This window comes from Pteropus medius, unplaced genomic scaffold, assembly GCF_902729225.1.
Source record: "Pteropus medius unplaced genomic scaffold, Ma_sr-lr_union100, whole genome shotgun sequence".
Taxonomy (NCBI): Eukaryota; Metazoa; Chordata; class Mammalia; order Chiroptera; family Pteropodidae; genus Pteropus; species Pteropus medius.
In genome coordinates, this window is record NW_024351647.1 from 892818 (window position 1) to 953768 (window position 60951).

Here is a 60951-nt window from a genome sequence, read left to right on the forward strand (position 1 = left end):
ACCGGAATCACATTTTAACCACTGTGATTCTGCTGATTAACCCAGTATGGGAACCCTTGAAACAGTATTATCTTTCCCTCCTCACCTGGGAAAGTTACCTGTATGCTCTCTTCCTTGAAAGAAATAAAACATTTCTGGTCTAATTTGCAAGGTCATACTTTTTGGCACCAAATGAATGGCATAAAGTGTTCTGTTAAGAACACGATAATCCTCTCACGACCACTGAAAGTCTGTTGGTCAGGCACAATCAACATCACAAGAGAACAAAGAGGAGCTCCCCAAAATCTTTAGAGCTTTGCTAGGCAACCCATTCATGGACTGGGCCAGCTGCTCCCATGCTGGATTCCTGACATATAGTCCAGGAGGGGGCATGTGCACTGATTCCTTTGAAGGCCACCATGTGCTATTTCTTACCTGGGTTGAGGCCCTTGCTCTCCAAAATTGCCAAACAGTTGTCCTGAAACTTCTCCAGCAGCTCCACCTTTTGGGTCAGGTCCTTCAGCTCTCCCTGTTGGGGTGCCATGTAGACAGATCAGGCCTGTCCCACCCCTCAGGGGTGGTCTTAACCTCCCTTGCTCTTGGACAGCCATGGCACGAGCCTGGTGTCTTCACTCTCTGCTCTTGGGTACCTGGGCGTTACAAGCTTGCTCCCACCTGAGTGGCTGTCCCTCAGGATTCCACATGCAGCACCCAGTGCAGGTGATGCAGAGATCCAGTGGGTCTCTTACCTGAGTTTCAGTCAACTTCTGGTGCAACTGCTTGTTGACAGCCTCTAAGAGCTGGTTCTTATCCTTGAGCTCTTCCTCTGATTTCTGCTTACTCAGTGGTTTGTAGCTGTAATGATAATTGTACTTATATGAAGACATAGAGAGGTTAAGAGTATGGGTTACAGAGTCTCACAAACAGGGGTTCAAATCTTGGCTTCATTACATAGTAGTATATGACCTTCAGTGAGCTGCATAACCTCTCTGAGGCTGTTTCCTCATTTCTAGAGTTAGGATAATACCTACATCTCATATTATTATTGTGAAGGATAAGAGAGAATTACATGTACAATTCTGAACATAGCTATTGAAACATAAATAATAGCCATTATCATCAAGAATATTAACCTTTTTTTCAAAATCCTCAGAGTCCTTCTTGATAGTATTGTTTTCAGAACTTTTAAGACACGCCCAGATGTGGAATTAGAAAGTATTTCCACAAACTTTTCAGCTTATATTATTCAGGACTGCAAAATGTCCAAGCTAGCCTCAAAAAGAGAAAGATGAACCCTTCTCCAGGATTTTGCCTTCACCAGCACCTGCACTACCACCAGAAACATCATCTTGAAATCACTAACCGCATGCAGCCCCTCCTATCCTGAAGGTTTCACACTCCTATTGATGGGACATAGCTGGGTTTGATTTCCGGTCAGTAGCGGTCCTGGTGTGGAGCCCAAAAAGCTTCTGTCTGGCACTTAAGACTGTAGCATCACTGATCTTGCTCTGACAGTGTTTCTCAAACCTGGCCATGCCTCACCCCTGAAAATCCCATTCAGATTTCCGGGGTGGCACCCAGATTGTAACACATTAAACAAGTCCAGGAATGATTCTGATGTACTTGAGATCTACTACCCTAAAATGGTGGCCAAATTTCACTTATCCTGATGTTCACCTCTTTTTGATGTTCTTCTTGATGGCAATATCTGCAGCTTTCACCTGACTAGAGAAGCGAAAACAAAGAAATCAGGATGTTGACTTATTGTGGTGATCATTTTGCAATATATATAAATAGTGAATCATTATTATATACTCTCGAAACTATAATGCTGTATGTCAATTATATCTCAATTAAAAACGACAACAAAGGAATCAACCAGAGAATCACAGTATGTTGTTAGGTGTGTTGTGAAGAAAGCAGAACAAAGAGCCTAGTTTTTTGAGGAAAAAAACAGAGACTACATACAATGCAAAAAGCACAAGCTTAAGAAGCTCTGAAGGCCCACGAACTTTTGTTTTGGTCCAGACAATTGAAAAAGGCTTATTAATAGGGAATGAGCTCCCCTCCTGACCACTTTGACAACCTGCTCAAAATAGCGTGGCTATCTCACGTCATCCTCACTTATGTGGGGACTGAGCACTGGGTGGAGGGACACATACACACACTGGACCGGACTGTGCTCAGACCAGCAACATAAGCTAACAACTAGCCCCGACTCACCATGACACCCAATTAGGGCTGGTGTTTGATCACAGTAATGCTATTTGTATACTCAGAGCAAGTGGTAAGTAAAGAAAGAATACTTCTTATCATAATCCTTGCTGTGCCGCTTCAGAGCTAATCAATCTACAGGGTCCTGACAAACTTGTCAGCAATGCTGCACTTCTCTGGGTCACTGACTACAGACAGGCCAATTGTTCAGGTGTCTTGTGCTCTCAAAAACTATTTTCTCATTCTTGGTACTGAGCAATTTCTAGCAAGATGTTCTAACTGGATACCAATGATCTGACTCACCCCTTGTCTCGTCTTGATTTGACGATTTTTGTAACATCATTCTCTGAACTTCCTGAATGAAGAAGTCTGGAAACATCGACTTCTTTGGACTTAACAGGTAATAGGCTCTTAGAAGTGGCTCGAGCTTGTGTGTCTGCAAAGGAAAACAGGACAGTGAAACCTCAAGCATTGTGACCCAACAGCTGTAACTCTATAACTAACAGGACTCCATTCTAAGCTATTAGAAACCTGTATTTCATTCTGACCAATCTCGATTTGTGTATATTAATTCAGAAGACTTCTACGCTAATTGGGGAGAGATACCAAAATTCCTTAAATGCGACAGTGCAGTGTTTAAAAGTAGCTGAAAGCTTGATGACACATCAAACTGAATGACCAGAGGTATAAATGTGAAAGTGGAGGTTGATATAAGCAGTGGGGCAGTCAGCTGAATCCTTCATCAAACACCAGTGGAATCGAACAACCTCGTTAAGCTCCTAAGCACTCTGCACGCTCTCCGAAGGCTACTCTCAAGCTCCTTTGAGTTTCTCTTTTAACTACTGCTTAGTTGTACCAGACTGTCTCCCTAACTACTCTAAAATGTCTCTGTATCCCCAGTGCTTAAGAGAGTATCTAACATACCAATAGAGGTTCAATACCTGCTTGTTGAATAAATGGGACATTTCACAGTTTCATGGGTTGTTTCACAGACCATCACAAACTACCTCTCGTCTTCTTTACCACTTCTATGCTGATTGCCTTTACCATCAAGCCTTTTAATTTGTTTATCCATCATTATGTTTAGAGGTTCTCTATTTGGCCTTCTGTTCTCATCTTCTTGCTAGGCTATTGCCAGACAACCAGAGAAATGGCCCTGCCATGACACTCTTCTTCCCCAGAGGAGATTATTCTCTCCCTAGCTCTTATGCTGCCCTCTACCACACACTGACATTGTACCATTAATATTCCATACCAAATTCAAGTAGTAACTTGTTCTGGAGTTAAGCACACACCTGCCTCCCCACCCACCCATGCACACGCTTTTCTAGTTTACACGAACTTTCACTTTGTTGACTATAAAATGGCACCTTCAAGCTTAACCTAAATAAAGACCCAAAACAATGAAATCAAGTTGAAGAAATGAGGTACAAAGCACCGCATCACAGGGATTAGAAAATTTTGTATTTGTATTTGACAAAGATTTTATTTTGATTACTCTAATTGCACAACAGTTTAGAATAAATACAATTTCTCAGGCTGACAAATTATTTCATTTATAGGTATACTCACTGGGCACTTACACCTATTTTCCATACTCTTACCCACAAAGCAAATATTAAAAGGGTTCTTTTTGAGGTTTCTGTCTGAAGTAAAAGTAACTCTGGGAGAATGTATCTACCTTCTCCTCTCTCAAGTATTTGTAAGTTATTCATAAAACCAAATCTTTCTTATGTAAAAAGGTATTACTAGTAAATTGATCAAAATTAAAATTCTTCATTGTTTTCTAACTTTGGATTTTTTTTACATGTGTATCTGTTACCTATAAAAAACTAAAACTTGGAGTAACATCAGCATCATGGCAGAGTAAGAAGGCTTCTTTGTTTCTTACCTTAAATTTACAAGTTGGACAACTATAACTCAACATACAAACACACCTGAAAGATCCACGCATTGGGGCATCTGAAAGTGGGCATAATGGAACGAGTAGGGGAGGCAGAATGGGGGGAAGGATTGTGTCGGCAGCCACTGTCCAGTGCTCACCATGGCTCCAGTGAGTGTGGTAGCAGTGGGGAAGTTAGGTTGCAGTGTTCACTACGGCCTGTAGTGTAAGAGGGGCAGAAGCAGTGTTTCTCTGGGGAAAGGCATCTCCCTTTCCCCCTCCCCATTGTAGTAGACCCAGATAGAGGTGGCTGGGAAGCCTTAAACAGTACAGCAGTGACACAGGGAGCCATGAAATCACTTGTCTCCCTTGCCCCACCCATCCCGACAGAACCAGGTAGAGGCAATGTAGTAGATACCTCCAAAAACACAGCAGGGCCAGTGAACACTAGTAAGAAGAAAGCTGTGCTGGGAATTTGCAAAACCAGTTTTCTACCACCTGTCGCATTCCCCCCACCACAGTGGTGATATCCCATAACTGAGGCCTCCTGGTCACAGAAGGGACACCCACCATCCCAGTGGGTATGTAGCATTTTCCTTAACTGCAGCGACACTGCTCCTCCACCATGATCCAAGAGGTGCAAATAGTGCAGGTAAGAGAAAAAAAATTACCCTATAACACCATCAAAAGAAAGTACCCTACCTATCAACCTGCTGAATTATTGAGAGCAAAATAGTATCTAAACAAGAAAAGAGTTCACTACCTCAAATGTACAGACGAAACAATTCATCAAATACTATAAATAACCAAGGTAACATGAGAGCACAGAAAGAAAATGTTAACGTCTCTAGAAACCAAAGTCAAAGTCATGGAAGACTGTGACTTAAATGACAGAGAATTTAAGATTGCAGTTATGAAGAAGTTCAACAAAATACAAGAGAACTCAGAAAGGCAATTCAATGAGTTCCAGTGAATAAGCAATGAATAAAAGGAATAACTTACCAAAGAGACTGAAACTATAAAAAAGAATGAAATAGAAATTCTAGAGTTCAGCTTCTAGAGTTGAAACCTAGAAGTGATGTATAAAGGAGAGAACTAAGAGTTGAAAGAAAAAAAAATGAAAGAACTCTACAAGAACCATCCAATTCCATTACAAAGAGCAACATAAGGATAATGGGAATGCCAGAACAATAAGAGAGGGAGAAGGGAACAGAGAGTCTACTCAAAGAAATAATTGATGAGATCTTCCCAAGCCTATGGAAAGAACAGCACTTTAGACCAGAGGAAGCTAACAAAACATCTAATTATATCAATACAAAAAGACCTTCTCCAAGATGTATTTTATTCGAACTGTCAAAAATTAATGACCAAAACGAAAATATTCTCAAGGCAGCCAGGGGGAAAAAAGACTGTAATCTACAAAGGAAACCCTGTTAGATTATCATCAGATTTTTTTCAGTAGAAATATTACAAGCCAGGAGAGAGAAAAACTATTCAAAATACTCAAAGAAAGGAACGAGCAGCCAAGGATAATATATCCAGCAAAGTTATCTTTTAGAGATGAAGAAACAAAGGCTTTCCCAGACAAACAAAAGCTTAGAGAATTTACCACCACAAGACCTGCATTAATAAGAAATGTTGAAAGGAGCTCTTCTACCAGAAACAAGAAGACAAATGTTTACAAAACTTTTGAGTAAGATGACTAACAGACAGAAAATTGCAGCTCTACTTCAAAATAGAATAAACAATTATAACATAAAGTTTAAAGAGAGGAAAAAGGGCATTGAAAAATAGCTATAACTACTGCAATTTGGTAACAAATGCACAACATAAAAAGAGACAATTTGTGACAATAAAATCATAAAACGGGAGGAGGAAAAGGAACGGGTACAGGTAAATAAAAATAAGAGGTAATCAGAAGGACCATTGTATGTATGAAACATTTTACACAAACTTAATGGTATGTACAAAATAAAAATCCAGAGCTGAGACATAAAACATAAAAAGAGGAAAAATTCAGAAAAATCATAGAAAACCAAACTAAAAGAGCAGACAGAATCACAAGGAAAAAGAAACAAATGGAAAATAAAAAAATAAAAACAAACAGAAAGGAAATCCTCATATATCAATAATCACCATAAATGTAAATGGACTGAACTCACCAATCAAAAAGCACGGAGTAGCAAGATGGATTAAAAAACAAGACCAAACTATATAGTGCCTGCAGGGGACTCATTTCAGCGCCAAAGATAAACATAGGCTTAAAGTGAAAGGGTAGAAGAGGATATTCCAAGTAAATGGCACCCAGAGAAAAAAATCAAGTGTAGCAGTACTTATATCAGGCAAAATAGATTTCAAGATAAAAAAGGTAACAAGAGCCAAAGATAAACATTTCATAATGATAAGGTAGACAATTTATCAAGAATACATAATACTTATCAATATATACATCCAATCTGGGAGCTTGAAAACATATATCGCAATTATTAACAGACCTAAAGGAAGCAACTGACAAAAACACAATTACAGTAGATGTGAACACCCCATATGCAGCATTGGATAGATCATCCAGACAGAAAGTCAATAAGGAAATATCAGTCTTAAATTACACACTGACGTAATTGATATTTACAGAACTTTCTATCCCAAAACAACAGAATACACAGTCTCAAATGCACACAGAACATTCTCAAGGATAAACCACAAAACTAGTTTCAATAAATATAAGAAGACTGAAATCATACCAAGCATATTTTCTGACCTCAGCAGTATGAAACTGGAGATTAACTACAAGTAGCAACCTGGCAAAACCACAAATATGTGGAGAATAAACGATATGCTACTGAACAATTATTGGGTTAATACCAAAGCAATCCTGAGAAAAAAAGAACAAGGTTGGAGGTATTACACTGCCTGACTTCAAATTATACTACAAAGTGACAATAATAAAAAGAGCATGGTATTGGCAGAAAAACAGACATACAGACCAATGTAACAGAAATGAGAGCCCAAAATAAACCCATGCTTATATGGACAACAAATTTTCAACAAAGGACCCTAAAACATACAATAGAGAAAGGAAAGTCTCAACAAATGGTGTTGGGAAAACTGGAAAGCTACATACAAAAGAATGAAACTAGACTGCTATCTCATACCATTAACTCAGAATGAATTTAATACTTGAACATAAGATTTGAAACAAAAAAATGCATAAAATAAAATATAAACACTAAACTTATGGACCTTGGTCCCAGAGGGGTTTTGTGAACTTGACCTCAAAGGCAAGGGAAGTTAAAGCAAAAATGTAAAAGCTTCTATATAGCAAAAGAAACCATCAACAAAACAAAAAGGCAACCAGCTGAAGGAGAAAAGATATTTGCAAATGATATCTCCAATAAGGGGCTAATATCCGAAATATATAAAGAACTCATACAACTCAACAACAATAACAAAAAATCCTATTAAAAAATGGGCAGAGGACCTGAATAGACACTTTTACAAGGAAGACACAGATAGCCAACAAATATATGAAAAGATTCTCAATGTGACTAGTTATAAGGGAAATGCAAACCAAAACCACAATGAAATACCACTTCACACCTGTTAGAATGGCTATAGTCAATAAGACAAGAAATAAGTGTTGGAGAGGATGTGGAGAAAAGGAAACCCTCATACACTGCTGGTAGAAATGTAAACTGGTACAGCCATTATAAAAAACAGTACAGAAGTTCCTTGAAAAATTAATAGCGCTACCATACGACCCAGCAACCCCCTTCTGGGTATCTATGTGAAAAATGTAAAAACACTTATTCATAAAGATATATGTACCCCTATATGCATTGCAGCACTGTTTACAATAGCCAAGACATGGAAACAACCTAAGTGTCCTTAGACTGATGACTGGATAAATACGAAGTGGTACATATATACAATGGAATGCTATTCAGCTATTAAGACGAAACATTGCCACCTGTGACAATATGGATGAATCCTGAGAGTACTATGCTAAGTGAAACAAGTCAGATGGAAAAGGACAAGAACTGTATGCTTTTACTCATATGTGGGATATAAAACAAAAAGCAACAAATGAACAAACAAAACAAAAAACCACATTCATAGATACAGACAACAGAATGGTGGTTACCAGAGGGGGAGGACGAAATGGGTAAAGGGGTCAAATATATGGTGACAGAGGGAGACTAGACTTTGGGTGCTTGGCACACAATAGAGTATACAGATGTCATATTATAAAGTGGTTCACCTGAAATTTATATAACGTTATTTACCAATGTTACCCCAATAAATGTAATAAAAAACAAACAATAAAACTTAAAAACAACCAATCTATGGTCAAAATCAAAACAAAAGACCTAGGAGATGGCCTAAAAATGTTAAACTATTGAGGTTACATATGATCGATCATAAAGATTGAACAGGGATAGGAAGCAAAGAGAAGAAAATTTTCAACTTGGCTGGGGAGAGCCAGTACTCCCCACTGACAGAGGGACACTGTGCTCTAAGCCATGGTTCACCAACCTTTTTTGGCACCAGGGACTGGTTCTCCTATGAGAATCTAATGCCTGATAATCTGAGGTGGAGCTGAGGCGGTGATGCTAGGAGTGGCTGCAAACACAGATGAAACTTTGCTCCCTCACCTGTCACTCACCTCCTGCTGTGCAGCCCCTTTCTTAACAGGCCATGTACTGGAACTGGGGGTTGGGGACCTCTGCTCTAAGGAAGAGTCAGTAAGGAGATGAGAATTGGCTCCAGATCCCCCAGCCACTCCTAGGGCCCTTCTGATGCCAGGATTATCATTCAGGTGTTCTGAGGCAACATAAGCAGGACAACCCTCTAAGCCTTCAGAGAAAAGCCTATCTACTTCACAGATCAATTCCGCTACTGCGCATCAACCAGCTGCATGGAGTCACTGGGAAGGGATCTTAAACAGTTGCTTCAAAATCTGATGTTTGAAGCTTATTCTGTGCTATAATCTCTAGATTAGGCAGCTGGACACCTGCTGACTTTAGGCAACGACTTTCAACTACAAGCCAAGTAGCATAAAGCAAGACGGCAAAGCAATAAAAATTTTTAATGTCTTTTTTTTCTTGTCTCTCGAATGTTCTAGCTAGGCCTGACCCTCCCTCTCTCTTTTCACTCAACAAGTGTTTATTAAGAATGTACTATACGAGAGACACTGTGCAGATACAAATGTGAACCTGACATGGTAGGAAACCCTAGTGCTTTCTCCCTATTTTGCTTCTCAAATGACTCCCTCTTCCCTGACGACAAACCCAGTCCCACTCCAGATAGCCCAACTCTGGAAATAAAACAGCTAACTGTTTAAAAAGAGATTCCTAGTTTAATGGGAATAATATTGTGGAACAATCAGCAGCTTAAACCTAACGAAGGCAGCACGGTTACACAGCGCGGGTCTAAAATCCTACTGCATGGCCCTTACCGTAACTCCCATCATAAACCTAGACAGACAGGTTCTAGGGGAGTTAGCAGGTTGTCAGAGCCGATGGAATGCCCTCTCCCCTGCCCGGGGCCCCTACTCTGGGCCACTGATTTGATCCTCCAAATTCTCCTGGGGGGTGGCGTGAACACCCACCTGCGGGTGGGCCGCCGCTCAGCACAGAGGCAGGCTGTAGTGTGTACACGGTCTTAACCACGCTAGTCATAGTGACGAGGCGGCAAGGCTGGGCCCTGGAAAGTGCAAGGTGAATGTTACCCCACGGTGGGCCAGTCTTCACCACTCCCCTCCCGCCCGCTTCTCCAGCAAATGAAGAGCCCGGGAGAGCACGACCCGACCTGCCCCTGCTGCAGACCCGACCTGCCCCTGCTGCAGACTGACGCCCCTGCTGCACACCTGACCTGCCCTGCTCTGACCTGACCCTGCCCCTGCCCCAGGGATGAGTCGGGATAGTTAAATTCCTCCATTCCCAGCCCATCCCGTCCGCCCTCCACATCAGCCCAGGCCCCCGCCCCAGGAGAGCCGAACCCAGTCGCCAGTAGCTCCTGTCCGCAGTCTTCGTCGCTCTGATTCAAAAGATGCTCCACGGCAACTGCCGCAATGCTGCTCGGGTCTGCCGCCTGTGTTTCAAATGGAAACTTCCGGTGGCCGGGTGGGAGGGGCTGCGATACGCATTTTGTAGGCGGCCATGTTGGACGTAAGGCACTGCTGTGTGCGACACCTTCGGGGGCTGCCATGCTGTACGGAAGGTCTGAGCCGAGGCGCGAGCCTAAGCTTCCTCGAGGTGGTTGTTGGAGCCCCCGAGTCTGGGCAGAGGAAGGGAGTGGTGCACCTTGCCGGCCTGATGGAGCTATGAGCCATCGGCGTCACTTTCTGGGCTTGGGACGGAAACGCTGTCACGTTTAGAGTCCATGTCACAATCCTTCTCTTATTTGGTCTGTGATTGTCTGGGGTATTGCATGATGACTCATTGTCAAGAGCAAAGCGTATTTGGATGGGCGTAAAACTACACATTGGAGGATGGAGAGTGGCAGGTGAGGTTTGAGAGAGAGAGGGCTATGGGCTGAAATACCTGAGGCACCTGGATAACTTTAACAGCAGTTATCCAGATTTTAAGCAGAGATTCAAAGCTACTCCTAGCGAACAGGGCAGAGTTCTCAAGCATTTTAATTCACTCGTTCATTTTACCCAACAAATATTTATTGTGTACCTGTTATGTGCCAGACCACTATCGTAAGTGGCCTGATGGGGTGCGGGGCAGCAAATATCAATACTGACCTCGGCTCTGCCCTTTTGGAGTTTACAATCCAGGAAAGAGTAAACGAACAATCACATGAACTTGTCAATTATATCTCAATTAAACTGGACAACAGCCAAATGAATATATATTTACCAACTGCAGTAAAACTATGAAGGAAAAATACAATTTGCTATGAGAGAGAAAAGCAGGGAAACCTAATTTGAATTGGGGATGCAGGAAAGACATCCGAGTGATGTTTGATTAACAAAGGACCAGCGGGAATTAATCAGATGAACAGTGGGGGAAAGGGGAGAAATGAAAAGCCCTAAGGCTTGAACGGTTTTTCTCCTAGAAGAGGCTGAAGGATGAAAGGAGAGGAGTGCAGATAAAGCTGGAACAATGGCAGCCTTTGTAGGCCAAAGGTAAAGAGATTAGGTTTTATCTTAAGAGTAATGGGCAGTCATTTAAGTATTAAGGCAGGAGAGTATTATTCAAGTTATATTTTAAAGAGCTCATTCTGGTTACCCCAGGGGGAATGGTTTGAAGGAGATGAGAGTGCAACTAGGGAGACAATAGGGAGGCTACTGTAATCATTCAAGTGAGAGATGTTGGTGGTGGTATTAGTGGAAATGGAGAGAAGCTGACACATTTTAGACAGCTTTTGGAGGTGGAATCTCAGGACTCGGTGCTAGACTGGAAGTAGGGTCTGGAGTGGGGGGATAAGGAAGAAGGAGGTCTTAAGGATTACTCCCAGGCTTGAATAATTGTGTAGCTTGAGTCGCTATTTTGTGTTGGGGGAGATTGAGAGTTTAGTTTTGAACATGGTAAACTTAAAATGCCTCTGAGACATTCAAGTATTTAAACTATCAAGTAGACAGTTGGAAATGTAGGCTTTGAGCCCAGAGGAGAGTCTACGTTGGAGATACACTCTTGGGAGTCATGGGTATATGGATGCATATTCATCCACAATATTAGATGAGATCACAAGGGAAAAAGTGTACAGAGAGCCTTGGGGCCAAGGACAGGGACAGCAGTGTTTAGAAGGTGCGATAAGAAGGTGCCAGCCAACAAACTTGATAAAGAGGTGCCAGAGAGGTGAGAGAAAGAAAAAAAAAAAGTGGTATCCTAGAAGGTCAGAAGAAAGAAGTGGTAAACCGCTGACAAAGGGAGTGGTAAACTATTGAAAATAACTGAAAGGGCAAGCAAGACGGAAAATAAAAAGGATCCATTTAATTTAGCAACAAAAAAATCATTGGTGAGTATAGGAAAAGAAATTCTAGTGGAGAGGTTTTAGTGGAAGCCATGTTGGAACAGGCTGAAGAATGCATGAGAGGTGAGGCAGCAGAGATGGCAGGTATAGACTCTAGAGTTTGTGAATGGAGTAGAGCAATTGGGCAGTAACTGGATGTGGGTTGGGGGGGATCTCGAAGATGCAGATTCTAGTTGATATATATGCTGATGAGAATGAGCCAGCTGAGAGGAAGAAATGGATGCTTCATGGGGGGAGTGGGGATGATCAAAGGAACAAATTCATAAAGAAAGAGGGAAGGAAGGTGGGATCTAGAACGGCATCTTCAAATTCTTTTCATGTACTCCCACAAAATAATAGAACAAAAAAATGTACCCTCTCACCCATTTTTAGTTGATGCCTAAAATTTTCATAATTTTAAATATTTATAAAGGATATACTTTCTATCTATTATATATTATATATGATCTTATTCATTTCTAAAATTCTATTTTGATATTTCATTTTGGATAATTTGCTATGTCTTCAAGTTCACTCTTTTTTTCTGCAGTGTCTAAACTGTTTTTAATTATATGCAGTGATTATTTTTTTATCTCAGACATTTTAGTTTCTATCTCCATAAGTTTGATTTGGGTATTTTAAAAATATCTTCCAAGTTTCTATTTAGCTATGTGAACATATGGAATACAGTTATAATAACTGTTCTTGATGTCCTTATCAGGTAATTTTCATGTAAGTATCAGTTCTGAGTTGGTGTCAATTGATTTTCCTCCTCACTATGAGTCATATTTATCAGCTTCTTTGCATGATAGGGTTTTTTTTTTTTTTTTACATTTTGGGTGCTGGTTATTTTTGTATTTCTGTAAATATTCTGAGGTTTGTTTTGGGATGCAGTTAAATTACTTAGAAACAGTTTGCTCCTTTCAGGTCTTGATTTTAAGATTTGTTAAGTGAGAATGAGCAATGTTTAAACTAGAGCTAATGAGTTCCCACTACTGAGGCAAAACCCTTCTGAGAACTTAAACCAATGCTCCATAAATTATGAGGTTTTCCAGTTTGGTTAATGAGAATAGGCAATGTTCCAGCTGTGTGTGACTACTGGCTACTGTTCTAATCCTTGGTCTCATAAATCCTGGGTGGTTCTTTCCTTGGCCTCAAGTAGTTTCCTCACACTTAGATGATGAGCAGTGCTCTGCTGAATACCCAAGGGGGCGCTTCGCAGATCTCCAGAATTCTCCTTCTCTGTGCACCTTTCTCCTCTCCAGTATTCTTTCCTGAGCATTCTAGCTATCTTGGTTGCCCCAAACTCTGAGCTACCTCCTCAGCTCAGAAAGTCTATCTGGCCCTGTCTGGATTCTCCTCTGCAATGCATCCTGGAAACTCTCTCAAGCAATAACTCAGGCAATCACAGGGCTCACCTCATTTGTATCTTGTCCATCAGGGATCACTGTCCTTTGTTGTCTAACATCCCGAGTCATGGAAACTGTTGTTTCATATATTTTTTGTTTGGTTGGTTGTTTCAGGAGGAGGGTAAATCTGTCCCCTACTACTTCATCTTGGCTGGAAGGGGACATTATATATATACTTTAAATATATTCTTGTTCAAACCAAGAAGCTTCAGATTTATTTATTTATCTTTTTTTGGTTATTTTTTATTATGTTATTTTTTTATTTAAGAAATGATTTTAATTAATCCTCCCCTCCCCCTGCCATCTACCTCCCCTCTCAGATTCAAATGATTCCATTTTTGGAAAATGTCCACTATATATCCTATTTGCAAAGCCAGTCTTCTGTGTCAAACTCAGCTAAATCACATTGACTTTCCATCAGAAAAAGTCTGATTTTGTTTCTATTAAAAAATTTTTTGTTTTTAATTTTGTTTTTCAATTCAAATAATTCAAATTAAATGGAGAAAGCACAGAACTGAGCTACAGGGCTGCCCCTTTGAAAATTCCCACAGAAGCTCTCTAGGCTTTGTGCTCTCATGGACTTCCTCAAGTAGAGCATTCTCAAGTAGTCCTTTTGTTTTTTATACTGCAGAATGAGGTGCCAGAGTAGGATTCAAAATGAAGGAGGGGGGTCAATTGGGAAAGTAGAGGTGGAGGAGAGTTGGCTGACCTAAGGCTCCTTCATAGGCTAATGAATATGAGAAGGAATATATGAAGGAAGAAGCTCTGGAAAATGATTCCCTTAAAACTGTTGGTGTCCACTTAACCTTTTAGAAGGTGTTCATGTCCCTGTGGGAATGCAAGCCCCATTGTGAAGGCCTCTGGTACAGTGTGTGAAGCCGTTGATGGAATAATTAACGCTTCCTTTGTTGTAATAGAAGGGATGGCGAAGAAGCAGGCAGGAGCAGGGATAGGTAAGCTGGGGACTTGAAGCCTTAAAGGTGAGGAAATTTCTATCTGATGCCTCCAGTTTTCTTTATGAAGAATGTGTTGTCTACTGAAAAGGGGGCTGTGGAAGGTGGAGAGCATCAAATATTTTAGGAAGGAAGAGAAAATATGAAAAGGTCATTACAAAGAATAGAAACTAGTAACTAGAATGGAAAGTAGCTAGGCAGGGCTGAGAGTCCAGTTGAGGTTGATAGTTATAAATTCAGATCTACATCAATCTACCCAGCTGTGTGATTTTCTTTAGCAATACTGAAGCTCTGGTTTGATGTTTGTGAATTTGGTAAATGTTCATCTTTTCTCTTTTTTGAGGGATAACATGAATAATCACACAGAAGCCTGACAATAAGTATGTTTATCAAGGTCCTTCCAGGGCTCTTCAGCACAGGATAGCTTTGGACAGCCAGCCATTTACACAGCACATAATGGCTTTCTTTTGTTTCTCATCTTTCTAGTGAATTGCATTAAAATTTCTTCTCTTAAGCATAAACACCTCTAGACCTTGAGTTATAGTCACCCCTGTGAACAAGGGTGAGAGAAGAAAGGGTAAGGAAGGTCTGTTTCCTATCCCCAAGCAAATGGGTTCTTGATGTGTGGCATGGAGTGCCAGAGAGCTTGTCGTTGCCCACATGTATTATCAAAGGCTGAGATAAGGCCATCATAGAAGAAAAGATCAGAAACTCTCCAGACAATGGGTGAAGGTTGCAAATCGATATATCCTCTTTCCTGACACCCCTCACCTGCCCCTCTGTCCTGGGAGAAGAATGGAATGAGTCGCAGGGTGCTGAGAAAGTTTGGCTTATAAATCTCTTGTGAGATGTCTCTTTCAGAATCAGGCTGAAGCTGGGATATTGCCGAAATATCATGGTATGAGATATGCCATGTGCCAGTAAAATCTGAGATGCTGCCAGTCAAATCAATCTCTAACATTGTCACCAAAGCACCACAGCCATGGAAGGATGGGTTTTCCCATAGTAACTAGCTATACCAAGTTACATTTTAAAAACACAGCACACATACTCTGAGTGTGAGTTCAAGGATCTGTGGCACAAATAGGAGAAATACTCTCGAGTCCCAAATGATTGTTAATATAGTTCTATTTTAAAGTGTCTCAGTGTTAAGAAACCATTTCTCGAATTTTCCAGAGCAAATGTGAACACTTTGCCTCACAGCATGCTTCTAAGCCTCTCCGCATGTGTCCAGAGCCACACATTCATTGTAACCACCCATGATAATAATAAAGCAAATAGGTCTGCTGAAATTCAAAGGAAATTGAAAATGCTTTAAACCCTGCTTTCCAAAATTGGGGCTAGAAAGGTGGGCTGGATTACCCACTAAAGTGAAGTGCCTGCTGTTGGTTTAGGCCATTTGTGGTGCAAAGTGAAGTTTTTGATTGCCACTGGGTCCTTCCAGTCCTTTGGGCCTTGAGGCGTAAAGAACAAATCCAGTTGGTACCTCAGCTGCTCTGGCTCATCTGCCTTCCAGTAGGGCTATATGGCCATGGCCAGGAGGAATGGGACCCAGAAATCCCCAATAGGGTCCTCAGGTGTGCCCAAATCCCTGATGCCTGCCTCCTCCCCCAGGCTCTAATATTTCAGTGGTTGTGTTCAGGCAAAGTTTTTGAAGCTCCAGTCCCAGACACCAATGTTTCCCTCTGCAAGACACAAAAGAGAGTGTGGAAGAGCAGTTTCTTTTGGTCCAAGTCTCTGCTGCACTCCCACAATTCTCAAGAAGAGCCTCGGTGATCTGTTGAGAAGCATTGAAGATGCTGGCTCTCTTTTGAGTCAAGGCCAGACTTCTGCTCATGCTCAGGAGGAAGGGCTCTCCTGTCCTTCCTCTGGCTGATTATCAGGTGAGAACAGGGCTCTCGCAGCTTAGCTGTGTGATAACAGGAGGACACGGTCCATGATGCAGAATAGTCAGGACCCCGATGAGCCGCCCTAGGCCACAGAAGCTGTATTCTACTTGGACATGAAGAGAGACAGGTCCAAGCAGATTTCCAGGGGACAGGTCCAAGTTAGGTCCTAGTCACTGCCTCCCCTTCCTGATGTCAGGCGTCAAATGGGTTTGATTTACTTATCTTGCAAAGTATTCTGTCATTCCTATCCATGGTCTTCTGTCTCTTTCACAACTCCTGTCTCATTTGGGTTTCTGTTCCACTTTTCATGGGTGACTTGGGGTGAGAGGCAGGTCTCAACAATATAGGAACAAAACAAAACAAAACACGCCCTGATTTGTCTCCAGCTCTACCAAAGACTGTCTGTCCCTAGGACACTTCCTTCCCCTTTGTGTTACTCATCTGTAAAATGGCCTGAATCAGGGGTTTTCATACCACATTCTGTGGAGCTATCAGAAGCTTGAGCAGTTCCCCAGGGGCCCCTGAGAGGCATAGCAGAAAGGGGGGCTAAACTGGCTCTGTACTCTCCCAGCCAGCACCCACCAGAGTAGCTGCTTTTGATCTGTTTGTATACCATATCAACAACAATTCTTTGAAGAAAAGGTCCTGAGGCTACAAAGTTTGAAAACTGCTGGAACAGATGATCATTAAGGTAATTTCCAGTCTGAGACACTTAGATTTCTAAAGCCCAGCTCAAGTCTAGAAAGCCCACCTCCTCTAGAAAGTCTTAATGGTTATCCAGTCCTAGGTACTTGAGCTCCAGTAATATTGATGATGACAAGCATATGGCCCTCAGTGACGCATTGGCACCTGTGCTGATGTGTAAGCTGTTTCTTCAGCTAGACAGTGAGCAACTTGAGAGCACATGTTGATTTTCTTTCCATGCCTCTGTCCCCTTATAGTACCATATGCAGAGTAGGTGTTCAGTAAACTTGCTGATGCCAAATAAGTGTTATGAGCTCTCACATGGGATGAAGCCTTCCTAGAGAGACTCATTGCTTTGAGCAGGAGGGAGGAGTCAGCCTCTGGTCTCCTGAGGGCCACCGGAGAGACCTGTCCTTAGGAAGCCGGGGACCCTACCTGGGGAACAGCTTTCGATTTACACACTCCCAAAAAGGGCAGGCCTGAGTTCTCGCCTTAATTGAACTCTGTTCCACCTCTACTGCCTTCAGTGTATCTCCTGGCAGTGGCTCTCCATGCACCTGCCTCTGAACCTGGGAAAAAGATCAGCTAGGATACTCTGCGGCCAGTAGGAGTCTTAGTCGAATCTGGAGGAACTCTGGTCTTGCTCAGAGTACAGCTCTCTCTCAAGATGGAGGCCTAAAGGGGGAAGGAGGGAAGTTTACTAAGAGACACCTGAGAAGGCAGGTCATAGGAGGGTGCTACAAGTGAAAGATCAGGACAGCCACAGACCAATGTCCCTGGGGCAGGTAGCCAGGAGGAGAGTGGGAGCTGTAGTAGTGGAGTGAGTCTGGAAACCTGCTCTGCCATTTACTAGCAATGCGATTTGGGTAAATCACATTAACTTTACTTAGTCTCAATGTCTTTACTTGTAAATTGGGGACAAAAGAACCTGGCCAACTGCAGTGTACCCAAGTGAGACAATGGGTATGAAAATGTTCTGTAAACTGAAAGAGGCAGGGATGGAAAGGATTCTGATTGTTCGTTAGCTACTCTTTCCTGCTAGAGCAGCTTCTGATGAAGATGTTCCAAGGCTGACCAGCTCTCCTCCCGCTTCACTCCCAGCCACCATCTCTACAGGGCCTTGCATTTCTGGTCAGACTGGGGTGTGTGTGTGTGGGTTGGGGGGGAGGTGTAGGGCTGTTCAGGACAGAAGCCCAGGCCCAATTCTGGTCTAGAGGAGCTCCCCAAAGAGAAGGCAGTATCCTGATAAAGAGCCCCTGAAAGGTGGGAGGCCCAAGAGGCTCCCAAGTTTCCCCAGGGCTCTTTTGCTTGGTGAGGTACCTCTGCAGGGTCCTAAGGACTAGGCCCCTAAGTCTCACTGAAATTCTTGCCACTTGGCATGGGGGCCAGGTCAGCCTCCCCTGATACTTGGCGCTACACATCTGGCCTTCTCCCTTCCAGAGTGTGGGTCCTTGTTGGCACTGTAGGGGCAGATGAGCCCTCGGCAAGTCACAAGAAGAACTTGGTGTTTCCTTCCAAAGACCTTCCCTACTGAATCCTCTAGATGTGGGGGGTAAGCAGCAGCCGGGACCAAGGCTGGAACATTTGGCAGGGTTTAAAGTCCACAGCTGGAGGGTGAGACCTCTCCATGCTGATGTGGGGAAACACAACCAGGTTCAAGCCTGGCACTGCCCCTACCTTGTCATCCCTGACAGGCTTTGTGCCCTGGTCCGGCCTCTCTGGGCCTCCCTCAACTACTGTAGCCTGAAGTGTGGGTGCTGGGCCTGCGCAGCCAAACATCTGGCAGATCTGGTTGGCTGTTGGGCAGCACCACAGGGCTGCCATCCCCTGGCCCTCCACGGCCCTTCCAGGATGAGCTGCTCTGGTGGGAAGCGGGTAGTGATGGGTCGTACACGGTCTCCTTCAGTGCCAGCCACAGGGTGTCCCGTTTCTCGTTCAGCTGGCCCCGCTCAGGTACTGATTGCTTAGTTTCATCCAGGTCCTCTGGGGAGGCACCCACAGAATCTGGCACACGGGCACTGGGCTCAGAGGTGCTTAGGCATGTCTCGTCGGAGACACTGAGCCCCTCCAGAGTGCTGGCTGAGGAGCAGAGGCAATCAGGTGGCTCTGCAGCCTTTGGCTTAGGAACATGGGCTGGGGCTTCCGGTGATGCCTGCATGGGCTCAGCCTTCTGCCCTTGGGAGTTCTGCCTGGCCCGGGTTTTGGGGCTGGAGCTAGCCTGCTTATAGGGGGAGGATGTCTGCAAGGCTGGACATTGGCTGAAGACTGCCTGGTGGTCCAGGAACAGCTCCCTTGGGGAGGCAGGGGCCGGTGGGGCCCGGGAGCAGCAGGGGCCATCATGTAGCTGTAGATCCTCAGAAAGCACTGAGGGCCGGTGGGACAGTTTGCTGGTGGCTGTGCTGGTGTCAAAGCTGGGGCTCCGGCGCCGTGCCAGGGGCTGTAGCTCATACTGCTCTGTGCAGGACCCAGGATGCCCCCCGACTGGCCCTGATCGTGGACGGCCTGCCTTCTCCCCACCAGGCTCCCCAGTTCCAGCATCCCACGGCAGGTGGGCACAGGGCCAGAGGATCTGCCCACAGTTCTTTTCTGGTCCAAAAAAACAGCAGAGAGATTGGAAGAAGAAGCTGGCAAAGCCACAGCTGACGCACTTGACCATCATGAGGATGATGCCCAGTTTGCGATAGAGCAGCACTGTGGCAGGCAGCATGAGCACACCAGCCGCAAACAGGGCTGCAGCCCCCACGGCCGTGGCGCAGCTGGTCTGGCGCAGCGAGAAGGCCACACGGCTCAGACGGTCCGGGTGTGGGCACAGGTGATAGGAGATGCAGTAGTTAACGGTGAAGTCTACTGAGAGGCCCACAGAGGCAGAGAGAAAGAGAGCCTCGGCAGTGTTGAGCTGCCACTCGAGTAGAACCAGGAGCCCCACTGTGAGCAGTACGGTGCCTGCCACAGCTGCCACGGAGAACAGGCTAAGTGGAACATTCCAGGTGCCCAGCAGCAGTGTGGCAAAAGCCAGCGCCAGAGCCAGGCCCAGCACCACAGCAGGCTCTGTGCTCAGGCTGTGCTGCAGGCTGTACAGCTCCAGACGACTGGTGAACCAACCCTGGCGGAGGCCGGAAGGTGCCCTGCCCAGCTCCGCTGCCAGCCAGTGGCTGACCTCAGTGTAGAAGTGGTGGGCCTGGCTGTAGTCTGGACTATACTGGAAGTTGGTCTGAAACTGTAGAACCAGGGCAGCCAGGCTGCCCTCGGTATTGAAGCGGGGTCCCAGGTCACGGGTGCTATTGGGGCCTTGCTCCAGAGCCATCATCCTGAGGCAGTGCAAGAAAAGCTGGGGTGCCCAGGGGAATCCTGAATGGCCACAGCACAGGCCAGGCCCTAGGCGGGCACAACCAGGACTCTCCATCCAGTGCTGGAGGGCCTCTATGAAGCACAGTGTGGGCCAGCCCTCCGGCTGGGCACCAAAGAAGCTCTGATTCCGAGCTCTGTTGCAGAGTGCCCGCAGCCAGCGCTGGGCCTCAGGACCGCTGGCCGAGAAGGCAGGGTCACTCACCAGTGAGCTGTTGCTGCGAGGGTCCAGGGGGTCCCCAGTGTCCACGGGCAGAATGCCCCACACCAAAACCACGGGCATGTGGCCACCCTCGCCCTCGGGCAGCCGCTCGAATAGGAACTGCTGGCGGTACTCTGCGTCGAAACGCTCGAAGGGGTGGCTGGGCCGGAAGACTTGGCCGCGGGGCGGCGGCAGGGTGGGCAACCGCAGGCGGGGGCTGACGCCAGCGATGTAGGCTCCCCCTGCCGCAAGTGCTGCGAACCAGCAGATCCAGATGTAGCGGAACTTGATGACTCCGCAGGGCAGGAGGCGCTGGAAGAGCAGGCGCGAGGTGCCCGCTGTGGCTCGCCGAATGCCGCGGAGCCGCCGGTGCAGCGCCAGCGCAAGCCTCCGGGGCGCGCTGCCGGCCCACGGGCCCCATGCCCGGGCCGCACAGCCGCGCGCCAGGTAGCGTTCATGGAGCACGGCGGAGGAGGGCAGCCAGGCCAGCGTGAGCGCCAAGTGCGCCAGCACAGCGGTGCCCATGTAGAGGGCGAAGCAGCGCACCGCCGGGAGGCGGCTCAGGTAGCTGGCATAGAAGGCAGCGCCTGTGGTGAGGCTGGAGACCAGCAGCAGATAGCCGAAGTGGTGCATGGTGCGGCCCACACGCTGCGCCAGCCCCCCAGAGGGCAGCTGACTCTTGCTGAGGCGCCAAAGATCAAAGAAGATGAGAGTGTGGTTGGTACAGACGCTGCTGAGCAGGACGAGCGCTGCCAGATTGACGAAGGGGAAGTAGGCCATGCGGAAGGCCACTCTGTAAAGAAAGAAGGCCACCAGCAGGGACCCCAGCACCCCCAGCAGCACCATGAGCGTGAGGAAGAGAGAGCGCAAGTAGATGGCGATACTGAGGAAGATGGCGGCCAGGGCCAGCAAGGGGTACACTGTATCCTGGGCCAGGTAATGCCTCAGCAACTCCTGCTTGAGGCCCAGATCCATACCAGTGATGGACGTGTAGTTGTCAGAGAGCCCCCAAGTAGTGGCTAGGCGGTCCAGGTAGATGCTCATCATGGAGGCACCCTTTGGAGTGGGCAGGAAGAGCAAGCTGTACTTCAGGGAGGGCACCTGGTAGTCAGCGGTCTGGGGACTCAGAAAGTCCCTGTCCAGCAGAAAGTGCAGGAGTTGGTAGATGGCACTGCTCTGGGAGCACTTGGTGGGAACCTGGGCACAGCGTGGTGGCTTGTTCTGCCCGGGTCCCAGACAAGAGGGCACCAGGGCACCACGGTGGTAGTAGAGAGCACAGGCCCGCAGTAGGGCCAGTGTACGGGCTGTATCTGCTTGAGTAGTGTCCAGGCAGGAGGAGCGGTTAGAGAGCACTGCCACATAGTTGCCCAGGGACCAGCTGGGGCAGCACTCATTGGCTGTGGTACGCTTGCACAGAGCCCCAAAGTGGGTGTGGGAGCGGATCTGTAGGGTAGGGCACAGACAGCAAGTAGAGCTCAGGGGCAGTGCAAGGGCCCAGGTTTCCCCAGCCCTGTCCAAGACCCTCTCATTTCCTTTCAAGGTGCAGGGCAGAGGCAGAAACATATCTCGACAGCCTGGCATAACTGGCTCGTCTCAGAGCTGCCTTTGGCTCCTGGCCCAGGTGTCAGCAGCTATATTTTGACTCCATCGAAGAGGAAACTCAGGGATACTGCCAAGGCCTCAGCCTGAGAGATCCTGCCCTAAGGGCCCCTGTAGGCCATCCACCCCAACTCTGCACTGCCTGAGCCAGGAGGAAGAATGGAAGTGGCAGCCACAGAGGGAATAGGGCCAAAGGTCCAGGGAACTAGAAGTAAATGGCGAGAAAAGTGCCCCAGGATCAGGGGCACTGCCAAACCTTAGCCCACTCTCTCTGTAACCTGGTCTGCTTAAACCTTCTTAGGCGAAGGGCTGTTTCTTTTTCAGACCTCATGTCTCCTTTTCTCTCCCACCTGCTGTGCAGTTACAGTAGCTGGTGCACAATAGCTGGTGCAGTTACAGAGAGCACCAGTCTGAGAACCAGAGGCCTTGTTCTGCTACGAGCTGGCCGTATGGTCTTGGATCTGAGATCATGGTGACAATAGTGGCATTTACAGAGAGATTACTATTGATAGTCATTATGCTGTAGTTTTACAAATTCTATCTTAATTGTCACAACATATTGATGATGAAAATACCATCCTTATCCCCATTTTATATGTACAAAGACTGAGGTATATAACCTCCTGAGAGGTTAAGAAACATGCCTGAAGTTACACATTTAGGGAGTATTAGAGATGGCCTTGAATTCAGACATCTGACTCCAGAGTACATGTTATTACCCAGTGTCTTTGGTATTTCAGATACTCTTGTGTGAAGTGAGCAGTGTGGGCTACTTAGTGGTGTTCACACTGTTTTTAGCGGCAAATCTTTCTGCAAACGTTATGGTATATGGGTTCTCTTAGCTAGCATGATTACATTGGCACTATTTGGGTTGATGGGGCTGGGGCCCATGGGCTGCGGCCTCTGCAACAGCTCTTGAGGCTCCTTTTTAGGACCTTTAGGGAATCCCCAGGCTCTGCATAGTCTGTCTTTCTGCACTCGTCCTGACTCTTCTGAAAACAATTGACTCTTCTTTCCCCACCCAACCTGGAGCCACTCAGCAGGGCTGGAATAATTTTCTAAGCTCTTCCTCAGTCCACCCTAGCAGTCCTGGTTCAGCTGTATTTCTTTGGGATCAGGTCTCTGGTAACCCCGCACCCCATGCCCCAACCCCTGACATCTCCCCAGTCAGCTCACCTGGTCCTGTTCCATCCGACACATGGAATGGATGGCATGCAGGTTCCACAGGCTGCCCGCTGAGGTGGACATGAACACCAGCTGTGCATAGCTCTTCTCTGCAACACATCCCCCAGAACTCAGCCCTTTGACCCCAGGTCCTGGGCCCACCAAAGGGAAGATGCTTACTTGGGGCCAAACGAGATTCAGATTCTCAGGATCCTGAAACCTGTGTCTGGCTGTTTCATTCTGGGCCTGCATCTCAGCTCCTGTGCCCCACCCACAACCAGCTTGACCCTACGTGGCTGGAGCACCTAAGACCTGCCTTATCTTCCCAGATATAACCCAAGTTCTTTATTTTGATTGTGGCCAGCTGGCCTCCTTCGCGTTCTGTCTCCCCAAATTTGTTCTCCTGGAACCCTCCTGTTCTTGTAGGTGGGGTGGGGATCACCACTAAAGCCAGGAATTGGCCAGGCTGCAGCTTACCAGGGGGGCCACAGAAGAAGCTCTCCTGCTCTCTGCCCTCCAGCGGCTCCACCATCCTCTGGGGCCGGACCATGCCTTCTTGGCTACTGCTCCAGAGTGCAGGGCTCAGAGTGGTGTAGGGATTTGAGCTGAGGTAGAAAGAAAATCGATGCCAGGTACCATCAAAGGGTGGAGGGCTCAGAGGAGGCCAGATACTACTCCCCAGGGGCCCCAGCAAGCTCCTCCGACTTGCCTATGAGAGGATCACCTGATGGCCCCTCCCTACTTCCCCCAGCAGTGAAAAGATGAAAACTCATTACCTATTCAGCTCAAGGTCTGGGGAAAGGGAAAGCAGCTTCTTGGGGCCTGTAAAGGCCTGCAGTGCTCTCCATACCACTAGCTTGCGTCCAATGTCCGTGTCCCGAGGCTCAAAGCCCTGTAGGGAGGAGGGCTGAGAAGATCAGGCAAGCAGGAGGGGGCTTCTCCATCTGGCCCTTCTTGGCTCTGCCCCCTTGGGTCCCTGGAACAGGGAAGGCCAGCCTTCCTGCCTCGATTGTTGAATGAAAGTATCATCTCTATACCATATCCCCAGCTCTCTCTGGAGGTTGAGAGCCCACCACTGCCATCCTGTCCCAAGCTGAGCCACTCCAATTTTCTGCCCCAGACTTAGCTGAAGTGGTCAGGTCGGAGGGCCCCCTTCTTTCCCTTTGGCTCCTCACCAGCAAAGGCTTGGAGAAGTCAGGCAGCTGGCCCCCCAAGAGCCCAGCCAGGGTGCAGAGGAGGATGACAGCCAGACACAGCAGTAGCACAGCCACTGGCCACTCGGCAATCAGCTGGGAATAGCTGAGAAAGAGAAAGAGAGCCCACATGAGTTGGAGTTGAGTGTGGTAGAAGGGCCTAGGAACCGCCCTAGAGTGGGCATAGGAACCGCCAAGAAGGGGGGGGCGGGGCTATGCTAGGCACAGCCTGGTCACCCTAAACCTACCTCTTTGGCATCTGGAAGGCCCGTTCCTGCCTGTGGAAGAGAAGAAAAGACACTTGCTTGCCAGAGTCCTCTTGTAAGGTGGGAGGTAGGGGTTGGGGGTTAGAAGAAGATGGTATTAAATTAACCCTTTTAGACTTTCCCACTCCCCAGCTGCAACCCTTACTTCTTCCTCCATCCAGGCTGCCTCCTCCATTAGATGCAGGGGACATCCTGGGCTGCCTCCTTATGGAGTCCAGAGCTCAGGGAGTTGGCCCCAGTTTTAAGCCCTGCTCTACCATCCAGTGGCAGCTGGCAGGCTTCTGGACCCCTTCTTACCTGACGCTGACCACATGGTGCTGCACTGATGGTGGCTTCCAGGCCCCATCATGCTGTGAGCGGGCTGGGGAAGGGCTGAGGCTGGAGCCATGGGAGCACAGAGCTGCCCGGTCCCCAAGCCCTGGCAGGGAACTTCCACCCCGGTATTCCTGTGGTGCCCGGGCATAAGTGAAGTGGGTAGGGGCCAAGGGGCTGGATGGGCCCACAGGCTGGAGGGTGGCAGTTGCTGGTGGAGGTCCTGAAGAACTGGAAGGGTCCTCAAGGGGGCAGCTGTGGAGGGAGGAGCTTCTCTCCGGGCTTGCCTCAGGGGCCACAGCCTTGCTCTGGGACCTGGGGATAGAGGAGGCAGGGAAGATCAGATTGGGGACAGTGATGGGTCACCCTGTGCCCTAGCATTATTCAGCAAGCCAGCTGAGACAAGGAGACAGGGGCTTGGGTTTTTCTATTATTAGACCTGGAGGAAAGGCAAGAAGGGTGGGGGCCCCAGGTCTATACCACAACCTACCTCATGGGGTCCATTGTCTCATTACCTCATCTGTCCATGCACTGAAAAAACATTATTGGCAGCCTGCTATATGACAAACACTGTGCTAGGCAATAAACATGCTTTTACATGTATGATCTTATTTACTCTTTACAAAAACCCACAGGAGAAGTCTTTTCCTTGGTTATAGATTTGAAAACTGAGGTTCAGTGAGGTGTGAAGAGCTGGGTCTTGAACCCAGTTCTGATTTGCATTCCTGTGCTCTTTCTGCTACAGTTGTCAGTTCATTCTCTTGTGAGGCGTTTATTGAGCATCTGCTGCACTCTTGTTTCCACAGATAATTGCATGGCTCACACACTCTCTTTATTCTAGTCTCAGTTCAACTATTACCTTCTTAGAGAAGTCTTCCCTGACTATCCTCTCTAAATAATCACCCATCCGCTCTTCATCCCTCTCCCTGCTTTATATTCAGAGCATTTGCCACAACCAGATATTATATTATATAGCTGTCTCTTATATGGAATGTGAGCTCTGGGAGAGAAAGAGTCTGGTGCATTCATTCATATCTTTATCCCCAGGGCCTTGAACCGTGACTTGCACACAGAAGGTGCCCAGGGAATGTTTGTTGAATGAATACTAACTGCCAGACAGGCTGCTAATAGTGGTACTAGCATGAAGAAGGCCCAGTCTTTGTCCACCAGGCACTCATAGTAGGTGGCAGATGTGGACACCTACTCCACATCTGTGAGATAAGAAGTCAGAGGGCTAAGAGAGCCCAGAGGAGGGTTCGACCTTCACAGGGATGGGGGTAGCCAGGGGAAAGTTTGGTAGGGCATCTGCTTGGGCCATGGGGCAGAAGATTTGCTTTGCAAGGGTGTGCACACTTGGGAGAGGGAGTTGGCACTCCCAAGGAACTTGCTAGGGAGGAGTCAGAAGTAGATTCCTCCTTCAAAATTACTCACGAGGGCAGCACTCTGTGCAGGCACCCAGCCCCACTCCTTGAGTGCAGGGCTAGGTGGAGTCCCATCCTAGTGACAGGATTGCCAGATCTAGAACAGAGTGCCGAGGGCCTCCGCATGGAGAGTTTCCCAGGAGTTCTGGGCTGGGAAGCCTTGACAGAGCCCTGTCTCCTTCCTCACATTTGTCTGGATCACTTGGCCTGCCAGAGCTTATATAGCTCCCACAGGAGGGCCAGGTGTGTGCTGACTCAGCCCTGGCTTCCAGTCCTGCCTGCTGCACTGCTGAAGGGGCCATGGGCCAGAATCCTGATGCAAGTGGATATTGCCCATGGAGGCTGGGTTCCACCCAGAGACCAAGTAGAGGAACTGAAAAGAATAGGCAAGCCTATCTTCTTCCTCCCAGAAGGCTGGCTGGCTGGCATAGCAGTCTAGGAAGAATGATCCTTGTGCTGAGAGCAAAATGGGGAAGCAGCAGACGTAGGTTCCTGGCTTCATCATCCTTTAGCTCTGGGGCCTTGGGAAAGACACACAATTCTTGGAGCATTGGCATTCTTGTCTGTTGAGTGAGGGTATGATGATAATGACCCCTCCCAGGTTTGGTATGAGGATTAACTGATATAACATATGTGAGGTGCCTGGCATGGAGCCTGGCATGTGGAAGACATGTTTGCTTTCCTGCTGCTTATCACACTCAGTGCTGCAGGGAGCATGTAGTTTAAGAAGTATATTTATATTTATAATTTGACCTCTTTAGGCACCTCACACAATATATATCTTTACTTGAGAACTTTTCATACCTTGAGAATCTCACTACATAGATAATTATAAATACTTTCCTTTTTGTATCCAAAAGCTGCATCAGAATTTGATCTCATGATTTAAATCACTGATACTTATTTTAACTAACTCAAAATTTAGAAAAATAGGAATTTGAACAATGTTGTTCTAAAGCAAGCCCTCAGATGACCCCATAACATTAATGTCATAGCAACCATTGTCCTGGCAGAAAAAAAACCTTATGGGCCCATCTTCGTGGGCCAAAAGGGAGCTGGATAAATGGCCTGGGTTTATGTGTGTAAGTATGGACATCTACTTGTTTAAGATTTACCTTCTGCAGATCTTTTTTGAGCACCTATCACATTTTGGGCACTGTGTTTGATCTGGGTTGGATCCTGAGGGCATGAAGATGACCCATTAGTTTTGTTCTTCCTTTTTAGGCAGGGCATGCTTTCCAGGGATCAGGAGGGTGGGACAGCCAGGGTGCCTATTCCAATTGCCCATGGCCTTAGAGAACTCTCTGAGCACTGGGCTTGTCTTAGGAACCAGGAACCCACTTGGAGTGTCAGTTTCTTTTTCATTAAGGGAAGCCAGAAATTTAGCCAGTGCAGGAGGAGAACAGGAGCACTCTTCTTTAACCAGCCTGCCAAACCTCATAAGTCCAATTCCTTCCTTAGGTAGCTTCTCTTCAAGAGGGATTCTAACATCTACTGTCGGTTTGCTTCTATTGGGTTCCTCCTGGCCCCAGTCCCTTCCTTTCAACCCCTTCTATCCCTCTTTGGGTACCTAGGATCAGCTGTTCCCAAATCTCACCCTTCTTGACTGTGCCCATCATTGTCAGTGTGGCAGAATTCGAAACCCTCCACATTCCAACCACTGTAGAACCAGGCCTTTGTCTCAACCCTCCCAAGGAGAACAGTCAAACTCTTCTCAGAATAAAAGCTTTGTCTTTCCAGCCCCTGCTGCCCTCTGTTCTCAGGAGACTTATTAATAATACGAGTTAAGCACTCCAGGCCTTGCCTCCCCAGGGGCTTTCATTCTCACCCTCTCAGTTCCATGGCTCTGACTGGGATGAGCAACTTTCTGGGCTGCTTGCCTGGGCCAGCTGGCTTGTAAGCCAAGTGACTGGGGTGGGCAGGCGGATAGAAAGTGGTGACGCAGGCCTCCTCAAGAGGCCAAAGTCACAGAAGTCAAAGCCTAGCTAACAGGGCCCCAGACACAGAGCCCCCACTTGGGAGCCTTATAAGAGGCAATGTACATGTGCATTAACCTTGCCCCCAAACCCTCACACACATAGCCATATGGACATCCATGTGATCCCGCAGAGTGGCCAGGATAGGTAGAGGAGCAGCTCATGTCACTAGGAAAAGAAAAAGGTAATTTTTAAAAACACAAAGAATCAACTCTGTAGTCAATGCATTAGTAAGGGACTCTGTGTTTGTATGTGTGTGTGTTTGCAGATGCATCTGCTTGCCATAATATTCACTGTGCATCTATCTCCAGAGTTCTACTTAGCTCAGCAGGAACATGTTTGTGTTTCTTTAATTGAATTGAACTGAGTCCCTTTGCCTGATTAGTGTCCAGGATATCTTGGGAAAGTACAGTGAGGGGCCAGAGTTTCAAAGGAGTTAAGGGAGAAGAGCAAGTGGTTCTTGTGCCCAAGAATGGCCCTCATGTGCAGGGGAAGTGAGCAGACCAGAGAGAGCTGACCCTTGGCAAAATATCCAAGGCACCAAATGACTCTCTAGCCCCTTCTAGGCAGATGTTCCTGCCCCCAGGCCTCTGCTCTGCCCTGTCACTGTCCTTGCCCTGTCCACCTCAAGCTCTTTGGGCAGGCCATAGTGCCAGGCGGTCCCCTGGTCTAGGGACCACATCCATCCTATCTCACCCCCTTGAAGAAAGCTCTGTGCCTTTCTGATGGAAATGTAGCTAAACCAGTCCAGGCTGATCTGTTAACAAGAGGAAGAAAAGATTTTTCTCTACTTGTGGGGCTTCCTCTTGCTCTGAGGTACAGAATATATATTTTAACTGGAGCAGTCTGGAGACAATGTGTCCACTTCTGCTTATTGCCCCCAAAGAATGCCTCTTATTTTAGTCCAGGCAGGAGAGAAAGGCAGTGTTATGTCAGGGGAGGGATTCTGGAGGCGGCAGTTCAGGCAGGGCACAGAAATTGTGCCATATTGCTACCTGGCTGGGCTGTTTCCTCACACATATGGTGGAGGAAGAGAGAGGAGAGGCCCCGAGATCTGGGCCCTCAATAGGAAGGTGTTTCTCCCGTCCAGTCAGCTTGGGACTCCTTTGGGGATGGTTCTGAACGAGGCCTGAGCCTCAGAGCCTCTGGGGAATGCAGGTAGCTGCCATAGGCAGAGACTCGAGCCTACATGTGCGCAGCCCGCCATGCAAGGCAGAGTAGAAACTGACGGTGATGGACAAAGACAGTCCCAGGCGTGGCCACCGAGTATCTGCCTTCCCCAGGACACAAACCTTGGCGAGCCTCCCATCTACGGTACATGCATACCCTCCAGCACACTGACACGCTGGAACCTGGACTGAGGTCACTGAGGGCTTGGGGCTTATTGAGAAGACACAGGGGCAGGGCCTAGAGGGAGGGATTTTGGAGAAAGGAAGGGCAGAGAATCCCAGGCCTTTGAGGTAAGGTAGGAACAGTGGGTGGGGCAGGTACCCAGGGCGGTGAGGGCAATGGGGCGCTGACAGTAGGGGTTATCAGGGAGAGGGAAAATTGACCCGACAGAGCGAGGGCGTGGCCAGGGGGCTGGGAGCACGGAGGTGCCGGAAAGGGGCTCTGGGAAGAGCTGGGGGAATGAATGGGGCGACATACGGCTGCTACTGGGAATACCCGAGGCGGGGGTGCATGGAAGGTCTGTGAGCTGGATTTGCGGAGCGCTCCGCCCTACCTGTTCGGGGAGCTGCCGTCTGGGGCCAAGAGCTCCCCCTCGGGCCGCTGCTCCCCTTCCGGACCTGGGCCGGGAGCCGGACCTCTGCTGCTAATGCCGCTACCTCGGTCCATGCCCGTGGGCGGCGCCGCTGTCCGGGAGCTGGTGCTGAAGCGGTCGCGGTGGCGATCTTCTGCGCATGCGTAAACTCTGGGCGGGCCGATAGCTAGGCGGGGCAGGCAAGGAGCCCAGCCACAGGGCGCGGCACCAGGGGGCGGGGACAGAGGCTTCCCGCGCGGCTGCCCAGTGTTGGAGGCTCGCTGTGTTTTAAGACCCGCAGGCTGGTGGTGTGGGCCTCTCTACTCAGGTCTGCTGTTGGGACTCCCACAGTCTGACTGTAGTCCGCACACCGGCTTTTCCTGGGAGGCATCGGTCTTCCCATAAGAACAGGAATGGAGACCCCCAAGCACAGTATAGAGAGCCTCACAATTGAAATGCAAACTTTTCTAGTCGGAAAGAGGGAGCAGTTCCGCGACAGCACTTCACTGTACAGGACACCAAGGGGTTAAGAGGTGGGGCGGCTTTAGTCTCATATTTATCTCTGCTTGGTTCAGCGGGGCTTCGCCCCCGCCCCGCACCCCTCCTCCGCCCCTGCTCCTCCCCAGTGGGCTTGGCGCCTGCTCAAGTTGGGTCTTTCTTTACGTTCGTCTGGACCCGGACCTGGACCTGGACCTGGGTCTGCGTCCATCAGACGTGGAGCCCCAATCCTGTTATTCAAGTGCGGAGTATGGGGATGGGGAAAGGAGAGACACTCAGAGAAACACCCACTTCAGCCTGGGAAGTGCCCAGTAGCCACTCACTCCAAGGCACTTTCTGTCCCAGGTCAGGGAATGGCAATGAGGGAAGGAAGATGTGATGGGCTGTGGACAGGCTGGCTAAAGGGCTGTGGTAGCACTAGAATAGATAGGGACAGTGTAAGAAGCCTGGCAATTGGCAAGTGGAGAGGGACCCAGATGTGATTTGGATGGGCAGAAAGGGTTTCACAGCAAGCAGACTGGCTGTATGTGTATGGAGATGCCTTGGCTGAAGAATGGGGCTAGGGAGAGCATCAGAACCCAAGAGCTTTTGGAGTATAGATATCCCTAAGCTGTGTACAAATGCCACTCTATGAAAGGCATAGATCGATAGAAGATGGGGATGGGTCAATCTAGACATGTAGAAGTGGTGGGCTTGCCCTGAGTAGCTTAGTTCGGTTAGAGATAAAAGGCCAGCCCATACATTGGTGCCAACTGGGTAGGGCGTGGTCAGGCCCATGTGATAGTCAATAGAAGGAAGCAGTATGCAAAGAGAGAGGACCTCTCTCTTCCTAATGGGCTAGGCTTCATGTTGATGGTGGAACTTCAGCTGGCTTGGTGGAAAGGCATTCCTGACATGGGGGTGGGGTGGTGGTGGTGAACTGTACAAAGTTAAGGAGGCTGGAAAATTCAATGTGTATTCAGAGAATGGTGAGAAATACATCTGGACAGTAGGGGTTCATTGAAGGCTTCTAATCTGTAGAGAGAGGCATGCAAGATGGAACTTTGGAAGGCCCACCAGGTCTGGGTATATATGATCGGGTAGAGATGATGAGGCCACACTTGAGGCCCTTTGATGGGAGAAAGCAGAAGTGAAAAGGAAAGGGTGGCCTTATACAAGCATATGCTATGGAGACCACTGAGCCAACCTTCTGAGAATGCCCGGCTGGGTACCCCATTCTCACGACTAGGTAACTCAGAGACCACAGTGCTCCCTGAGTGCCAGGTTGGATGTGAAGGAAGACAGGCTCCTTTAGGAGTAAAACATGGCTGTTAGGAGGCTATTTATTAGAAAGAGAAGATTCTGGTTCAGGCCCCATGTCAGGTCAGCAGGACAACCTACTCAGGCTCCCCATTCTTGTGTTCTGTTTCTTCTGCTTCTTCAATGATGTGGACCAGGGGGTGGTCCACAGGTCCCTGGGGGATGTCTTCCTGGAGGATGGCTTCCTGGAGGATGAACTCCTGGAGGATGAACTCCTGGAGGATGAACTCCTGGAGGATGAACTCCTGGAGGATGAACTCCTGGAGGATGGCCTCCTGGAGGATGGCCTCCCCCAGGGCAGTGCCCAGGGCCATGGCCAGGCCCACCACAATGGCCATGCTCCTGTGGAAAGCCAAGTGAACAATGTTAGAGTCAGAAGTCAGTGCCAATCTTACCCCAAATCAACTCCCCCTCTTCTTCTCTCTTCTCCCTACTATAGAGGACTGAGGATTCCTGGGCACAAGCAGAGGATCATAGTAGAGGACTGGGAGGCAAGAATAGCAGTGACAGCTTCTAGCTCTGGGCCTTTTGCCTTGATGAAGCCAGAGCACTGAGCAGACAAAATGGGAGGAACCTACATTCTTTGGTTTCCATTCTTTGAGCTAAGATATGACACTTACTCCCTGGGACCTCAGTTTATTTTATCTGTAACTAAGAAGCATAATTATCTCATCTTCTCCCTTTCGTCACCCAGGAACCCTTGCACAGTGACTAGAGGTTTTACCATGCTTGGAACTGCAGGCTGACTATACTTAGAAGTGAGGGTGGGCCTAGGGAGGCTACAGAGGAGTTCACTTTGGGCCAGTGGCAAGAAGGAGACAGGAGGCAGGGTCCTGGGAGATATAGGAGCCAAGGAGGAGGGGGAGGCCAGAGGTAGGAGGTGGCAAAGCACAGGATGTGCGTGTTCTCCATTGTAGGTAGTTTATGCATGTGTGTTGGTACAAGGGTGTGTGCTAATTTACAAACAAAGAGCTGTTTACATTTGCATGGGTGGGTACATATACATGCCTGCTGTATACACTGATACATGCATATGGGTGTATGTGCATGGTTGTGTGTACAGGATAATAGGAATGTGCGCGAGCCTATGCCTGTCCCTGAATAGGTGCCAGACTCAAGAAACCAGGAAGAACAGAAAGTAAAATCAAGGCTTTACTGACTCAGCTAGAAGAGGCCTGGAAAGAATGTGGTTTAGCCTTTTGTCTTGGCTGGAACCATTCCTGAGGCCCCAAGGACAGAGGAGTTTCTTCGCCCCTTGCCACAGGTCCAGGGAAGAGGAGAGAGACACCATGCTTGGGGTCCTGAGGGAGCAGGGGAGGGGCTATGCCCCTAATCTAAGGGTGGGCAGAGGCCAGTCTGCCTCTGCCTCCTAGGGCCTGGTAAAGGCTTGAGGGGAGAGGAGAGGAAGTAGGTTCTAGGGCTAGGGGCTTTCCTGTGACCATGTTAGAGCAGCCTCTGCTCCATTCAAGCTCAGTGATGCCTGGAAACAGCTTCTTCCCACCCTGCCTGCCTCTCCTTCTATGATTGTGTTTGTGGTAGGGCCAGTTCCAGGCCCAAGAGCTGGGTCTGCTAGTGGTAGCCAATAGAGGGAGTAGGGGAGCAGAGAGGAGAGCTGGCACTCTCTCTTCTGTCAAAGGCAGGTCATTGGGGCCCTGTACTGTGGTTGGAGTTTGGGAGCAAGCCATCCATCCAGAGAGGCCATGTGGGTAGCCAGGAAGGCAGAGACACATGGAACAGGCTAGCAAGCAGCAGGAGAGAGGATGCACTGCTGGGGCAGGGAGGGGCTGTGAGGAAAGGAGAGAGGACAGATGGGAAAACAGGAGAGGAACCAAGGAGAAGGCTGCAGCCAGCAGGGGTTGGATGAGTATTGTTGGGCCGATGCCTGAGCCTGCTCCTTATTCTTCATTTAGGGGAAGTCGTGGCTGCCTCTGAGTGTTTAGGAAGGCTGCTAGAAGTCTGGAGGACACAGCGATGGAGAGGAAAAAGATGAGACTGGGGAACTTTCTTACCTTCCAACCTGTGGGAGAGAAAGGGGAATAAAAGAAGCAGCTTTAGTCATTTTGTTTTGCCGTGAGAAAACTGTCCTCTCCCTGGTGCCGATTTTGTGCCCTCCCCACACCTCCAACAAGGCTCCTCAGACTTGGTCATTTACCTGACCATTATTCCTTCCTTCATTCACTCGACAACAGATATATGTATATAGAGAGTCAATGCAAAGTTCAGCTGTGCATCCCTGTTTACTCAAGAGCTGACCAAGTCCTCCCAGGTAGGGTGAGGCCAGTTAGGAAGTATGGGTTCTTGTCCCTGTCAGCTGTCTGCCCTCCCAAACCCTGCCAAACTCCATGACACTAAAGGAGGCACTCGGCAGTGGCAAACCCTGATTCTTCTGCTTCAGACAGGCCCCATCCAGCCTCCTCATTTTCCCCTCTCCCCAAATCTCATTTTTGTCAGCCCAATGTTTGCTCAGACTCTCTGTCGTTTGTTGGCTCCTGTTTATGATCATTTAGTCCCCTCTCTTGGACTTTGCTCAGATCGCCGGCCACTTGGAAATCTCTCTTGACTCTGTGTTGCCTTCCTGTATTGGATTGGGCCATCCTGCTGCACTGTTACAGATCCAGTGAGATCATTCTGCAGTAACCAATCTGAGTGGTCTTGGGTGTTCTGAAGTGCTCCGGTAGTGGGAATTGACTACTCAATGAGACTTCTATGGCTTTACCCTGAGCATGACCCCTAGTTTCCTGGGGCCTCATGCGTACCATGGAAGAAGCACCTGCCTATTTTACTCCTGAGGTTGAAGATCTAGTGAGATGAAGTATGAGCTTGTTTCTTAAACTATAAAGTGTTCTACAAAATATCAGGGATTGTTTTAATTTGGAACCCTACCACCACATTCATACAAACACACAGTCTTGACATGCAGTAGATATGACTGACTCATTGCCTTAGCCTTCACCCCTCTCCTTCTTTCCCTCTTTCTTCTTCCATCCCACAGCCTCCCAGCCACAGTACTTACCTGGCTCCATCTTTATGGGGCAAGTGCAGAGAGTGGCAAGAGAATACCTGCGGTCCAACAGATGAAATTTAGTTTAGTGTAATCTAAATCTCGACCTGTCCCATTCCCTGCCAGGGATGTACACACACAACCCCTTCAAGGGCAAAAGGGATAAAACCACTTATTCTGGCTTAGATTGATATCTAGTATGGAACTGGGCCCTGAATAAGTGCCAGGCATGGGTGTTGAATGGACACAGGGTGTTCACCCACATGGTGGGTAGACAGGTAGAGACATAAAAGCATGTCTCTGCTTTTGAACCCTATACCCTCACAATTTACCCCAGAACCACCCCAGACTCACATCATTTATTAATTCAATTCTACTTGGGTCAATGTCAATCATGTTAATTATTCATGTTGTGTGCCTACCATGTGCCAAGTCATGCTACCAAGTCCCTACAGTTTCTTGTCCCTGTGTAGACACCTGGCATAAAGATGGGAGAGGGTGGCTTAGTAAGATCAGTACACTCAGAGCAGGGAGGAACAGGATGAGGGTAGTGTAGTGGGTAGGAGCCTCTGGAGGATCCAGGGGACCCTAAGACTTTTGTCCCTGCAGTACATGTGAATGGAAAGCCTTCCAGGGTCCTCATTTCTTAGTCTTCTCTCTCCCCACAAGATTGGAAGTTGGTGGGAGGCTTGGAGTCTGAGCCAATTTGTCATTCACCGACAAGTGTGTTCTCATTGGTTGGAGTGACTGGGGTACTCTGGTGCCAAGTTTGGCCTTGATTTGCTTGGGCCTGGCACATAGGTCACAATGGACAACGCCAGAATGGACCGAGTGCACACACAGCATATCTGCTTTTTTCTGACCCACAAATCAGAAAACAGTATGTAACATAAAGACCAAATACTTGACATCAGTGCTCTCTAGTATTAATATAGTTGCTGAACACAGAAGCACAAATGTTCACACACGCAAACACATGCACATTCAATACCACAGCCCCAGCCCCTTGCAAGATGGGCCCCTTGCACCTCTTGAGGCACCCATTTTTGTTGCCTTCTTATTGCACCTCAAATGTTCAGCCTCTGAGCTATGCCTGTGGCCCTTCCTGCCCCCTGGATCCTTTTCCTTAATGAGTAGAGTCTGAAAGAGATCCTTGGAGCTAGGATTGGGGGAGAGAACAGTAAAGAAAACCTTAGCACTAGTCGGAATTTGGCTTGGAAGAAGGAGAAAAGACAGGCCTTGGGAAAAAACCAACAATCCAATAAAAAAAATAGAGGATATGAAGAGACATTTCTCCAAAGAAGACATACAGATGGTCAATCCATGAAAAGATGCTCGACATCACTAATCATCAGGGAAATGCAAATCAAAACCACAATGAGATATCACCTCACATCTGTTAGAATGGTGATTATCAAAAGACAAGAAATAACAAGTGTTGTCAAGGATGTGGAGAAAAAGGAAACCCTTGTACTCTGCTGGTAGGAATGTAAATTGGTGGATCCACTACGGAAAACAGTATGGAGATTCCTCAGAAAATTAAAAATAGAACTACCATATGATCTAGCAATTTGACGTCTGGATATTTAACCAAAGAAATGAAAACACTAACTGAAAAAGGTATATGCACTCTCATGTTCACTATAGTGTTATTTACAATAGCCAAGACATGGAAACAACCTGGGTGTCCATCAATAGATGAATAGATAAAAAAGTGTGATTTTATATGTACACACACACACACACACACAATGGAATATTATGCAGCCATAAAAAGAAGGAAATCTTGCCATTTGCAACATAGATGGACCTTGAGGACATTGTGCGAAGTGAAACAAGTCAGATAAAGACAAAAAACACTGTATGATCTCATTTATACACCCCCAGAATACCAAAACAACAACAACAAAAAGCCCTTGAACTTATAGACACAGAGAACAGATTGGTGGTTGCCAGAGGTGGTGTTGTGGGGGGTAGGGGGTGGGCAAAAATGGGTGAACGGGATCAGAAGGTACAAATTGTTGTATATCTGAAATTATTGTATGTCAATTAAACCTTAAGTAAAAAAAGAGAGAGACAGGCCTTGGATTGTCTCTCTCCAATTCAGGCCAAAGCACTAGAGGGACAGGAGTTTGTGTCTCTGAAAGGGAACTGGTCATTCAATCCCTTCAACCTCAGTGAAGACCCTCTGCCTGACATGGCAGAGGCTGTAAATTCAATTCTAACTCAAGCAGAGAGCAGAGGTGCAAGGGCTTGGCTTGGAGTGGGGACAGGGCAGGTGAGCAGGCATGGATACAGATACATAGACACACAACACACAGACCCGCATTATACTCATGAGACACACACAGACCTACACACGCAGATGTATGACACTCACACAAAGAGACACAGGAGTACAGATACCAATTCAGTACACATGCACATATACCCAGAGAGACCATGACCACACAGACCCACCACACACTCTCACAGAGAGCCCCTCCTGTCCCTTGCCCACAGCCAACAGAGTCAGACCCTTACCTGAGAGTGCAGAGCAGGGGACAGGAAGACATCTGAGGCTCTCTGGGTCTTCAGGTGTATTTGTATCAGGTGGCAGGGGTGGGGATGGTCAGGTGTACTGGGAGGATTATGACTAGAGGGTGTGGAGGAAAGAGGTGGGGCAGACTGATCTTTATCTGGGCAAAGAGCAGCTGGAAACAGTTCTGTGTGTGTGTGTGTGTGTGTGTGTGTGTGTGTGTGTGTGTGTGTGTGTAGCAGGTGAAGAGAGTGGGGAACAACCCATTACCTGATTGGTCTGGTAACAAGATGCCAAGGCAGGGTCCCTCTGGCAAGGCTATTCAGCACCCAGGGCTGCCTCTATATATACATTTGTGGAGCTGCTGCTAGACGCCAGGCCTTGAGCTGCTTCACACATTTTAGTTAACCCGCTGACTCCTACAAAATAGATAGGATTCTTACCCGCTTTCATGGGTGGAGTTGGAAATAGTGACTCTAGTGAAGGGACCTGGTGGAATCTTTGCCTTGGGCAACAAGCCCCAGGTTTGAGTTCTCAAATGTGCTGTCCCAGCCCAGGGAGCCAGCCTGTGAATGGAAATCAAACAAGTCAGAAAAGGGAACTTTGAGGATGGAATGTAGACAAATGGGAAGGGAGCCTGGAGCTTTGAAGTCCAGGGTGCCAGCTTGCTCTGTACTCTGCAAACCCCTGTGGTCTGGCCTCTACCAAGCCCTCTGACCTCTGCTGTGGGCGACAACCCTTTGTTCTGTGTGCTCTGGCCACACTGGCCTCCCCTTGGCCCCTGCAGACAGACTAGGTGCCCCTGTTATAAGCTCTCCTATCTACCTGGATCCTTTCCTCTAATGTCTCCTGCCCCCACTGGACTGCATGCTCACATTTGTATTCCCAGGGACTGCCTGTTAGCAATTCTCCTGGCACTCAGCAGGTGCCCAGTAAATACCTGGTGAATGAATGAAAGGTTGAAGTGTAGTTATTGCTGGGTACTAACAGAAATATTACATAATATGTTATATATATAAAATAGTCTCCATTTCTGTGGTTTACGTTTTGTATTTTTTTTTCTTTTTTATGTCTTTTTAAAAATTAATTTTTTCTTCTGAAAAAAGGAGGAGGATCTCTTTCGTAATCACAACCCTCTGGCTGTTCTGAACTCATGATACCCACCCTTGGGTTCACAAGGTTAGGCAAAACTTCCACCCTCATCTAGACTAACGGCTCACTCGGCCCCTGTTTTAATCAAGGAGAACAAGAATCACGTGAAGTCAAAAGCACGCACGAGAAAGCGGAGAAGTTAAAACAGCTGCTGTTCCAGATTTTCCACTAAAGAACCTGGATGAACTATCTGCACCTGAACGGCATTAAATTCATTTTTAAAAAGTAACATACCTGTTGCCAGATGGGTACTAGACTTTCAGGGTGATCAATTTGTAAGATGTGTAAATGTCTAATCACTATGTTGTATACCTGAAACTACTATAATATTGTACATCAGCTGTAATTGAAAAATAATTTAATAAAAAAAAAAAGTAACATACCTGAGAAATGAAAACAGGTCCTCACAATGATTTATACTTGAATGTTCAGAGTAGCTTTGTTTGGGAAAGCTAAAACTTGGGAGCTTCTCAAATGTCCATTGATAGACGAATGAAGAAATTGTGGTGCATGCATTTGATGGGATACTACTCAACAATAAAAAGGAAGGACTATTGATAGATGCTAAAATATAATTGAATCTCAAAATAACCGTCGAGTGAAAGAAGCAATAAAGAATATATGCTGTATAATTCTGTCTGTAATAGATTCAGAATTTTATAAAATTTAAAAAAATGTGAACTAATTGATAATGACAGCAGATTAATGGTTGCCTGGGGACAGCCTGGTGGTAATGGGGAGGGTATGGAAGGAAATGTTAGAAAGGGACACCAGGACACTTTTGGATTTGATGGATATTTTCATTATCATGATTGTGGTGATGAAGTATACATATGGCAAAAATTATCTAATTGCGCAATTTGTGCAGTTTTTGGTATGTTAATTTGGTGTTAACTAGAGCTGTAAAAGTGAAAATAAATAACAACATCAGAAGGAAAAAGCGATTCTTCTTTATTTCCATAGTGAGCAGAAAAGTATTTCTGTGTGTCAGGCTCTTTTATAGTATCAATGATCTCATGTCAGCTCCTAGAGATAGGTGTTATCTTCCCCTTTTTTGCAGATAAAAAAAAAGTCCAGGATTCAAAGATGTTTAGAAACTTACCTGAAGTCATCCAGCGAGTGTACAGTTTGTCCTAGTCACCACCATCTGAGTTTAGGGCCTGGTCCCTTTACCTTACCATTGTCTCTCCTTTCAGGAATGCTCTTGTGAAAAATTTAGCCTGCTTTGGCAATTTTATGGGTACAGGACTTTGGTCCATGACTAGGTGGGGAGCTATTACTGCATCTCACACATATTTGCTGCAAGACTTCTGGGAGCCGGGGCTGGGAGGGGCTGGGAGCCAGATGTCTATGGGGGAAGTTTACAAAGGCTTGGTGCCTGCAGAGCTCCCAACCTTTAGCCCACACGGGGTGAATGGCATGACACGTGTCCCCCATGCCCTGTCCTCACCAGCCCTCCCCCTACCTCCTCCCAGGAATCTTCCTTTTCCCCTTCTGGGACCCTGTTGACATGATCTCCCCACCTCTATCCCCCAGCTTTGGCAGGACGCTGAAAGGAAATAGGCCTATGTCCTTAGGGACTCCCAAAAGGGAGAGTGGGGCTGCAGGGCTGAGGAGTGTGGGTCGGGGTGGGACTCACTGCCCTGAGCTTGAGGTTCAGGGCCTCAGTACTCACCATCTCTGGAGTCGGGGTCCGAGCCCTGATCCGGTCTGGCTGGCAGGCGTGAAGGCCTTGGGCAGAGGACATAGACCTGTCTTGCTGGGGCAGACAGATAACATAGGACAGACTGAGCAGCCTGGGTGGGGTGGGAGGCCTGCCGGAAGGTGAGGATGCCCATAGCAGGGTGAGCACATCGGAGTCAATTTACAACAGAGTATGATGTTCATGTGTTCTCCCCTACCCAACCCAAAGGTGTTGCAGGCCAGCAGAGCCTCAACCACGTATATCCCCTCTTTCCTTTAGCACTATGCTTTATTAGTGATAAATGCTCAGCAAGTGTTTGGATTTATTGCTTGGCTAAGAGAGGTGATGCTCCCTTGTCAGAAGGGCACCAAGCAGAAGAGAAAGAAGCCCTGGGGAGCAAAGAAGACCTTGCTGGGGTGAGGGGCTGGACTCAGGGAGAGGAAGGCTAAAGGTAGTCTCCTGTAGCAGAAGAGGCTAAGGTGGGGGTCTCAGGAGGGTGCAGACTAACAGTGTAGGCCAGAAGGCAGGATGTCCCTCTCTGTGACCCCCAATCCCTGTCAACAGAGCCAGCAAGACCTCCTGCTCCTGGGGTGCCCTATGGAGTGGGGAGGGAGGCAGGACAGCCAAGCACCCTTACATGGTTTGGATGGACAGGTTTCTCACAGCAGGAGGGCGAAGGCGACTGACCCTGGGTGCGGGGGCTGGAGTGCCTGCTGCAGGGCTGGGGCAATGGCTTCAGCGATTCAGGGCAGGTGCAGTGGGGAGGCCTCCACCCCACCACCCAAACTCTTGGGCATGTCACTGACCCTGATTGCCAAAGAGAAGCTAATATCACCTGCCCTGGCTAATTCACAGATTTCAAGCTTGACAAGATCAAACAGCATCACATGTGTGAGGGCTTTGGCAAAGTCAGATGTAAGTGCAAATTTTTATTACTATTATCAGGATTAGAACTGAGAACTTATTTGACTTCCTGGCCTTCTCATTCCTTCACTTGGTCACACTGGGATCTTCCTGCCAGACATGGCACTGACTCTGGCCTCCAGTATCATTCAGAGTATCTCACTGACAGGCTCCTGAGAGGTTCCCTTCCTGCCCCAGCCTCTTGCAACACCCTCCTTCCCCCTAAGGTGATCAAATGTCCAGGTTTGCCTAGGACTAAAGGGTTTCTGGATGAAGGACTTTCAGTGCTAAAACGGAGTCAGTTCCAGGCAAATCAAGACAATTGGTTACCCTATTGTCCTCCCCACCTCCAGGTTGCTTCCTCTTCCCTCTGGTGACTATGATGTCCTGGGCATTTCAGCGTGCTCTCTCTCAAAGGCCCTTCCCTCTTCTTGGTGGGACTGGCAAGGTCCCTCCAGGTTCTGGCCATAGCCCCCTGCTTGTGCGCTCCCTGCACCCCACTCTTCCTCATGTCTCACCTGGCTGACCTATTCTGGCTTCAGCTTCCTAAACTACTGTGTGGCCTCCTCAGCCCTTGCTGTGAAACTTCCAGCAAGCCCCTCTGGACCACTTTATATGCCCCCGCAGCCCCACGCCCTTTCCCCACACCCTCCTCTGTCCTTCAGTAGCCTCCCCAGTCTGGTCTGCACCTTTTAACCTAACTTTCTCTGGCTGGTCAGAGCCAACACCACTTCCCATGCTGCATTCGTGGAAGGCCCTCTCACTACCATTTCCTTGCTGAGTCTTGCTCATCCCCTTGAAACTGATCTCCTGGAACAGGCTTCCTCCATTGGCCTGAGCCCTATGCTGCCCTGGCCTCACTCAGGCTAACTTGGCCCGGCATTGGCAAGTGCCTCCAAAGTGGAGCCTGGGGCTTCACCTACTTGTTCCTTTGTTGCCCTGGCCAGGTGAAGCACACAGTAGGTGCTGCTATTGTCATGGGCAAGCCCTAACAGGGGCAGTACTTAGCCTCTGGTGTGGGCAGCTCTGGGCTGGGTCTCAGGAGTGGGGTTTGGGTAGTCCTGGGAAAACACTGTCAGTCACTTTTGCAGCCACCAAGGAGAAGAGAGCCCCCAATAAAAGAGAACCTCAACAAGGGAGCCCCCAGGGGTTCAGTTCCACATCAGGGTTCACATTCCATTTCCGGGCTTAGAACAGGGAAGCTTGTGAAGCCCCAGCCCTGGGTGTGCCCTAGAAAGCAGAATGGAGGGATGGGTCTCCAGACCAGCCTTCCTCCTGCTTCCTGATGCCTCAAAGGGCTTCAGCTGCACCCTGCTCTGGCATGTGTGTTCTTGGGAGAGGCAGGGCCCAGACTTTGTCCCTGGCAACTGGAGCCTGCCCAGGACTGGTCCATCCAGCCCTAGGCCCTACTTCCTGTACTTAGTCCTCCCCACACAGAGCTAGGACTATCCTGACCCGAAAGGTCTGTACATATTCTATTAAGTAAGAGTTAGGATAGCAGTTTCTTGAGCTAGGAATGGCTGCGGTGGGGAGTAGGGGGAATGGGTTTATAGGAAAGGAACACTGTACTTTAAGCCACCCTCTTCCTCCCTCCCATTTGGAGGGCCACCTGTCTAGTAGCTGGGCTCTCATGGAATCCAGCCTTGCCCATTCTCTTCCTCAATACTCATCCACCCACCTAGAGCTGGTAAGTGGCACCAGTCAGTGACCTCTAAGGGCTCAGACCCAGCCAAGAAGAATGATTCCTAGGCACTGGGATGTAAGCCTGAAACTGGGCTCAGTGGGATGCAGAGGCAGGTAAAGCACAGGGACTACATCCAGGAGCACCCAGTGCTAGCTGGAGAGAGATGGCAGCCAGAGCCTGGGACTTCAGAAGGTAGAGGGCATGGGGGAGGGAACCAGGCAGGGAGGACACTCTGGAGGGGGTGGGGCAGGAACCTGGCCTTGCTGGATTTGCTGAGCAAGGGACAACATGTAGAGAGGCATAGTGAGAATGCTGAGGGGGTGACTCAGGATCTCCTCACCAGGTCACAAAATGTTCTCATACCTTAGGGGTCTTCAATGTGTTCAGGCTCTAGAAGGCTGGCAGGAGGCAGCCTTTGGGATGCCTCGAAGGATCCAGAATGTGCCTCTCATGGTTACCTGAGGCAAGGAGAAAACTATTTTAAGCTTTACCCCGGGTCACATGTTGTTCCAGATATATATGGATGTTACCATGTTATTTTATTTCATCTGCCAATGACTCAGTGAAGTAGTATACCTCATTTTAGAGATGAGGACCAGAGACATAAGGAACTTACCTAAGATCACACAGCCAGTGAGGGGCAGAGATAATTTGGAATCTACCATCCTGCTCTGCTTCATCTTATGACAAAGCTGAAGAAGGACAAGGGCTGGAGTGCTTATATTTAATGATCAGACATCTACAGAGAAGCCGTTCTGGAAACAGCAAATGGGGTCTTGAGAAGCGCAGGCCCCATGATGGGGCCTCTGCCAGGTCTGTGCCCTCAGTCTCAGTATGTGGTCTAGAGGGTCTTTCTTCCCTTGAGACCTCCCTCCTCTTTCCTCCTTAATGAGAATCCCCAGCCTTGCAGCCAATCTTGCCCTCAGGGTTGGCTGAGTCTGTGTACGGTGGACCAAGAATACCTTCCCAAGGGAAGAGATATGACCTGCCCCTGTAAAGTATGGGGGTAGGTGGTATGGGGGTGCGGAGTGGAAAGAGAGCTGGGCAGGGAGGCAGGTGACTGGGTGGCTTCTAGTAGAATCTGTGCTATAAACAGGCTGTGCAGCTTGGGCAAATGGCATTATCTTTCTGGGCCTCCTCATCAATAAAATAAGTCTTCTACAATTGCATAGCTTCTTTAGTCTGATGGAGATGAGAGGTGGGGAATACAGAGACTTAAGAGAGGAGCTGGGGAGGAGGAATGGGGGAAAGGAAGACCCCCTCCCCCAACCAGGCTCGTGTAACTCTGCTGCCCCCTAGTGGTTGCATGGAGTAACAGAGACATGGTCTCATGGAGAACATCATGCAGATCATCTCCCTGCCTCCCTCAGGCATGAAAGAAAGGTTCACTTTTAGGGGCCTTTACCAGCCACTGCCTCCCTCGAGGCTGTGTGCATTCTGGGTGAGAGAAAGGCAGTCGCAGCCTATGCTCAGGGTACGCACGGCTATGCCTAGGATTGCATGGGTTATGCACTCATGTATTCATTCTGCAAGTGCTGCAGGAGGGTCTGTAGTTTGCAAGGGCACTCTGCCAGGCCCTGGAAATCTGGAGGCACTTGGCACACCATTTCTTCCCTCAGAGAGGCTCTGTTCAGTGGGAGAGCAGAAAAGCAAACCACAGACACTGGAGAAAATAGGAGAATGTGGTGGCTGCTCCAAGGTGTGACATATTGTGTGAGTAACACTTGGGAAGCACATAGCCAACAACTCTGAGGCCCTGTCTTAATGCTGGTATGTTCTGGGCATGTGGGCCTCCAGCCTGATGGGTTGGAAGTCTCTCCCTGTGGGCCCAACGGGATGGTTGGATTTTTACCTGTGCCTCCTGCTCCCCTGCTACTGTCCTGCCCCTAGTCTGGCTGGGAAAGGGAGGAAGGGGGACAGCAGACCTTGCCTCACCCCTGCAGCTTCTTCTATCTACACCCATTCTCCTCAGACCCGGTCTAGGAGTCTGGGTTCCAAAGATGACAGAGAACATTAGGTCTCGGCTACATCTTCCCCTCCCAGGCTGGTGCTCTGTGGACCTCCCAGCTTCAACAACACGGTGTGGGCAGGTGATGGGAAGCTTGACTGCCACCCCACCAGTGCCCTGCCCCTCACCATCAGAGCCTCTGCTGGAATTCAGTAGCCTGTGTAGGGAAGCACACAGAGAAGGTGAGAGATGAAGCGAGTGTGTGTGAGAGAGAGAGAGACCCAGGGCTCCTTAGCCTGGGTGCGTCACATTGCTGGGAAAGTAAATGAGTCTGACTCAGTGGGAACATCCGGCAGGAAAGGAAGAGAGAACACTGTGGCATTTGGGATGGGAACTCTGGGGCTGCGGAGATTGGGTGTGGGGTCAGAGGTGCTGTTGTGAAGGCCTGTCCAGAAAAGAGTTTAAACATGGTGGGGAGGGGAGGGCAGACAGGAAGGGGAGGTTCAGGGGGAGCAGAGGTTGGACCCTCTGGCTGCCTGGGCTGATCTGGGGGGACAGAGAGGGTGGTGGGACTTTCTGCTCTGGAGACTGACGGGGACAAGTCATGGCATGGAATGAGAGAAACTGAGATCTGATCAATCAGGGACGTGGGGAATGCAGATGCCTCTGACCTTCCCCCTCAGGGCTTAGAGATTTGGGCCCTGTAACTATTGAAACAGATCCCAGGTGCTCCTGATACAGAGACAGTACCCTTCTTTCCAGCACCCCAAATCCCCGGTCCCAGAAGCTTTCAGGGTAGGACTGCCAGGCAAACTGCTCCCTTAGGTGGGGGGACCGGTGTTAGCTATGCAGGGAAGATCTGAAAGAGACTTTCCCAAGAAAGCTGCTTCCTTTCTCTGGGTCAGAAAGGCTGAAAGGCCTAGCCCTAGAGAGCAAGGCCAGGAAGAGCCCAGAGTTCAGAGCCCAAGGCGGGAAGGTTGGTGGCCAGCTGTGAATTGTGGAGGCAAGGGCCTCGAGGGAAGGCCCAGCACCCCACACCAAGGGGAGACCCGAATAGTTGAGCCTCCCAGGAATGGCTATACTTTAAAATACAGAGAAGACAATGTTCGACCCAAGGAAATAAATATGAACGGTGCTATTTTAGGTATGCAGTAATATTTGGTGGCCTAGGGGAGGTGAGCTTCCTGGTTCCTTCAAATTTTTAAACCAGTGCTGGTAAAGAGAGTCGGGAGAGGCTCATTTGAAGTGGGGCCCCTCAGATCAGGGAGCCCGATGGGCTGTGTCCTGTAGGCTTTTCTGTTCTAATGGGGAAGACGAAAGCCCACATTGTCTGCCCAGCTATCTGCAGGCAGGCCCAGCTGAGGCTTTACTGGGGCACAGAGCCTTGGGGAAAGTAGGGCCTGGGGCCGCCGGGTCCCCTGTGTGGGCTCAGCCTCAGCCTGCTAGGAAGCAGTTCCTGTCTGTCTGGGGACACTGGGGCAGGACAGGGGAGAGGTGTTGGGCTGGGCCAGCTGACTGCTGGTGTCCTGGTCCTCGCCCTCTGAGCGTGCATGGGTGGGGGCAGTGGCCACAGCATTCCTGGCTGGGAGCCCAGAGGAGTCTTTTGTAATCACAACATGATCTCGTGTGCTGAGAAGCGAAGCCGGCAGGGAGAGGCCAGCAGAGGCCCGGCAGAGGCCCGGCTCCGTCAGCTACGGCGTCCCTCTTGCTCTGGCTCCCCTGAGGCTGCTCTGGAATTCTCTCTGTGCCTGCTGTTGCCATGCACTCAGCTGTGAGTGGCACCTTGCCCTTGGTGGAGGGCTTCTTGGGTCTGGGAGAGGGCTGGGATACCAGGAAGCCATATTCTGGGGGCAGCTGGGGACAGCTGGGCCTGGGAGGAAGAGGGCTGTGCCTAGGCGGGTGGGGGGCTGGGCAGGGCATTGGTCACGGTGGAGACCCTGCAGCCAGACAGGGAGGGACCTGGGCCTGCCCGTGGAGCTGGCTCTCTCCTGTCTCTACTGCCAGCAGCTCTCAGCCTGGAGAGGCTGGGCCCCTGGGAGCGGCTCTTTCCCACAGGCTAGACACAGGCCTGGGGAGTGGGGTCCAGGGCCTGGGAGCTCAGGACAGATAAGGGGCCTCTCTTTTTACTGTGGTTCTGGGCCTGGGAGCCGAACAGCTCCCTTGTCGACCTCCTGAATCCCCTGGCAACTTCCCAGTCACGGCAGGTTTGCTGCCAGAGCCATTTATAACTTCCATTCCAGGCTCTGCTAGGCAGTAGAGCTCCCTGGAGAGCTGGGGGAGGGGCAGCCCACTGTTGGGAGCTCTGGGCCTGGGTATGAGGCCCTGATGTGAACCCCTGAGGAGGCAGAAAGATGGGCAGACAGGCCTAGTCAGGTGGGGGCTTGGGGCCTTTTATGTGCCATCCCCCCTCGTGATGCTAGCTCTGGATCTGGGATCTGTTCCTTGGATGATAAGAATCTGGTGGGAAAGTTGGGGCACTAGTAAGGAATGGACCCAGTAGTCAGGAGCTTGGGGCCCTTGCTTTCTGCAGGGACCTCATGGGGCTGAGTCCCCCGTGAGCAAGCAAGAAGAGAAGGATGCAGAGCTGGACAGGAGAATAGTTGCCCTTCGCAAGAAGAACCAGGCCTTACTACGCAGGTATCAGGTGAGTGGGCTGTGCCAGGGGCCAGGAGGACTGACTGGGTTGGCACTCTCTATCTGACCCACAGAACCTTGTGTGGGGGTCTCACCCTGCAGGCTCTGCCTGGGATCAAGGTTTGGGTGAGGGTGGTCCATTTCAAAGGCTCTGAGAGGGTCTTGTGGACTCTGTGATGTGGTGCCTCTGCCCCTTGGTGTCCCACTGGTATTTCTCTGTGTAGGCCTGTCGGCATTTGTGTTTCTGTGCATCTGGGGGGCCATGGCCTCTGCTGACCCCGGGCCCTCCCACAGGAGATCCAGGAAGATCGTCGGCAGGCAGAGCAGGGGTGCATGGCTGTGACCACTCCAGAGGTTCTCCGACCTGACAGCCTCACTGTCACCATCAGCCAGGTTCCTGGTGTAAGCCCCACCTGGGAGACAGGGTGGGGTGGCAAGGAGGTGGAAGCCCAGCCTGTATCAGGGGAGGACAGCTGCCCCTGCTCCTCTGCTTCTCTCACAGTTCTGGGGTGCACCCTCCAGCTCTCAACTTTATGCAGCCCAGGCTACTGCTGTCCTCCTGTCCTCAAAGGGCCATAGCTAAAAGGTCACCACATAGAAGCCCCCTCATACCCTTTTCCAGCCCCACAGCCCTGTATGTATGCTTCAAAGCATAGGCCACTACTAAACCCCAAACCCCCGGGGGACAGAGAAGTGGGGCTGAATGCCAGGAACAGTGGCTGAGGGACAAAGCCCCATTGTCCGAGTACTCTGGATTTCCCAGCTCAGAGATGGCGGGCACTGTGGCATCTTGGGCCCCTGGGTGGCCCCAGGCCCTGGATAACCTAATGCCACTGGCATGTGAATGCCCTGCGGAGTCAGCTCCTCTGTGGGCATTCCAGGGAGGGCCAGGGGATGGCCTGGGGAACCACCCGAAGGACCCAGCCCCCAGCTCCTGCTCAGCGCTGCCCACGTGGCCTGAGGAGACAGCACCTCATTCTGTAGGAGAAGCGCGTGGTCAGCCGGAACTGGTCAAAGAGCACACTTGGACCTGGAGCAGCCACTGAGATGCTCGAAGATGAGATGGTGCAAGACCACACTGGTACTTTTTGCTCTGGAGAGCGAGTAGAGCTGGCAGTGACCATGGAAAACAAAGCCAAGGTGAGCAGGGTGGGTGGGGGAAGCCCAGGTTCCAGGCAAGTAGCCTCTTTTCCCCCAGCTTTGCTATGCTGCCCATCCTTACCTCCCTAGGCCAAGCGGATTGTACGTGAGAAGCCCTCCAGAGCAAGGAGCCAGTGTGGAGCAGAAGGGTCACCTGGAGAGGGCTTGGGCCGGGACCCCTCCATGCAGATGGCCGTCAGCATGGATTCTGCACAGAAGGTACATCTTCAAGAAGGGATGGGAACATGTATTGGGCAGTCCCCATTTGGGGGAGGCTGAGAAGCTGAGTCACGTAGGTCCCCCATCTGGGGACATGCCCAGGCAGGACTAGCAAGAATTCCCACTCCTCCTTCCTTTCTTGGGCCAGTTTCCACATTGGGAGGGCTTTGTAGTAAGACATAGGGTCAGCCAGATGTGTGATCCAGCCCCTTACCCTACTTGGACCTCTGGTGGCAAGTGGGTGGGGGCCAGGAGAGTGTAGGGGACTGGCCATGTGCCAGGTATGACCTCTAGGTGGCAGCAGCCCCTAGTTCTGGCTCTTGTTCACAGCTGCTGGGTGCCTCTCCTCTCTGGGCCTGGCCACACATTCCTATAGCATCCCTGTGGATAGGTGCAATTGTTACCACCTTTTTACAGATGAGGAAATGATACACAGAGAGGTTAAGTAACTTGCCCAAAAGACACAGCTAGCAAGTGGATGGAAACCGTGCCTATGGCAAACAGTACATTAGAGATCGAACTAATCTAATTTTTAGATGGGGATGTCAAAAGCCTTGAGAGAGGAAGGGGTTGGTAGACTCTGGATTTCCAAATTCTGTGCTTTTTCTGCTTCTACCCTTTGGTGCTGAGTGTCTTCTCCTGGCAGGGAGCTCAGGAACCCCCGAGTCCAGGCCTGGTCCCAGGCCCAGCTCCCCACCAGCCAGTACGGGAGGTCCTGGAGGTGAACTGGGACTATGCTCAGTGGAAGCAGGAGAGGGAGCAGATCGACCTGGCCCGCCTCGCCCGGCACAGAGATGCACAGGGTGACTGGCGCCGCCCGTGGGACCTGGACAAGACCAAGCCCACGTGGGTGGCAGGGCTGGGCGGCTTGTTGGGCTGACATGCTTGTGGGGCTTGCGGTAGGGCTAACTGTGGGTCTTTCCTGGAGGGCTGCTGGGACCCTCCCCAGGGTGGCGAGGGTCTGTCTGTCTGGGCCTTTGGGTCAGGGCTCTATGTAGGCACTGGTCCCCCATCTTTCTTGGCCTACCATCTCCCTGCTGCTTTCAGTCCAGGGTCTGGGATTGAGGGAGATGGTATCGGTGTAGGTCTTGCTGCAGCCTCTGCCCTTTCTGCACCAGCAGCCTGACTCTCTCTGTCTCCACAGGCTACAGGACTTCAGCAAGCCTCGGAAAGGGGGCCCAGGCAGGGCGGGCAGCTCCAGGGGTGAGCCAAAACCCACCTCACCCCCTGCCCTTCCTTGGCTTTTTTTGCCCCTCACCTGCCTCTTCCTCTCTTTTCTCTGTCTCTTGGTTTACCACTTATTTTCAGAGCTAGAAGGAAGCATGGAAGAACATCTTCCTTCCTCTTCCTATCAGAGGAGGGCACCATGATCTCCCTGCCCTTCCTCCAAACCACAGCTCCTGCCCTGGGGTTTTGACCCCAGAGGTCTGAGGAGGAAGCTCATGAGGAAGTCTGTGCTGAGGTCGCCCTGAGTTGTTGGTCCCTCATGGGCGAAGGCCCTAGTTCTCCTGTCCCTGGACTATTGTAGGAACAGAGCTCTGTGAATTAACTGGTCCCTTTGTTTTATATATGGGAAAGCTGGGGCTGGAGAAGCTGGCTAGTCACTTAGCCAGGAGTGGCAGAGTGAGCACAGGGACCCAGATCTCCTGATCTCCAGAACCAGGTATCTTTTGGGGAGCTAGAAAACCCACAAATGGACCAAAAAGAGGACCAACAGCTTCCTGGTCTTGGAAGAATTGGTGGTCCCACTTTGGGTCCTTTGTCACCCTATCCTTTCCCGATTTTCTTTTCCTTAGGTCCCAGGAGTCACCAAAAGCTACAGACCCCACCATTGTCCCCTGATAGCAAAGGTGAGTTGGGAGAGGAGAAGCAGAGTCCTATGAGCTGGGCCGCTAAGGTCATCTTCCCTTCTTGATTTGTGACCATTTCTTACAGGTGGTACTACTTGGGGTGGTCAACCTAGCAGACTCTTGGTGGCACCGGCCACATGCAGCAAAGCCCGGGGAACAGAGAGGCTGACTGGCAGGGCCCGCAGGTAATAAATAGATGGCAAGGGGCAACATCAAGGGAGGCATCTGAGCTTCCTGATTTCCTGGCTGTCCCTTGCCCCTGGGAGGTCAGGACCTGCACTGGTCCAGGTGCCTGCTCTGGGTCCCTAGGGCCTCTGCCTCCTGGCTGACTGCTGCCTGGTGGCAGGTTAATGAGATTCAGGGAGAGGCCATCAGCAAAGGCAGCAGCAGTGAGTCTGGTGCCCAGGGATGCTGGCAATAATTACAGCAGTTACTTTCCCCTGGGAAGTCAGGTGCCTTTCCCAGGCAGCACAGGCAGAGACATGCCTGAAGTTCCCACAGAACTCAAGGTGCTACAGGCTTGGCTGTAAACAGCAGCTGGGGATCTGGGATGGGGCTAAAGAGGGTGGTGTTTAGAGGAAATAGTTGGACTTGGGGAGCAAGGTGTGCTGGAAGGGCAAGCATTCTGGAGCCTTTTTCTGGCTCTGATGCTCCTGAGACCTTGGAGCTCTAGCTTCTCCCCGGGGAACGTGGGCTGCCGGCTACCGTGCAGGTGATGTGAAGTGTGGAGGGCAGGAGTATGGCAGGAGAAACACATCATGTGCTATGTTTCTACAGGTGGGAGACAAAGGAAGACAAGGAGGAGGTAGAGAGCCAGGAGGTAGGTACCTGGACAGAGGGTAGGGTGGGCTAAGGACATGATCCCTGGATTTGCTAGCCAGCGGGGCCAATCTCTTGTTTCAGAGAAGTCAAAGCATCAACAAGACTCTGAATGAGAAGGAACATGCACAGATGCAGAGCAGGATGGAGCAAGGAAGACCCCCGAGTGCCCTGGCAACCAGCCCAGCCCCCACATCTCCAGAGGGGCCAAAAAGGGAGTCAGGAGCTTCAACAGCCAGTCCAGGCCCTGGCTCTACACAAAACACTGACTTGGTTCCCCTTGACCTTTCTCTAGGAGGCACTAGTAGCTCAGGGCCTGGGAAGAGTACATGTGTGCTCAGTCCAAGGCCTGGTGCCGAGGAGAGCCCTGTGTCCTGGCCGGATAGTTCTGAGCAGCCCCTGGGGTGGAATGATCCCCAGGATGAGCCAGAAGTCCAGACTTTCTCTGAATCACAAAGAGGAGCAGGGCCCCTAGAGCCCAGAAAAGACAGGTCTGGCAAGGCTGGGGCCCAGCAGTCCCTGGCACAACGAAGCAGACCCACCAGAGGAAACAGCCAAAGGGCGAGGGGCACAGGAGGTATGAGGAGCAGGACAGGGGGCCCTGGGCCTGCAGGGAGATGCTGAGCAAAGCTCCTGGGAGCAGGGGGACCAGGCTGGGGAGAGAAGGAGGGGAGAACACAGTCAAGAGCCTTCTTTGTGATGGGCTTCTGGTGGCTGGTAGCTTATGGCAGTATGGTTGAACGGTTTAGCAAACTCTCTGGCACAGTGATATTGTGAGGGCAAGGAGCTGTCCTTCCTTGTACCTCATGTGCACATTCCTGTGCACCTGTGTGTTTTCACCTGCAGGTGCAGCATCTGGTGTATTCCTGTGCCACACCCGGTCTCTGAGGCTGATGAGCCTTGTCCTGGGACTACTGCTGATTAGGCCACGAGCTTCCCCTGCATGAGAGAACAAGTTGGACTTGAGAGAACAAGCACTTAGCACTTGGCTAGCCTGGCCTTCCTTTCCAGCTGCCAGCTGTCAGCTCCTCAGGTGCAGGCAGCCTCAGCAGCTGGCATGGCCAGCCCAGGCCTGGCCCTTTACCCACACCTCTGCCTTGCACCCAGGTGACTCATAGCCCCAGACACACAGAGTGGCGAAACCAGGGGAATCTCACCAATTAGCTGGAAGCCTCCTGCCTTCTATAAGAGAAGGCTGAGGCCCAGAGAAAGGAGGCCATAGCAGGCAGGGACTGAGCTGGGGCTAGAAGAGCAGAGCTCAGGTCTCCTCAGCAAAAGGAAGGGTACCTAGAAAGGCCTCCTCTCTGAAGTCGGGTTGGGGGAGGACAGCCTCCTCTCCCCACAGTAGGGTGGGAGAGCTCACCATCAGGGACTCCCTCCCCCACGCCCAGGTCGGACACTGTGTGCACCCTGAATATGCAGGGGCAGCCCTGCATACCAGGGTCATTTCCTGTCATCTCCTATTTCCTTTTCCCACCACCTCCCTGCACCATGGTCAGGCAAAAGCAAGGATTCAGACAAGGACTCAGAGAAGAGAAACATCAACTCTAGCTAAGTACAACATCAGGACTTGTCTTTCCTTCTTAAGTTTCCATTCCTGCCCCTCCCCTGAGGCCCACGTCTAGTGAATTATCCAGACTCCGCACAAGCTGTGGCTTCCTCTCAATTCAACAAACATTTCCTGAGCACCCACTACCAGCAATGCAGCTGGTGGGCGATGGCAACTTTGCCAGCAAGAGGGAGGAAAGAAACCGTCATCCGGCAGATCCAGGCTGCACAGTAGGAGCTGTTCTTGGCTGTAGGTGCCTGACAGAGGCTGAGGATGGTGGTAGGAGCCCAAAGGGAGCCATCCCACCACTGTTCACAAAGGCAGGTACTCCTCCCTTTCTCATCATGCCTGCCCTTTGCCCCCAAGCCTTTGCCTGAATCTCTCTTTGTTTGGCCCCCTCTGTGCCCCTCTCTGCTGAGAGGGTTGTTCCTCTCTGCTGAGGTTCCTGGCCCTCATCAGCCTCCCTGGGTTCTCTCAGAGGTGTCCAGATCATCCCCAAGATTTCTCCACTGTCAAAGAAAGGCCTTAACCATGGGGTCACAGCCTTGGGCTTCCTCACTGGCTCTTATCCCCCCTCTGCCCTTCTGGTGAATTATCCAGACTCCGCCCAAGCTGTGGCTTCCTCTCAGTTCAACAAACATTTCCAGGAAGTGTGAGGAGGGGATCAGATTGTTTAGAGCAGTGCTTCTCACGTGCTAGGACATAGAGTAATGCAGATTTTAAGTCAGTAGGTCTGGGGTGGGCCTGGAAATTTGCATTTCTAATGCATCTCTAGGTGATGCCTAGGCTGCTGATTCCCAGACCACTAAGGCTTTGGACTAGGATACATGGAGGGCTGGGGCAAAGGTAGACTCTAAACTCTCATTGCTCAGTTGCTGGCTACATAGGGAAAGGGGGAGCACTGCCCCTGCGGGTAGGAGCTTCCTGGCTTCATGGTTGGGTGGGAAGCTGAGGCACTTAGGAAGATGCTTGACAGACCAGTGAGTGGTGATGCCCCACTTCCTGTAGTAGAGAGAGTGAGAAAGCTGTGTGGGAATGGGATGAAGCGAAGGGAGGTTGAAGAGGTTGAAGAGGTTGCTGTGGGGTTGATCGTGGGGTTTTGGAAAGGCTTGGGAACATTCTTACGTATGTGGGAGGAAGACCCCTGTGAGAATGAATAGGCGAAGAGTGAAATAGGCCCAGCTCAAGTTTTCCTCTTGCCTTCTAGTCACATACAGTTGGCTTTGGAGCATGGCTCAGGCCCTGGAACCCATGTCTCCCAAAGGATAAAGCTGGGGTGAAGCAGGTTCAGGAAGTCTTTGAATGTAGATGTTTCCAAGAATAGCTGTGATAAAGATTTCGAATTCTAAGAGTCACAAACTGCACCCAACCCCCAATGCTGCCATCTGTACAGATGTGCCTTCATTCAAGGGTATGTGCCAAGGCATGTTTGATTATGGGATGAGGATGTAGTATTTGCGCATAGCTCTGGTTCAGCCTTCACAACAGGACTTAAGCAGGAGAGAAAGCTGGGCAGAAAGGCTATGGTGAGATAGGGCTTTACTCCTAGAGGGTAACATCTAGAAGGATGTTGGGAGAAAGAATGTCATAGGCGTCACTAGGGGCTGGGAGAATGGAGATTGGCACAGGACGTCTTCACTGGAGGAAGATTATAGGGCAAGACAAGTATTGCTGAGCTTTACTCAAAAAAGGGGAGCCCTTCTTCAGGACAAAGGGGACTAGCAGCTATCGGGGCCACCCTTCCTGCTCTAGGATGGAACAAGCTATGACCCACAAACCTGGAGGTCATGGAAGGCTGGTTCTATCTCTTCCTGGCTCCTTTGTTTAAAGGCCTGACTGGGAGCCTTCCTCTTGGATGCCTTTCTCCTCTCCAACCAACAGACAAGATTGCTCTTCAAAGATGGGAAGTTCTTCGTGAGACACAGCTATCAGGAACCCAGGCAGAGCTGGAAAAACTGAGAACAGAGGGCACATAGAGTAGTAGGGAGCCAGTAGGGAGAGGACAGCTTTACCTAAGGCCTCAAAACAAGGATGGCAGAAGAGGCAGAAGACATCCCCTTCCTGGGTCCATATCACCTCGCAGAAGAGAGCAGCAGACCATATTGCAAGGGAGGTATATTTTTTGATGACAGGCAGTGTGGCAGAGTGGAACAAATATGGGCCTTGGAATCCAACAGACAGAATCTGAAACCTGCCATCTGCTAGCTACGTGACCTTGGTCCATTTTAACCTCTAAAACCTCAGTTTTCTTACCTGCAACACGGGGCTAGTAATACATACCTTGAAGAGTTGTTCAGAAAATTAAAGAGTATGTAAAATATATCTGGCACACAGTAGGCACACTACTAACAGCCTGGCACCCAGAAGGCACTTAGTAATTATTTATTGAATAAATGAAGTAGCTATTTGGTGTGATCTGTCTACTTTGTTTCCTATCTTTTCCTTTACTCTTTCTTCTAGTCTCATCTTTATTGTAGTCAGTACACTCTCAGGGAAACAAGGGATGGTTTGTAAACTTATCAGCCTTCCAGGACAGTCAGCTGCTTTAATCCTGGGGAGTCTAGTTTAGTCAAAGCCTCAGGAAGTGACTCTTCTTTTACAGGGAGGGTTCTTTGTCCCCATCTTCCAGTGGGATCTAAAGAATGTTGTAAGCATTTCTCCCTAACTTCACACACTGGCTCCCATAGCTCAGAGTGGTTTCTCTTCTCCTCTGTTTGTTCACATCAGTAGCAACCTCATGAATTTTCACCACGGCTTTTGCTTTACAATTTCCACCAAAAACAAACTCCCTTATGGAGTTTTCCCCACGCCTCAGAGTGTTAAGTTTTATCATCCAAAGGAGCAGCATGACTATATTTTCCTATGGTCAAGGGATGGGTAATTGGGGATCCAGAGGCTTCCCAGCTACTTAACAAGGCACAGTTTGACCACCAGTCAACTACAGTTCCAACCCTGGCATCAGGGTCAGGAGTAATCAGAGATGGTACTAGCTCCCCAAAAGAACAAAAGAAATGGTAAAATCCGTGTATCTTATTTTTGGTAGTAAATAGGGGCGGGGAGCAAAGGAGTAGGAGAAACTAAAGACACCAACCACTTTATTTCTGCCTCTCAAGTCATTTATCAGTGTCCACAGGCCCTGGGAAGCAACTCTTTCTGAGAAAGGGTTATCAGGGCTTACAAGGAAGGGTTGACACTGGGTGACTACAACTTCATTGAGGGGGAGAACTCAAGGCTGGGAAAGGCAATGAGAGGAGACAGCATAAGGCCCAGACTGAGGCTGCTTTCTCTCAAGTCTGCTGGCCCACGTCACAGCCTCTCATTAAGCATCCACTTGACACCGGGGAAGTGAAATAGCGCAGACTTGGCACCAGAAAGTACAAATGTGGCACCCACTGCTCCTTTTAAGGACTTGCTGGAGGAACAGCAGGCCCTAGGGTAGGAGGTAAGACAAACATATCAGTACCTTTGTGGGAAAGGGAGGGAGGACTGTTTCAGGCCTGTCTCCTTCTTAATAAGCTCTCCAGGGTAAATTCTCCTGCAATTGTCAAAAATAACCAACAATGTAGGCTTCTTCTCCTTTTCTCATAAACTCTGCGGACAGTGTCCCCACCCCCGTCCCAGCAGGGCAGCTAGCTTCAAGCAAGAAAAAGAATCAAAACCCCTTGATAACCATCCATCAAAACAGAAACACCCTAACCCTAAGTTACGGTATCAGAGGGAAAGGCTGGGCCTGTGGTTCTCAAATTTTAGTGTGTATCACAATCACCTGGGAGACACAATGCTGAGCTTCACTCCCTGAATTTCTCATTCAGTTGGTCTGGGATGGGGCCTAAGACATGGCATTTCTACCAAGTTCCAGTGAAGCTGATGCTGATGGTCTGAACACTGGTGTAACGTTTATTACCTGCCCCTTCACATTTCTTCCTATGTATCAATTTTGCCCAAAGGGACAGACATTCTCTTGAAAACATATTACCTCATGTGTGTACACTGTACTTTTATTCCCAAGATCTCCAAGCCCCATCACATCTATTACTTCCATTTGCTCACATAAATTCTATTTTGGGTAGGAGAAAAGAGAGGGGTCAAAGGCCATAACTAATGCCATTATCGAGTCCTCAGGTTTCCTATTTTCCTGTTCAAGGGTTCCTCCTAAGAGCGCATTGCTTCCCACCCAGACCCTCATGATGCTGTAAGCTGTCTACGGATCAAAGACCGGCTATTGTGTCACAACACTGCCCAGACTGCCCAACAGGGAGCTGAGGGGGCGGGTGCCTTCAGGACATAGGAGGGGCAGACCTCAACTCATGACGCAAAACATGGAGGTAGCACAGAGATATATTTAAAAGGAAATCTTTGGTAATCAACATAATTACTTTTTTTGGACAAGTTAGTCTGGGGACTTCTGAAGCTCAATTGGCACACTGTAGGCATTAAATAAGCAGTTCTTGAATTAATGGTAGCGGTTTACAGAAACTCTTCTAAGGAAAGTTAGAATCTTATTGCTGTTTAACTGATAAGCTATTGCAAAAACATTACTGAAGCTAAGAAAACAGGGCAGTAACAAGGGTAGATTCTTGTTGTCATGACTGTAAATTCCTTGAGAGTGAGAACTGTGTGGTAATTTTCTGGTCCTTTAGTAGAAGCTTAACAAATGTTTATAGAGTAGAACCAGGAAACTGGTTTGGCCCGGGTGCTCCTTGCTGACCAGGTGGCTTACGTGCACCATGGGAGCCATGGCTGTTTTTGCACTTAGGATGGAGAGCCTGATAGAGTCTGGGTGTGTGGTAAAAAAAGCTTTGTTTTTGTATTTTTAAAATTAGCTACTGGAAGGAACAAAGAACATAACATAGGTTTCCTGGCAGCAGAAACGCACAGGTTATGTCAGCAAGTAAAACAGATGTGACCAAAAAACTGTCAATGGAGTACGTATAGCTCAACATTAAGCCATAGGGCCAAAACAGAGGAGAAAATGACCAGGTCACATATCTATGTTGCCTCTGTTAAGCACCACGTGGAATACAACTGTAGACTTCTGGTGCTTGGAAAGAACAGACGGGCCAAGCCCAAGTTTCTCAACTTGGAAATAAAGAAACTGTGACCAGAATGCCCAGTGTTGCTGTGATCTGCAGGGGTTCTTTTTAGCAATCCATGCCCTTGAACCAGATTATGAGCTGTAAATGTGAGTCCACAAGTGGATTATGATAGTGACACCACAATGACACAAGGAACAATTCTATCCAACATAGGGATCAACCAGGGGATCAGCAAACTCAGAGCACCTACTACTGTGCCAAGCAATGAGCTTAGCACTGGTCCTGTGAAATGAGCAAAGCTATTGTGGTCCCTCCCCCTAAGGAGGAAAACCAAAAAAAAAAAATAGTACAGCTGTAGCCCTTTAGTTTCTGTGTTGTAATTCCAGAAATACTTCCATTCTCTGCAGACAGGAAGGGGAGGACAATTATTACCCCTTTTAAATAGCTGTGGTAGCCCTAAAGCTCCAGAGCTGACCTTTCAGTTCCCCTTAAAGAAACATGGAGAAACAAGTAAATGCTCTCCACTCAGCATTTCAAAACAGTATATAAATACTCAACTAAAGAATGCACTGAGAATTCCCGAGTGAAAACTGGAAAACAAGGTAGACAGAAAATGGTCTCACACTGTGTTGAAATCGAGAGATCTTAGGAAGAATAATATTTCTTATGCTTAAAACTTTAGAGAAAAACTTCTTCCTTAGCATCCATTGAGGAGAGAAATGATAACCCATACACATTCAATGTAACTGGCTTAGCAAACTCCTGACATTCTCACTCGCCAAAACTTCACTTTCAAAAGAGGATTATCTCTTCCTTCAAATTCAGGATGTCAGGGAATAAGCACATGCTTGTTCTAATATAAGCAACTTCCAGTATGAGTGAACACTTAGAAACGATCCTGGTGGTGCAGGTGCAAAGCAGGTGAAGGAAAATAACCTCCTCTGCACAGACCTCTCCTTCCTGGCTCAAAATCTGAGGACAATTTTGCAGCTAACTCTTGAAAATAAAGCTATTTGGACCACTGCTCCGGCCAACTGGGCCCTGTTCTGGTGGAACACTGCCCTTCTCATTGGTCAGCAGGGCCTTGCTGCACGCACTGCTGTAAGTGCCTGTGTGAAGCTGCAGAAGCCATATGTCATCATCTACAGGAGGGGCTGACTAGAAGAACCTCAAAACTCTCCTTCCCCTTTTGTTCTGCCTTACCACGTCCTCTCATAGAAAGCCATTGTGTAGGCTGAAGAGGAAAATAAAAGAAGGGCGGACTTTTTCCATGCTCCCCTGCAGACTACAAGGTGATATAAAAGCACAGTAGCCACCTCCCAACGGCTCTGGAGAAGTACAGGCCTCAGGGGGTCCCACCAACACTGGGTTCCCGCTTGGTGTGTACTGGGCAGCATTGTCTAATAATGAGCTGAACTCAATTGCTTGCCATGTATTTTGCAGCATAACTAATCCCTTATATTTGTGCTTTTTACCCTCATGTCTTTGTGTTTACTTTGGGGGCAGAAAAAGCCTCACCTTTGAAGCAACCTACAGCTTCTCCCAAACCATTTGGCTCTCTTACCTCCTCCATTGTAGACAAAGCTCTGACCAACTACTGCAGCTTCCTTGGTGTGTCTTTGACAATGTTAGCACTTCTTGAGCTATCTGGGGGCCAGCGGTTTAAAGATGAGAATAGTGATGCTATCAGGCAGCTTATCCTCACTTCAGCTCTTGGCCAACTCAATGTTTGCAATAATTCTTAATATGCATGCTGACTGGTCTCTTAGCTTCCTCAGCTAAGCATCCTGCTCAGAGTCCTTTAAAAGCAGAACTTTTTTCAACCTAAAGCTACATATCTCCATTCTTCTGACCCCATCATTGCTTCCTAGGATGTATTCCTGCCATCCTTCACTAATCAATTCAGTGAAGCCATCAGGCACAGAAAGCATAAGGGTAATTGCTTTTTCCTCCCACACCTACTCATCATCCATCCACCACATCTCAGACCATTTCCTCTTCCAACTTCTTACTCCTTCCCCAAGAAGTTCGAAAAGAGAAACGATCAACTTACACGGACTTATGTAGAGTTCTTAGAATGTATTTTTGTTCACCTTAAAAATAAAACTTTTAAAAAATATACAAGACTTTTTGAGTACAGGTATATCTTAAATGGCTGAATTATAAATAATGTCTCTGGTCACGTTCACAGCTAGAGCTGGAGCTAATGTTCCAATTCCAGTGAAGGCTTTAGAGAGTCAGGAGGCCAGCAGCTGGACCTACGAGTGGTCTCTCTAGACTCTTTGATCCATCCCAAAGTGGATTAAACAGTCCGAATGTAGGGATCAGGATCCGGACAGGAGGCTGGATTCCCAGATGTTCTCCTGCAAGTTCAAAGGATTCTTGGAATAAGATCAATTTACAAATTATTAAAATATAGGACTAAAAATTCACACAATAAATATAAATTACAGGTTATTATTGGAGTTATAAAGTGGCATTTTATGTTTTTTCCCCCCAAACCCCACCAAAAATTTTAAAAGGCCTCGGAGGCTTTCTAATGACCAAAGGCAAGTCAGTTGCCCAAAATCTCTTCCAGCCAAGACACCCTGGCTATCAGCCTGCCCCCAGGCTATGACAGTTCAGCTGTTACATCGCCCACAACAGGACATGGCTTAAAGCAAGGCTGTTTGTTCTACAAAAACTTGGATCAGAGCTGACTAGAGTGTAGGCCAGAAAACTGGAGAGTCAAACTGTTTCGGGACCCAGGTGGATAAGTTTTTTTTTTTTTTTTAAAAAGTGCCTTATTTCCCAAAAAGGAAATACTAAGGGGTTTGATATCTTGTC

The 60951-nt window shown here is 48.9% G+C and overlaps 4 protein-coding genes across 11 annotated transcripts in view; 1 reads left to right on the forward strand and 3 right to left on the reverse strand.

Annotated features, from left to right (window-relative positions):
- Positions 1–10300, reverse strand: part of KNSTRN (kinetochore localized astrin (SPAG5) binding protein) — a 16741-nt gene extending 6441 nt beyond the window's left edge. For all 3 annotated transcript variants that reach the window (XM_039843899.1, XM_039843897.1, XM_039843898.1), the window contains exons 1-6: positions 10077–10300; positions 9687–9781; positions 2497–2629; positions 1657–1704; positions 729–834; positions 415–508 (exon numbers count right to left, since the gene is read on the reverse strand). In XM_039843899.1, coding sequence (XP_039699833.1) covers positions 415–508; positions 729–834; positions 1657–1704; positions 2497–2629; positions 9687–9781; positions 10077–10285 — 685 coding nt within the window. In that variant the 5' untranslated portion in view covers positions 10286–10300. The remainder of the gene's footprint in view (positions 1–414; positions 509–728; positions 835–1656; positions 1705–2496; positions 2630–9686; positions 9782–10076) is intronic.
- A 5820-nt stretch (positions 10301–16120) lies between these two features.
- DISP2 (dispatched RND transporter family member 2) lies at positions 16121–30702 on the reverse strand. Its single transcript, XM_039843903.1, has 8 exons — positions 30174–30702; positions 25039–25368; positions 24724–24753; positions 24458–24581; positions 24059–24174; positions 23760–23887; positions 23295–23392; positions 16121–21962 (listed from the first exon to the last, which is right to left on the reverse strand). Exons 1-8 carry the CDS (start codon positions 30284–30286, stop codon positions 18702–18704), a joined length of 4200 nt encoding a protein of 1399 aa, XP_039699837.1. The 5' UTR covers positions 30287–30702; the 3' UTR covers positions 16121–18701.
- Positions 30703–31997: 1295 nt separating this feature from the next.
- PHGR1 (proline, histidine and glycine rich 1) lies at positions 31998–40465 on the reverse strand. 4 transcript variants are annotated; one of them, XR_005648885.1, is made up of 5 exons: positions 39762–39917; positions 37951–38073; positions 35002–35048; positions 33998–34005; positions 31998–32330 (listed from the first exon to the last, which is right to left on the reverse strand). XR_005648885.1 is itself a non-coding variant. In XM_039843900.1 (5 exons), the coding sequence occupies exons 1-5, from the start codon at positions 40436–40438 to the stop codon at positions 32109–32111; spliced, it is 504 nt and encodes a 167-aa protein (XP_039699834.1). In that variant the 5' UTR covers positions 40439–40465; the 3' UTR covers positions 31998–32108. The 4 variants fall into 4 exon arrangements, 2 of the variants coding, with proteins under 2 accessions (XP_039699834.1, XP_039699835.1); XR_005648886.1 differs by lacking the exon at positions 39762–39917 and adding an exon at positions 38333–38458; XM_039843900.1 differs by lacking the exon at positions 39762–39917 and adding an exon at positions 40335–40465.
- Positions 40466–46452: 5987 nt separating this feature from the next.
- On the forward strand, positions 46453–58196 carry CCDC9B (coiled-coil domain containing 9B). 3 transcript variants are annotated; one of them, XM_039843905.1, is made up of 12 exons: positions 46453–46649; positions 47409–47522; positions 47807–47905; positions 48497–48652; positions 48743–48871; positions 49518–49717; positions 50016–50074; positions 50668–50721; positions 50807–50906; positions 51499–51541; positions 51625–52117; positions 52387–58196. In XM_039843905.1, the coding sequence occupies exons 1-12, from the start codon at positions 46638–46640 to the stop codon at positions 52485–52487; spliced, it is 1560 nt and encodes a 519-aa protein (XP_039699839.1). In that variant the 5' UTR covers positions 46453–46637; the 3' UTR covers positions 52488–58196. The 3 variants fall into 3 exon arrangements, with proteins under 3 accessions (XP_039699839.1, XP_039699838.1, XP_039699840.1); XM_039843904.1 differs by having other exon boundaries at positions 46457–46649; positions 47807–47914; XM_039843906.1 differs by lacking the exons at positions 46453–46649; positions 47409–47522 and having other exon boundaries at positions 47815–47914; positions 48015–48652.
- The last annotated feature ends 2755 nt before the right edge of the window (positions 58197–60951 follow it).

Bases quoted from the DNA above. Each gene is read 5' to 3' on its own strand.
- PHGR1 (XM_039843900.1), bottom strand. From the start codon at position 40,438: ATGTTATCTGTCTGCCCCAGCAAGACAGGTCTATGTCCTCTGCCCAAG. The intron at 38,074-40,334 runs GTGAGTACTGAG...TTCCATTCACAG, and splicing joins GGACCCCGACTCCAGAGATG to GCTGGCTCCCTGGGCTGGGA. The intron at 35,049-37,950 runs GTAAGAATCCTA...GTTGGACCGCAG, and splicing joins AACTCCACCCATGAAAGCGG to GTATTCTCTTGCCACTCTCT.
- DISP2 (XM_039843903.1), bottom strand. From the start codon at position 30,286: ATGGACCGAGGTAGCGGCATTAGCAGCAGAGGTCCGGCTCCCGGCCCA. The intron at 25,369-30,173 runs GTAGGGCGGAGC...CTCTATCCCCAG, and splicing joins GACGGCAGCTCCCCGAACAG to GTCCCAGAGCAAGGCTGTGG. The intron at 23,888-24,058 runs GTAATGAGTTTT...TTTCTACCTCAG, and splicing joins CCAGACCTTGAGCTGAATAG to CTCAAATCCCTACACCACTC.
- CCDC9B (XM_039843904.1), top strand. The intron at 48,653-48,742 runs GTGAGCAGGGTG...TTACCTCCCTAG, and splicing joins CCATGGAAAACAAAGCCAAG to GCCAAGCGGATTGTACGTGA. The intron at 50,075-50,667 runs GTGAGCCAAAAC...TCTTTTCCTTAG, and splicing joins CAGGGCGGGCAGCTCCAGGG to GTCCCAGGAGTCACCAAAAG.